The following is a 71,631-nucleotide window of genomic DNA, read 5'->3' as shown; positions in this document are numbered from 1 at the left end:
AGAGTGGTCAGGAACCCGGGCCATGCTGAGGTGTCAGCAACACGAGCGTGTGTCCTTCAGGAGACGAGTCTCTGTCCTGTGGTCCCTGTGTCCATCTCCTCTCTTTCCATCTGTGTTTCATTTCAAACCTCAGGCTGCTGATCTGGCTCTCCCCAGCCCAGCTGGTTCATCCCTGATCCCATTAGATATGGTCTGGGGTTCAGGAACTTTCCTCTGGATGGAGAGAAGCATGAAGGTGCCTCCTTAACCACACTTGTTCTCTTCCTAGACACTTTCAAACTCCACTTGGAGAAAATGAACACAGGGTCTCCCCCGACTAACCTGACCCTTCTCCAGGGGTTCTGTATTTCAGAAGATGCCACCATACAACCGGTTGGCCAAGCCAGAAGCCAGAGGACCCAGGCCCCCTGGTTCTCCCCATCCCATGTGTCCAACTGGCCACCAAGTTTAATTGATTTCAGTTCCCAAATATTTCTAGAATCTGTCCACATTTGTCCATCTCCACTACTGTTACCCTAGTTTAAGGAATTGTTCTATTTCACCTGGACCATTTCAACAGCCTCTTGGCAGGCACTTTTGCCCTCTGCCAACATTCGCTACATGACAATAACAATCTCTGCTCACCCCTCGGAGCTCAGCTCCTGGAACCACAGTTCTGATTTCTGTAATTATAATTTTGCCTTTTACAGGATACCACATAAGTGAACTCTATAGTATGTGACCTTTTGAGTCTGGCTACTTTCACTTAGTCATCATATAATAATGTAATGTTTGCCTTCCCTGCCACCGTGTGGGCTCTGCGGAGTGAGGGACCATGTCTGACTCGGTAGCCGCGGTGTCACCCTAGTTTAGCATGGCATCTCTCACTTTTTTTCCACTATTCTTCCTTTAAGGAGAAAATTTAATTTTAATTTAAATTATCCCGGATGAGAGAAATTCATTAAGTAATTAGAATGCATCAAGCTCCGCCCTTCTATGCCAAATCTTATTCCATTAGAACTAAGGGGTAAGATTTGGTATAGAAGGGCGGAGCTTTGGAAGTGTTTCAGCTCAGGCTGCTATAACAAATTACCATAGACTGGATGGCTTAAACAACATTTATTTCTTACAGTTATGGAGCTGGGAAGTCCAAGATCAAGGTATCTGGTGAGGGTCCAATTCCTCTTGCAGACAGCTGTCTTCTCACTGTGCCCTCATGTGGCAGAGAGGAGAGAGAGATCCAGTATCTCCTCCTGTTTGTTTTGTTTGTTTGTTGTTTGTTTTTTGAAATGGAGTCTCACTCTGTCAACCAGGCTGGAGTGCTGCGGCACCATCTCAGCTCACTGCAACCTCTGCCTCCTGGATTCAAGCCATTCTCCTGCCTCAGCCTCACAAATAGCTGGGATTACAGGTGTGCACCACCACTCCCAGCTAATTTTTGTATTTTTAGTACAGACGAGATTTTACCATGTTGGCCAGGCTCATCTCCAACTCCTGACCTCAGGTGATCCACCCGCCTCAGCCTCCCAAAGTGCTGGGATTACAGGCGTAAGCCACCACGCCCAGCCTCTTCCTGTTTTTATAAGGCATTAATCCTGTAATGAGGGCCCCACCCGCATGACCTAATATAATCTTAATTACCTCCCCACGCCCTCTTTCCAGGGTTACCTTAGCAGAGAGCAGGTAGCATGAGAAGCAAAGATACCACAGGGCAGATGCCCAGAGAACAATAGCCCTGAAGGATGCCTGATGTGAAGAAGGTGGACCAGTGAGAAATTAACCATTACTCAAACATTCACATTTAGATTGTGGCCAACTTTTTGTTATTGTTGTTAGTAGTTTTGCCTTATTTTGTTTTTGCTAGGATAAACGCTGCTGCCATGAATATCTTTGTGCAGAAAGCCTTTTCTGTGTATAGGATTATTTTCTCAGAATAGATTCCTAGAAGTGGATTAACTAGGTTAAGGGGTAACACCATTTGTGACTACTGATGTATTCGGCTACATTGGCTTCCAAAAGGTTATCCATGTGCCCTCCTGTCACCAAAGTATGTGAGTGTGCTGTCATCAGTACAGGCAGTCTTGAGTCTTCTTTTTTTTTTTCTTTTTTTTGAGACAGAGTCTCGCCCTGTCACCCAGGCTGGAGCACAGCGGCACAATCTTGGCTCACTGCAACCTCTGCCTCCCGGGTTCAAGCGATTCTCCTGCCTCAGCCTCCCAAGTAGCTGGGATTACAGGCCCCCGCCACCATGCCTGACTAATTTTTGTATTTTTAGTAGAGATGGGGTTTCACCATGTTAGCCAGGCTGGTCTCGAACTCCTGACCTCAGGTAATCCACCACCTCGGCCTCCAAAAAGGCTGGGATTACAGGTGTGCAGGCATGAGCCACCGCGCCCGGCCAGCCTTGTTCTTTTTAATCTGTGCTAATTTGATAGGGAAGGAGAAAAGGAAGAAGGGAGGGAGAGAAGGAGGGAAGGAGGGAAGGAAGGAGGGAAGGAGGGAAGGAGGGAAGGAAGGAGGGAAGGAGGGAAGGAGGGAAGGAAGGAAGGAAGGAAGGAAGGAAGGAAGGAAGGAAGGAGAGAGGAAAGAAGAAAGGAGAGGAAGGGTGGGGCAGGCTGGAGGAAGAGAAAAACAGGCAGGTGAATGCAATCCACAGGAATTGGTGACTGGAGGTGGAGCATGACAGAAGCAGAGAATTCAAGGGTGGGTCTCAGCTTGTGCACTTAGGCACCTGGGTGGATGCTGGGATGGACAATTAGAAGGGAGGCTGGTTTGACATGAAGGTGCTGAGTTTGGTTTTGGTCTCTGGGTTTGAGGAAACTGTGAGGCATCTGCAGAGTCACATGTCGATCAGTGGACCAATTGTGTCTGCAGATTGGAGGCTCAGGAGAGAGTGCTGTGCTCTAGGAAGGAAGGGCTGCAGTAATAGTTCCTGACCCTGAGGTAGAAGGAGCATCGAGGAAAGTTTCTGGGATGCCAGGGTCCTGTATCCCATCCTCTCCACTCGCCTCGGATTTCAGCTACAGCTGCTGTGGACAGTTCCACACAAGCACAGACTCCTCCATGCTAACAATGTTGCCTCCAGCAAACTCCATGTGTCTCTCCCTTGCTCCAGCACCATGGCTGTGTGCTCAGCCTGTATTCCAGTGAGACCTGGAAATGCAGGGAGTGGGTGCCCCGGCACATCCCCCCACCCATCCTCTCAGCAGACCATTCCTGGAGGCTTCTGAACCCTTCACAGTGGCCCTGGAGGAGTGGGGACCCTGCTACCGAAGCTGCAACCTCAGCCAGGCATCCTTACCCCAACTTTTTCTCCTTCCTTCCCTCATTCTCCTTTCCCTGTCACCCTGCATCCTAGGATCGCATCCCAAGTAAACTGTCTGCACCCAAGCCTTTGTCTCAGGCTGTGCCAGTGGGATGCTGGAGGAGCAGCTGACTGTGCCTTCCCCCTGCCCCATCACAGAAGAAACAGATGCAGTTGACTTGCCCCCACCCCACTGCCAGCTTTCCCTCCCTTTCAGTGTCTGCAAGGCAGATGTGTCCCTGGGCAGGGCATTTGTTTCTTGCTAGGGCCAGCTCTTTTTCAGAGAGATGAGCAGCAGGAAAAACACTTGGTCTGGGCTAAGCACAGTGCCTCACGCCTGTACTCCCAGCACTTTAAGATGCCGAGGCGAGTGGATCACTTGAGGTCAGGAGTTCAAGACCAGCCTGGCCAACATGGTGAAACTCTGTCTCTACTAAAAGTACAAAAAAAATTAGCCGGGCATTGTGGCACATGCCTGTAATCCCAGCTACTCGGGAGGCTGAGGTAGGAGAATCGCTTGAATCCGGGAAGCAGAGGTTGCGATAAGCCGAGATCAAGCCATTGCACTCCAACCTAGGTGACAGAGCAAGACTCCATCTCAAAAAAAAGAAAAAAAAGAAACAAAGAAAAAGAAAGAAAGAAAGAAAAATATAAAAGAAAAGAAGACAGGATTAGGGAGGGGTTCCTTTCACATGCAGACCCAGGTTTATCTGTACACATTCATGGAATCCTGACCCTGAGCCCAGGTTTTTTGTTTTTGTTTTGTTTTGTTTTGTTTTGAGACAGAGTCTCCCTCTGTCACCCAGGCTGGAGTGCAGTGGCGCGATCTTGGCTCACTGCAACCTCCACCTCCCGGGTTCAAGAGATTCTCCTGGCCGGGCGCAGTGGCTCACGCCTGTAATCCCAGCACTTTGGGAGGCTGAGGCGGGCAGATCACAAGGTCAGGAGATCGAGACCATCCTGGCTAACACAGTGAAACCCTGTCTCTACTAAAAATACAAAAAAATTAGCCAGGCATGGTGGCGGGCGCCTGTGGTCCCAGCTACTCGGGAGGCTGAGGCAGGAGAATGGCGTAAACCCGGGAGGCAGAGCTTGCAGTGAGCCAAGATTGCACCACTGCTCTCCAGCCTGGGCGACAGAGCAAGACTCTGCCTCAAAAAAAAAAAAGAGATTCTCCTGCCTCAGCCTCCCAAGTAGCTGGGACTACAGGTGCTCGCCACCATGCCCAGCTAATTTTTGTATTTTTAGTAGAGACAGGGGTTTCACCATATTGGCCAAGCTGGTCTCGAACTCCTGACCTTGTGATCCGCCCGCCTCAGCCTCCCAAAGTGCTGGGATTACAGGGGTGAGCCAACACACCTGGCCAGAGCCCAGGTCTTTGGTCTCCTTCCTGGAGGATGTTCGGTCCCAGTCCTGGGAGCTGGGGGAGGGCAAAGAATGGACTGCAGGCTTCCAAATTCCAGGGAGAAGCTCTCCCGGCTGGGAATCAATGCCTGGATCTTCTTCCCGCATCTCTGTTGACCCCAGAACTGGGGAGCAGGGCCCCTCTCAAGCCCAGGGGGACACTCCAACATCCCCTGAAGATCTGTCTCCACCCCCACCTCGCAGGCTGAGGCTGCTCACCTGTCCTGGACCAGCTGCAGCAGCACCACCTGCAGGCCATCCCAGAGAAATGTATTTTCAGAACCCCACAGTGTGCCTGGATGACCTGGTTGGGCTGGGAGGCAGGTGACAGGGGCCCGGCTGACACTGCAAGCCGGTGGCCTGGGGAAGCTCACCTCACCTCTCTGAGCCCCTGTAAAATGGGGATGTAACACCTCAAGGTGGGGACGTAACACCTCAAGGCGGGGGTGTGAGGATACAGTGAGACAGCCACACTACACACCTGGAATGCTCCTGGTCCAGCAGGAGCCCAGTAACCAATTCTGATACAGTTTGATGATGTATTTGTTGGCCTAGTTTGCAAAATCCCCAAACATCCAACCATTTCTGAGCCTTATAAAAACCTCATCGAAGTCCTCGCCCCTCCCCCACTTCTTTTCTTTGTCGCTTTGGACCTCAGTTGCCCGGAACTAGGTCAATCACGACCATCAGCTCAGCTCACAATCACTAGAGACCACACGTGGGTCCTCTGGTGTGTTTCTTTTGTTTCTGATTCTTTCACCCACTTTCTCCCACCCACTCCTGTCTCTCTCCCCTTTCCCACAGGCAAACATTCTTCTGTCGTCAGTGTGTGTGTTTCCATGAAATCATAGATTGCAGCATTCATAAGTAGTATTTGCAGGACTTTTTGTCTGGCATTACATTTTTACCATCTTCCAGAGCTAAAGCACATCATTCTCATTTATTCCATGGAGCTGCGGCATGGGGTTTCATTACTTGCCTGTGTTACCAGTAACCTACCCATTCCTCTACGAGTGGACACTTCGGTGGTTTCCATACCTTGGCCAGTACAAATAAATGCTTTCAGGAGGAATATCATCAGGCAAGTGTCTTTGTCTACTTGTGTGCAAGTTGCTCTGGGGCTTGTGCCTGGAAGTGGAATTGCCTGGGCATGGGTTGCGTACTCTCAACAGTGGCCACACCAGTTCACTGTCCTGCCAGGACCAGAGTTTCTGCGTCCCTGTGTCTTCACCAGCATGAGCCTATCTGATGAGAATTAAATGAGCTTCTCAACACCTCTCTCTCTTTTTATTTATTTTTATTTTTTTTGAGACAGAGTCTTGCTCTGTCACCCAGACTGGAGTGCAGTGGCACAATCTCGGCTCACTGCAACCTCTACCTCCCGGGTTCAAGCAATTCTCCTGCCTCAATCTCCCGAGTAGCGGGGATTACAGGCGTGTACCACCATGCCTGGCTAATTTTCATACTTTTTTAGTAGAGATGGGGGGTTTCACCTTGTTGGCCAGGCTGGTCTCGATCTCCTGACCTTGTGATCCACCTGCCTTCCAAAGTGCTGGGATTACAGGTGTGGTCCACCATGTCCAGCCTCGGTTGTCTTTTTTTTTTTTTTTTTTTTTGAGATGAAGTCTCGCTCTGTTGCCCAGGCTGGAGTGCAATGGCGCAATCTCGACTCACTGCAAGCTCCACCTCCCAGGTTCAAGAGATTCTCCTGCTCAGACTCTCAAGTAGCTGGGACTACAGGCGTGTGCCACCATGCTCGGCTAATTTTTTGTATTTTAGTAGAGACGGAGTTTCACCATGTTAGCTAGGATGGTCTCAATCTCCTGACCTCGTGATCTGCCTGCCTCAGCCTCCCAAAGTGCTTGGGATTACAGGCATGAGCCACCGCCCCCGGCCTTGGTTATCTTTTAACACAAGTGGCTCCAATTGCTGATGCACCTCCTCATGCCCCATCATAACATCCATGTACTGTGCTCTGTCAGGGAGGTGACACAGGCACTAACTTGGCTATAGCCAGCTGGACAAGGGATGGTGCATAGGTCTAAAGACAAACCAAGGTACATGGCTAGTCCCAAGATGGCCCCTCAAACTCCACTCACACTGAAGGTGCCAATCAACTCATCAAAAAGCAAATGCATCAGCCTGGACAACATCGCAAAACGTGTCTCTACAAAGAATTAGCTGGGTGTAGTGTCATGCACCTGTATCCCAGCTGTTTGGCTTAGAGGGCTGACACAGGAGGATTGCTTGAGCCCAAAAGGTCGAGGCTACAGTGAGCCAAGATCATGCCACTGCACTCCAGCCTGGGTGACAAAGTGAGACCCTGTCTCCAAACAACAACAACAACAACAACAAACACACACACAAAAAACAAAAATCAAATGCAGTTTGCTTGCTCACCACCTCTCTTCAGGAAGTCGAAACGTGCAACAAAAAATAGGAATGTGGTTGATTTGGTTTGGGCTCCTGTCCTGAGCCCCCGTTTGCAATCTTCTTGGTTGTCTATGAGACAGGAGGAGGGGCTGCAGTATAGGACAAACTAGGGCCTAAGACTGGGTGGCCCTGTCCCCTTCAAGCTCCAAATCCCTGGTGCTTTTGCATATAGGCTTTCAGAGTCATAAGCTCTGGAGTCAGAATATCCTGGGTTCAAATCTCATCTTAGCCACCTGGCAGAGCTGTTGTAAATGACAAGCACTCAGTATATGCAAAGAGTTTAGCAGGGCTCCAGGCACATACTAAGCCTTGAAAGTGGCAATCTATTACCACTAACAACCCATAACATAGGAGGTACATTCTCCACCTTATGAATAACAAAAGTGATCCCCAGAGAGGCTGAGTAGCTTGCAGGAAAACAGAATTCAAACCCAGGTTTGGGCCGGGCACGGTGGCTCATGCCTATAATCCTAGCACTTCGGGAGGCCAAGGTGGGCAGATAACTTGAGGTCAGGAGTTCAAGACCAGCCTGGCCAACATGGTGAAACCCCATCTCTACTAAAAATACAAAGATTAGCCAGACGTGGTGGTGCTCACCTGTAATCCCAGCTATTCGGGAGGCTGAGGCAGGAGAAGTGCTTGAACCCGGGAGGCAGGGCTGCAGTGAGCCAAGATGGTGCCACTGCACTCCAGCCTAGGTGACAGAGCAAGACTCCATCTCAAAACAAAACAAAACAAAAACAAAAACAAAAAACAAAAGGCCGGGCGTGGTGGCTCACGCCTGTAATCCCAGCACTTTGGGAGGCCGAGGCGGGTGAATCACGAGGTCAGGAGTTCAAGACCAGCCTGACCATTTTTAGTCTCTACTAAAAATACAAAAATTAACCAGGCATGGTGGTGGATGCCTGTAATCCCACCTAGTCAGGAGGCTGAGGCAGGAGAATAATTTGAACCTAGGAGGCGGAGGTTGCAGTGAGCCGAGATTGCACCATTGCACTCCTGCCTAGGTGACAGGGTGAGACTCCGTCTCAAAAAAAAAGCAAACAAACGAACAAAAAAACAGGTCTATGGGTCTGGCCCCTCTATTTGTTCTCGCTGCCTGACTTCATTGACTTCCATCCCCTGCCAGGAGCTGGACTGAGTCGAGTACTAGATGCCTTCATAGAGCTCCAGGTCCTGATCTTAGGGTGGGAGACCAGGCCTCCTTAGCAGGGGTCCCTCAGGGAGTGGGAGGACCAGGGCGAGCCTGGGTCCAGGCAGGGCTACAAGAGGCTCCCAGGTGATGGGGAAGGGGGCTGCCTGGCCCTTCTCCAAGCACATTTAGAGCCAACCCAAGGGAAACCCCGATTCTGTCAGTGCCGGCACGCCTGGGGCACAAGCATCGGAGACATTAAATATTAAATACTTCGGCTGCCTTCCAAGCTTGGTAATTAAAACTCTTATTTCATAATTTACACAGGATGGACGGGGAGGTCACAGACCGCTCTTAGAGGTTTCATAGTTCCTTGTTCACAGATGAAGTGGCTCTTCCGAGGAAAACCTCCTCTCACTTGGGACCCTCGTGCCCTATTTATAAAGTGATTTCCTGGGAGGGAGGCCAGGGAGTGGAGATCGGGGAGGTCTCCGGGGTGTAAGGCCCCAACCAGGAATCCCAGCAGGGTCTCGGGCTTTCTTTCTGCTTCTCCAAAATGGGCCTGGGTTCCCAGGAGACGGCGGAGGGCGCCTCGCCCCTGCTGGAAGGGCAGCCTGGGAGCTGGAGTTGGCAAACGGGAGGCGACGGGAGGAGGCCCGGGGGAGGGGGCGTCTTCCCTTAGCTTTCAGCGCCATCTGCTGGCCTGCGCTAAACTGCCGCTCCCCCAGAGGCCAGCTAGAGACCAATTCTGAGTTCTGAGCAGGGAGAGAGATGGGTTCCAGGACAATCAGGCCTGGAGCTTCCAGAAACATTCCAAAAACACAGTTTAGGTTTTTTAATTGTTCACTCAGTCATTCTCCCGGGATCTAGGGAGAAATCGGACTCAGACTCGGATCTTTGGGGACCTACCCCAGCATGATAACCCAGGTGTGCCTGGGGCTCATGGGGACCTGGGGATCAGGGAGGCCTCTCACCTGCATTCACTGTGTGCCAAGCACTGGCCTACATCACTGACATTTGTTATCTCGCTGCAGGTGCTGTGATCTTGCTGCCGTGCTCATTTGACAGATGAAAACACTCAGGCTGTGAGAGAACCCCAAAGCCAGAGGATTCCCTTGATCACTCCTCACCATGACCAACATGGTGAAATCCTGTTTCTATTAAAAATACAAAAATTAGCCAGCCGTGGTGGCAGGCACCTGTAATCCCACCTACTTGGGAGGCTGAGGCAGGAGAATTGCTTGAACCCGGGAGACGGAGGTTGCAGTGAGCCAAGATCGCACCACCACACTCCAGCCTGGGCGACAGACCAAGACTCCATCTCAAAAAACAAAACAAAAAGAAAGAAAGAACGAGAGAAAGAGAGAGGAGAAAGCAAGCAAGCCAGTATGAGGGAAAAGGAGTGAGAATGGGGAGGGCCTGAGACAAGACTGCAGCAGAAGTTCCGGGGCTACTGGATTTGAACCTGCAGCTTTAGAGCATGGGGCACCATGGAGAGAGGAGAGGTAGGCAGGAACACGAGCAGATTTGTGGGGTTTTGGGGGTTTTTGTTTTGTTTTTTGAGACAGAGCCTCGCTGTGTCTCACAGGCTGGAGTGCAGTGGTGCAATCTTGGCTCACTTCAAGCTCTGCCTTCTGGGTTCACGCCATTCTCCTGCCTCAGCCTCCCGAGTAGCTGGGACTACAGGTGCCCGCCACCATGCCCAGCTAATTTTTTGTATTTCTAGTAGAGATGGGGTTTCACCGTGTTAACCAAGATGGTCTAGATCTCCTGACCTCGTGATCCGCCCGCCTCAGCCTCCCAAAGTGCTGGGATTTGTGTTTTTAAAACAACCCTCGGGCTATACAGTGAAGCCTTGCATTGTAGGGAGAAGGGTGGGGGAAGGCTGGAGTTAGGGAGCCCAATTTGGAAGCCGCTGTAGTCAGGTGAGAGAGGATGGGGTTGGGGGAGAGGGCCTGAACTAGGGCACAGGAGACAGGAATGGAGATAGTGGATGGATGTGGAGATTGAAGCTGGAAATAGAGCCCAAAAAGTATCCGTGGCTCACATTTCTGCAAAACTGGACACCTGGAGGTGACATTCACTAAAATGAGGCCCACACTTCTTCCACCACATCTCACTGGCCAAGAGCAGTCAAGGGTGGGAGCATTCTCCACCTTCAGTGGGAAAGACCATGAAGTTACATGGCAAAGGGTGCACATGCAGGGGGACTGAAGAATCAGGGCCAGTGATGCACAGTTTTTTGTTTGTTTTTTGTTTTGAGACAGAGTCTTGCTCTTGTTGCCCAGGCTGGAGTACAGTGGCACGATCTCGGCTCACTGCAATCTCCGCCTCCCAGGTTCAAGCAATTCTCCTGCCCTCAGCCTCCTGAGTAGCTAGGACTACAGGTGTGCACCACCACAACCTGGCTAATTTTTGTTTATTTTTAGTACAGACAGGGTTTCACCATGTTGGCCAGGCTGGTCTCGAACTCCTGACCTCAAGTGATCTGCCCTCTTTGGCCTCCCAAAGTGCTGGGATTACAGGTGTGAGCCACTGTGCCCAGCCAGGTGTCCAGAGAGAAAATGATCGATGTTTGAGAAGCCACCTTCCCCTTCCACACCCTTGCCCTAGTAAAGGAGGAGTCTTGCTTGCTGGTTCAGCTTCTGGCTGCCCTTCTCTTGTGGGGATTCTGGGTGAATGGTGAATCTCACATAAACAAGCTGGAGGGTCTGGGTTAATCTATATAAAAAAGACTTGAGAGTGAGGGCAGGTTAGGGAGAAAAAACCTGCTTGGGCAAGGAGAAAGAATACTGCCTGGCTCCCAGCAGCAACATGGGCCTTATTCCAGCCCTTCCTAAGGCCTTGCCAAATTCCCAGCATTAGTTCCTCTTAATAAGCCATCAGAGGAGACTAGGCTGGGAGTGATGAGACTTGGCATACATTTTTTTTTTAGAACACTCTGGCTAAGAATAGCTGAGAGGTTCTCAAAGGCAACAGGTAGGAGGGGTCAGGCCATCCTTATCACAACACTCTAGTCATTAAAACAGTGTGGTTTCAGCACAAGGACAGACACAAAGACCAATAGAGGGGAAGGTAGAACCCAGAAGCAGACCCTCAAACACACAGGCACATGATCCATGACAGAGGGGGCCCACAGAGCAGTAGGGGACAGAGAGAGTCTTCAATAAGTAATTTTGGGACAAAATTGAGTACCATGTAGAAAACATGAAATGGACCTCCACCTCCACCATATGCAGCAACACCCATTCCCTGCAGGCCTCCCAGAGGGTCTGAAACCAGGAACTGGAGAGCTATCGGAACCGTGGCAACTCCTCCGTCCCCAGCCCACTTTTCCTCCTCCCCTCCTGATGTTTACAGAACGCATTTTAGACACTGGGCCCTGTGCTAACGGCTTCTTTGCATTCTCACTGAGTCTCCACAACATTCTTCTGAGGCCAGTATGATGACCCCATTTTACAGCTGACGAAAATGAGGCTCAGCGATTGAGTCATTTTCCCAAGGGTATATAAATTATAGGATGTGGGGTTGGGATTTGAACCCAAATAGGCCAGTTCCAGAGCCTACTGTGTTACAGCACCTGATATGGTTCGGCTGTGTCCCCACCCAAATCTCAACTTGAATTGTACCTCCCAGAATTCCCACGTGTTGTGGGACGGACCCAGGGGGAGGTAATTGAATCACGCGGGCCGGTCTTTCCCGTGCTAGTCTCGTGATTGTGAATAAGTCTCATGAGATCTGATGGGTTTATCAGGGCTTTCCACTTTTAATTCTTCCTCATTTTCTCTTGCCGCTGCCATGTGAGAAGTGCCTTTCACCTCCCACAGTGATCCTGAGGCTTCCCCAGCCATGTGGAACTGTAAGTCCAATTAAACCTCTTTTTCTTCCCAGTCTCAGGTATGTCTTTATCAGCAGCGTGAAAATGGAAGAATACAGCATCCCTTCTGGAAACAGAAGTTCAATGTGATAGGGGTCCGTGGTATTGGGGTGGGGGGCTTGTGGTGCAGAGGCTGGAAGGTGCAGGAGTGGGGTGGGAGGAGTGCCCGGAAAGGGGGGTAGAAGCAGACCACTGAGGGCGTAGAACGCCAACCAGGAAGCTTCCCCTCTTTCTTCAGATAGGAGAGAGTGGGAGGATTGGGAAGTGAGAGAGTCACGCTGGCTCCTCCACTGCAATTCCCCTCATCACCACTTGGACTATCCCAGGACCCCAAGCCAGCAGTTCTGCAAGAAGGCTGTTCAGACACAAGCCGCTTCCTGCCAGCCTTCTTCCTTGTCTCTTAGGCCTTAGAAGTGGCCCAGTTACATCTTCCCCTCTGTCATGCCAGAATCTGGCCTCACTGGATGCCACATCAGGGTGAAGTGGAGAACCAGGAGGTAGGCTAGCCAAAGCAGTTAGAACGTTTCAGTTGTTAAAAAAAAAAAAAAAAAAAAAAATGGCAGGGCACAGTGGCTCATGCCTGTAATCCCAGCACTTTGGGAGGCCGAGGAGGGCAGATCACGAGGTCAGGAGATCGAGACCATCCTGGCTAACACGGTGAAACCCCGTCTCTACTAAAAATACAAAAAATTAGCCGGGCGTGGTGGTGGGCGCCTGTAGTTCCAGCTACTCAGGAGGCTGAGGCAGGAGAATGGCGTGACCCGGGAGGCAGAGCTTGCAGTGAGCTGAGATCGTGCCACTGCACTCCAGCCTGGGCAACAGAGCGAGATTCCATCTCAATAAAGAAAGAAAGAAAGAAAGAAAGAAAGAAAGAAAGAAAGAAAGAAAGAAAGAAAGAAAGAAAGAAAGCAAGCAAGCAAGCAAGCAAGCTACTTGGATAGGCTAATGCCCTAAAGTGAGAATTTGATGTTTCAACCACTGAAAATTCGAAATGCCACCAGGGCCTAGGAGGACCTGAAATCAGGAATTAGAGATCCAGTGGGAAATGAGAGGCCCCTCTTCTTCATCCTAAGCCCCCCTCTTTCTTTTTGTTTTATTTATTTATTTTATTTTTTTTTATTTTTATTTTTTTGAGACAGGGTCTCACTTTGTTGCCCAGGCTGGAGTGCAGTGGCACAATCTCAGCTCATGGCAACCTCCGCTTCCCAGGTTCAAGTGATTCTCCTGCCTCAGCCTCGCAAGTAGCTGGGATTACAGGCGCCTGCCACCATGCCCAGCTAATTTTTGTATTTTTAGTAGAGATGGGGTTTCGTCATGTGGGTCAGGCTGGTCTCGAACTCCTGACCTCACGTGATCTGCCCGCCTTGGCCTCCCAAAGTGCTGGGATTATAGGAGTGAGCCACCGCACCTGGCCCTTCTTTCTTTCTTAATCAGGGTTCCTGTGGTCACTCCTCTCTGATGTTCCTGCAGTCCTCTGCCTCTCCAGCCACCTATGTGCAGATGAACCCCACATCTCTGGTTCTAGCCTGGTCTGCTCTGGAATCTCACACCAAAACACCTCCTGAACATGGCCATTAGGATAATTCCACTAGCTCCTCAAACTCAGCATGTCCCAAACTCAACTCAGCCCCCTCCCCTGAACCTGGTCTTCTTATCCTATGTTCCTCTGCAGTGGGTGTATGATAGTGCCACTATGATAGTTGACCCAGTTACCAATGCCAAAAACCAGAAAGTTGCCCTGGACAACTGCCCCCTCACTCCCACATTCACTATTCAGCAAGACCGGTTAGTTCTCTTAAATGGCCTTCAAATCTGCCCTTTCCTCTAAGTCTCCACAGCCACTGCCTTAAACATCTTTCACGTGGACAACTGCTGTAGCTTCCTTACAGATCTCTCCCACTTCAGTCTTAAAATACAAAGTAGGTGTGCCACTCCTCTGTTTAAAACCCTTCCGTTACTAGGATAAAGATAGATAATGGTTCAATGGGATGGAATTGAGAGCCCAGAAATAAGCCCATACATTTACAGTAAATGGATTTTCAACAGGGGTACCACGACGATTCAGTGGAAGAAAGTTTAGACTTTTCAACAAATGGTGCTGGGACAACTGTATATCCACATGCAAAAGAATGAGGTTGGACCCCTACCTCACACTGCAAACAAAAATTAACTCAAAATTGATCGAAGATCTAAATGTAAGGGCTAAAACTATACAACTTTTAGGAAAAAATGTAGATGTAAATCTTTGTGACTCTGGATTAGGTAATAGTTTCTCATATATAACATCAAAGCATAACCAGCCAAAGGAAAAATGGATAAATTGGACTTCATCAAAATTTTTGAAATTTGTGCTTCAAAGGACAGTATTGAGAAAGTGAAAATGTCTGCACATCATATATATGATAAGGGTCTAGTATCCAGAATATATAAAGAAATATTATGATTCAACAATAAAACACAAATGAAACTAAATTTTAAATGCTCAAAAGATCTGAATAGATATTTCTACAAAGAAAATATACACATAGCCAAAAAGCTCATAAAACGATGCAAAATGTAATTCGTTTACTAGAGAACTGCAAATCAAAACCACCAATTGGTGGGGCATGATGGCTGATGCCTATAAACCCAGGACTTTGGGAGGCTGAGATGGGAGGATTGCTTAAGGCAAGGAGTTTGAGACCAGCCTGGGAAATATAGCAAGACCCCAACTCTACAAAAAAACAATTGTTTAATTAAACAAAATAAAACAAAACCACAATGAGATACGTTACACCCACTAGGGTGGCTATAACAAAAAAGTCAGGCAGTAACAAGTGTTGGAGAGGATGTGGAGAAATTAGAAATTTTGTATTAATGTGTTGCTGGTGAGAATGAAAACTGGAACAGCCACTATGGAAAACAGTTTGGCAGTGCCTCAAAAAGTTAAACATACTGTTATCATATGACCCAGGAATTTCACATCTAGGTATATGCCCAAGAGATCTGAAAACATGATGTCCAAACAAAAATTAGTACATGAATTTTCATAGCAGCATTATTTATAATAGCCAAAATGTGGAAAGGATCCAAATGCCTGGGATATTCTTCGGTTCTAAAAAGGAAGTACTGTTACATGTGACAACAGGGATAAATCTTAGAAACATGCTAAGTGAAAGAAACCAGACACAAAAGGCCACATACTGAATGCTTCTATTTATATGAAATGTCCAGAACAGGCAAATCTGAAGAGAAAATAGATTTGTGGTTTCCAGCAACTCGAGGGAGAGAAGAATGGGAAGTGATTGGGTGCAGGATTTCTTTTGGAATGATGACAATGTTCTGGATTAGAGAGTGGTGATGGTTGTACAACTTTATGAATATGCTAAAAATCACTGAAGCTTGTAGTATGTGAAATCATGTATCAATCTTAAAAAAATAAAACCTTCAGTGGCTCCCCTGACCCTGAGGACCTTTCATGGTCTAGCCCCTGCCTACCCCTCCAGCCTCATCCTGTGCTAGTCCTTCTATTGATCACTTTGCTCAGAGGAGCAGATCATTAGGATTTTTCTTGAGATTGTGGTTGATGGGTAAGCGGTTTTTCTGTCTGTTGCCCTGCATCTAAATATGTGTGCTGCAGTAGCACCCGACTAAGCAAAACCAAGGCTGCTGCTTGGTCTCCACCTTCCTGACTCATACAAATTTCTCTTGAAACCAAACCTGACCCAGAACCACACAGGGAAAGGCATTCTGGGACATGAAGTTCCAGCTTAGCTAAATGGACATAGTACCAAGCCACCCGGGCTCTTCTCACATGCTGTTTCCCTGCCCAGAGCCCGGTCCCCACTTCTCTTTTCACCCACACATTCCTACTCCTTCTTCAAATCTCAGCTACCCTCAGGAAAGCTCTCTGGCCCTTGCTCTATTCCTGGACTGGCCCCTCCTCCGATCTTCCCTGGCCTGCTTTATGAGATCCAGGATGTGCAGTTGAGGAGGTTGTGCATGACTCCAAGAGCACAGTTCATACTCCTAGTCATCAGAGTCATCACACACATCTTTACGTGAATTTCTCCACCGAGGTAGTAAAGTGACTCACGCTTGGGGCATCTTTTTCTTTCTTTCTTTCTTTCTTTCTTTCTTTCTTCTTTCTTTCTTTCTTTCTTCCTTTCTTTCTTTTTTGAGACGGAGTCTCGCTCTGTTGCCCAGGCTGGAGTACAGTGGCACAATCTCGGCTCACTGCAAGCTCCGCCTCCCAGGTTCACGCCATTCTCCTGCCTCAGCCTCCCGAGTAGCTGGGAGTACAGGCACCCGCCACCATGCCCGGCTAATTTTTTGTATTTTTAGTAGAGACGGGGTTTCACCGTGTTAGGTGATGGTATCGATCTCCTGACCTTGTGATCTGCCCACCTCAGTCTCCCAAAGTGCTGGGATTACAGGCGTGAGCCACTGCGCCTGGCCCACTTGCGGCATCTTTTTCTAACACAGGTGCTCATAGGCGGTCCTAGGGCTGACCGTACTCCTTTTGTTTCAGGGGATGGAGGTACCTGGGCACCAGGCTGTTTCCCTTCCTAGACTGTGGGCCCCATCTGTCAAGAACCATGTCAGAACAGCTCAATGTGGGGTTCCCAGCATTTAGCCTAGGGGCTGGTACACAGCAGACACTTGACGTCCATAAAACAAAGGAATGAGTGAATGTCTGGAGGACGAGAGAGGAGCGGCAGGAGAGAGGGCAGGAGACGGGTGGGCTGGGGGCTTCAGGAACTGGGCTGGAGGCAGAAAGACGAGACAGTACAGCGAGGTAGCTCAGAGTGTGGATTCAGGAGCCGGACCCTCATCCCCATCACTTACCAGCTGTGTGAACTTCAGTAAGTTACTTCACCTCTCTATGCCTCAATTTGTTGATCTGTAAAAATAGAGCTAAGAATAGCACCTCCCTCGAGGGATTATAAGAGTTCACTGGGCTAATATTTGCAAAAGACGTGGATAGCAGTACACAAGTGTTCATTAAACAAAGAAATACATACATGCATGCGTACATACATACACAAACACACAAATGAATAAATACAATAAAGGAAAGATGAATAAATTTGTTTCTCTTTCAAAGCCAGGACAAAATGCAGCAGAAGGTGGTACTGGGGTTCCCTATTCAAGTTGTGGGAAGGCAGTGTAGAGCTTTGACTCTGAAAGTACGTAGGTTTAAGAGCATCAAGACAAATGTCCCAGCTGGCAAGAACCTCTAGACTAGAGGGTATTGTATTAGCATACTGTTAGTTAAGGAGCTATAGCTCTTAGGATACCAGCTTCTGCACAATAAAATGATTTTTAAAACATTTTAAAAACCTGATTAAAACATAATGCTCTGTTTAGTTACTGCCACAAAATGTTTTGTTTGCAAATTACAGCCTAGTGGATTTAATTTACTTTCTGCTGACACCCGTACTAGACATGATGGACCAGGCAAGCACAGCAAGACTGCAGGCTGCGGAACAGCATTGCAGGAATTGGAGCTTGCACCTCCACCGCAGAGGGTCTGTGGAGGAGGTGGCATCTCCAGGCCTCTCCACTCCCACCAGTAGGTCCTGAGGGTCTCACTAATGGCCTGTCACTATGGTCCTTCCCATAGGCTGTCTGCACCATGGAGGGTTTGGGGCTTGGCAGGACATTGTACACTGAAGACAGAGACTGAAAAGGTGATCCAGGGCCAAGTTCAGCCACCTCATTGTTTGCCTGGCTCACACCAAGATTTCAAAAAATTTGAGCCAACCTTTTTTTTTTTTTTTTTTAGTGCAGTGGTACAATCTGGGCTCACTGCAATCTCTGCCTCCCCGGTTCAGGCGATTCCCCTGCCTCAGCCTTCCAAGTAGCTGGGATTACAGGCATGTGCCACCACGCCCGGCTAATTTTTATATTTTTAGTAGAAATGGGGTTTCATCATGTTGGCCAGGCTGGACTCAAACTCCTGACCTCAGGTGATCCGCCCGCCTCGGCCTCTCAAAGTGCTAGAATTATAGGCATGAACCACCATGCCCGGCCTGAGCCAAAATTTACAATCAGGAGGTACAGGCTGGGTGTGGTGGCGCACGCCTGTAATCCCAGCTACTCGGGAGGCTGAGGCAGGCAAATTGCTTGAGCCTAGGAGGTGGAGGTTGCGGTGAGCCGAGATTGTGCCACCGTACTCCTGTCTGGGCGACAGAGAGAGACCCTGTCTCAAAAAGAAAAGAAAAAAAAATCAGGAGGTACTACTTTAAAAATCTTGATGTTTTGCTACTCTTGAAAAAATGGGAAGAACAGGCAACACTAGGCTGTCATTGTCATGGCAACAAAAGGCTGGAGTATGAATGGTCACGTGCTTTCGGTTTGTCACACTCTCTACCCTTCCCTACCACCTCCCTCACATTCAGGAATCTGAGACGCACTGAAGTCCTATTTGCTGGTGCATGTGAGCTGTTGTTTTTTCTTTGGGTGGAGAAGTATTTCCAGACTCCATAGATATCATTCCAGTACCAGCAGGAAACAGATGACACACTCAAGTTGAGTAATTGAGGAGAGTTTAGCAATGAGATTATTTACAAAGGTATAAACAGGGATTAAGAAAAGCAACAGGGAAGGAATGATTTAGTACCCTGGGGCTAGGAACACTGGGGACTGTTACCACCCTAAATCTGAAGGGGTGCAGAGAGGGGACCTGGAGAGAGAGAGCTACTGACGGAGCTGAGGCTGGGTCAAGGGCTGTGGCCAGCCCATGGGGACTCCACGGGAAGGGAGCCCGGAAAATGATTTTTTAAATGCACTCCTCCTTCCCTCCAGTCTCCCCTGGGGATCCCAGGGGCCACACCAGCTGGAAGCTAGCAGACAGAAGAGTCCATATGAATCAGCCCCCCAGACACAGACTTGGAGTGGGGAGGCAGAGAGGGTCTGGGGGAAGAGCCAAATGGAAGACAGCCAGCCTGTCACATGTCCTTCAGAAGTGGCAGGATGGCCAGGCGTGGTGGCTCACACCTGTAATCCCAGCACTTTGGGAGGCCAAGGTGGGTGGATCACTTGAGGCCAGGAGTTTGAGACCAGCCTGGCCAACATGGTGAAACCCCATCTCTACTAAAAGTTAGCCAGGCATGGTGAAGCAGCCTACTTGGGAGGCTTGAAGCAGGAGAATCACTTGAACCTGGGAGGAGGAGGTTGCAGTGAGCTGAGATTGCACCACTACACTCCAGCCTGGACAACAGAGCAAGACATAGTCTCAAAAAAAAAAAAAAATGGCAGGACAAAAAATACATACACATATAGGAGCCAATGTCCAAGGACAAATGAGAATAATATAGCTTTGTGTGGATGTTAAGAATATGCATCCTGGCCAGGCGCAGTGACTCACACCTATAATCCCAGCACTTTGGGAGGCCAAGGCAGGTGGATCATGAGGTCAGGAGATTGAGACCATCCTGGCTAACACAGTGAAACCCCGTCTCTACTAAAAATACAAAAAATTAGCCGGGCATGGTGGCACGCACCTGTAGTCCCAGCTACTCGGGAGGCTGAGGCAGAAGAATCACCTGAACCCGGGAGGTGGAGGTTGCAGTGAGCTGAGATCACGCCACTGTACTCCAGCCTGGGCAACAGAGCAAGACTCCGTCTCGAAAAAAAAAAAAAGAACATGCATCCTTATACAGTTAATGTGCAAATGTCTACTGTTCTTCTCATTTGCATCACTGACTTTGCCTCTTGGGAAAGCTTGCCTCCCCTTGACCCCCTCATGCCCCCTCTCACCCCACCACACCATGTTTTTGTGCTGTTTCCTCTTTGGGAAATGGATGGGACTTTCCATCTTCAAATGGAAATAGCATTAGAGGATCCTACGCCTCCACCCCTCTATGTGGGGAGGCAGAGGACAGGTGACAGCTCAGACACTGGCCTCCCCTGGACCTGCCCTCATCAACAGCTTGTCCCTTGTTTCTGTTCCCGATGTCAAGCAGTATCTCAGCAAGAGCAAGTCAGAGCATCCCTGCTCCAGGAGGAGGGCTCTCCTACAGCCGGGAGAGAAATTCTGTTCTGGAGGCTCACGCCTGTAATCTCAGCACTTTGGGAGGCCAAGGTGGATGGATCACTTGAGTGCCGGAGTTTGAGACCAGTCTGGGCCACACAGGGAAACCCCGTGTTTGTATTTTTGTTTCTACAAAAAATTAGCTGGGCAGGTGGTGGCACACCTAGCTACTCAAGGGGCTGAGGTGGGAGGATCACCTGAGCTGGGGAGGTCAAGGCTACAGTGAGCCATGATTGTGTCATTGCACTCCAGCCTGGGTGACAGAGTAAGACTCTGTCTCAAAAAATGAAAAAAGAAAAGAGAAAAGAAGTTCAGTTCTGGGAGCGGGAAGAGTCGGTAGCCCCATTTTGGCCCCAGGTTCCAGTTGCATTCTCCAATTTAGATCTACCAGGAATAAAGCTGAAGCCATCGTCTCTATTTGATCTCAATCCCTTATGCCCTGTATTGAGACTCCCTAGCATGACACCACATCCTGTGTTTGAGGAATTCCCCATTCTCCAAAACTTGGAGAGAGGCAGAAACTACACCCCACTGTAGAAACCCAAAGGGCCAGTTTGTTGCTTCCTCAGCCTCCCTTGCAGCCAGGGAGCAGACGCTGGGCCAGGCTCAGCCAACCAGAGGACTCTGACTTGGCAGCTAGTGGCACATGAGGGCAGTGGTGGCAGCAAGATCTGCTTCCAAAGTAGCAGGGGCAGCGCAGTGCAGACTGGAGGGGACGGGGGATCCAGTTGGCAGCAGCAACCGCACTGTCAACAGTGGTGGCCATGGTGGTGGCAGCAGTGTTCTGGCCACCCCAGTTCTGTGGCCTGATTGTGGGTGCGGCTTGGCTGCATAGTCACAGAGCTCGATTTTCCAGCCCTCTTGGAGATCAGATCCTTTTAGTGAATTCCTTTTCTGCTGTAATCAGCCAGACTCCATTTCTGTTCCGTGCAGCTTAGAACGTCTACCCAGACATGTGCACACATGCCCCAAAAGCCAGAACCCTGGAAGAAAGAGTGGGCGAGTCCTCCAATCACTCCCGTGAGCAACCACCTCACAGCCTGTGTATCAGTTAAGACTGTCTTGATTGTAAAGAAACGAAAACAAAAACAACATCGCAAACTGATGAGCAATGAAGGGAATGTGTTGGTTCACCTGGATCTGGTCAGGTGAAGCTGGATCCAGATTCTCACCAAGACACTGACTTTTTCTACCTGTGTTTTATGTCTTTCTTCCTGTCAACTTCATTTCCAGCACCCCCCCCCCCCCCGCCCACACACACACACACACACACAGGCTCCTGCAACTCCAGGCTCTCTCCTTACAGAAACAAAATAGCTGCAATGGTTCCTGACTTCGCATCCTCCCACACCATCCAACAAAAGGGTGTCTCTTCCAGTAGCTCCCCACAACTCCTGGGGTGTCCAGCTGGTCCCACAGCCTGAAGCAGAGCTGCCCAGTTGAACCTAGCTTAAACCAGCCAGCCCTTAACTGATCTGCAGACACACAAATGAGAATAGGTAATTACTGTTGTAAGCCACTGAGCCTTGCGGTGGATTGTTTCGTAATAACAGCAGGCAGATGCAGTCATTGGCGCTGAAACTGGGAGCCTGCCATAATAAAAACCTCAAATATGAGGCATTGGGTTTGGGACCAGGCAATAAGCAACAGGAAATATTTACAGAGGGCTGGAAAGTGGTGAGAAAACTTATAGGAAACAGGAAAAGGTAGCCTGTGTTAAGTAGTGGGAAAGGTTTAGTAAAACTCCTGTATATGAAGATTTGAATGAGAAAAATGTATCTAATGAAGTTTTAGGGTTGGGAGAAGACATTTAGAGGCAAAATGTCAAAAGTAGGAGTTTCTTGGGGGGCCGTGGTGGCTCAGGCCTGTAATCCCAGCACTTTGGGAGGACGAGGCGGGTGGATCACCTGAGGTCAGGAGTTCGAGACCAGCCTGGCCAACATGGCGAAACCCCGTCTCTACTAAAAATATAAAAATTGGCCGGGAGTGGTGGCATGGCCTGTGGTCCCAGCTACTCAGGAGGCTGACGCAGGAGAATTGCTTGAACCCAGGAGACGGAGGTTGCAGTGAGCCAAGATCATGCCACTGCACTCCAGCCTGGGCGACAGAGAGAGACTCTGTCTCAAAAAAAAAAAAAAAAAAAGTAGGAGTTTCTTGGTGTTAGATGAATTTGAAAAGACACTACTATAAGAAGGAGATGTGCTCAGAAAAGAAATGGCCAATTTCACAAGCAATAATTAGGGAGAATATGGAGTCCAGAAATTGCTAGGTTGGAAAAATAAAAATAATGTCCAACCTCTCCAGACAGTAAAAGATTCTTATATCAAGGCCAGGCGTGGTGGCTCACACCTGTAATCCCAGCACTTTGGGAGGCTGAGGCAGGTGGATCATGAGGTCAGGAGATCGAGACCATCCTGGCTAACACGGTGAAACCCCGTCTCTACTAAAAAAAAAAAAAAAACCAACCAAACAAACAAACAAAAACAAGATTCTTGTCAAAATACAATTTAGGGACAAAAATTAAATCAAGGGCGTGGATCCTTGCAGCTGACAAAAAAGGCTTCTAGAAAGATTAAGAGGTATTAAGGGTATGGTCCCACAAAATTTTAATACCCCTAAAGTGCCAGTAAGTACACTGAGTCTATAGAAAGAGGCACATGTTGAGAAAAATTATAAGTATACCTTTGTCATATGAAGTTGACTGGAATCAAATACATAGAAAAATCTACAATGTCTTTGAGGGCTATGTACTGGCAAAAGTGCCACCAGTCTGGATGAAAAGAGGCAGAGATCTCCCCAGCTTTCTTCCCTTTTTTTTTTTTTTTTTTTTGAGAGGGAGTCTCACTCTGTCACCCAGGCTGGAGTGCAGTGGTGCAATCTCGGCTCACCACAACCTCCACCTCCCAGAGTTAAGCAATTCTTTTGCCTCAGCCTCCTGAGTAGCTGGGACTACAGGCGCACACCATCATGCCTGGCTAATTTTTGTATTTTTGGTAGAGACGGGGTGTCACCATATTAGCCACGCTGGTCTCGAACTCCTGACCTAGTGATCTGCCCACCTTGGCCTCCCAAAGTGCTGAGATTACAGGCGTGAGCCACCGCGCCCAGCCAAGATCTCCCCAACCCTCTCTGAGAATGTAGCAACCTGAGAAAGCTGATCAGCCACAAAAAAAAGTGCATATTTTTCAATGCTATATTCAGGACATGCTTCAGAATTAAGCAAGGGAGTTGTTGCAAAAGGAAGGATTTCCAAGAGGATAGAACCAACAGCTGTAGAGAATTGATTGAGGAGCTACTCTCAAGGAGAAATCAAGGGCCTTAATCCTAGCATAGTGAGACCTGGTAATATTTGTCCACTGGGATTTTGGAATTGCTATTGACCAGTGACTGACTGCTATGTGCCTCCCATTCTTAACTATTTTCAAATGAGAGTGTTTATTGCAGTTATCTTATTCCTATTCTATCACTGTGTGAGGCTGAGAAGGCCGACAACTTGTCTTTCTAGTTTGTAGATGTTTTAGAACGCAGAGGAGCCACATCCAGATCCAATGTAGATCACAAGTCTCTGAACTTCGATCCTTGTGAGGATTTTAAGTCCGGATAAGATTTCAGAAGGTCTTGGGATTGAGGTGAATGTGCTTTGCATGCGGGAGGAATTTAAACAATTGTAAGATGGCAACTCTGGTCAATTGGTTTATTGTTCCCAGTCCTTCACCCCTCCCTCCCTGTGTACATGCCTGTTTTCATATGACTTTTTAGTTTCTCCCTCTAAAGGTGAAGTGCGCTTCCTGCCCTTGACTTTGGGCTATCATGTGACTTGCATTGGCCAATAGAATATTAGCAAATAAGACATCCACGAAGTTTTAAAATGTGCTTGCAGGGTAGGGCTTTCCCTTTAGCCCCTTTGACATCATCGTGAGATGAGCTTTTCCTGGGTAGCTGCTGTCCCTCTAGCCTGGACCTGCCTAAATGAATACATGTGGAGCAGACTTGGCCCCCAACCTGCAAAGAGAAAAGCCAAGCTCTGCCAGAGATGCAGTTTAAAGCAGAGGAAGGACAAATTATTATTGTTTTAATCCACTAAGTTTGCAGTTATTATTTAACAATAGCTAACTCTACACTTGCCTCTTGCCTCTGCAGTATGCTCTCAAACTGACTGGTTTATCAGTTGGAAACATATCTGGCTGCAAACAAAAGAAAATCCTCAAAACAGTGGCTTAAATAGGAGGTTTGTTTATTTTCTCTTCTCTAGATAGATAATACATACAGAGAGATTTACAGAGATATCTTTGAGAGATACTCTATGATCTATGATATATACATCTCAAAGATATCTCTGTAAATCTTTCTCTATGTTATATATATCTTATCAATCTTGCCTGAGATCTGTCAGGTTTTTTTTGTTGTTGTTTGTTTGTTTGTTTTTTGAGATGGAGTCTCGCTCTGTTGCCTAGGCTGGAGTGTGCAGTGGCGCCATCTCGGCTCACTGCAAGCTCCGCCACCTGGGTTCATGCCATTCTCCTGCCTCAGCCTCCCGAGTAGCTGAGACTACAGGCGCCCACCACCACGCCCGGCTAATTTTTTTGTATTTTTAGTAGAGATGGGGTTTCCCCATGTTAGCCAGGGTGGTCTCGATGTCCTGACCTCGTGATCTGCCTGTCTCGGCCTCCCAAAGTGCTGGGATTACAGGCGTGAGGCACCGCACCCAGCCCCTGATCCGTCAGTTTTATTAGTCAATTCAAAAACCTAACTTTGGGCTTTATTGGTCTTCCTTATTGTATCTCTGTTTTCTAATTAATATACAAACTTACCTTTTCCTTTCCTGTGTCTTTCTTTCACTTTCCTTGAGTTTACTTTGTTTCATTTTTCTAACCTTTTAAGTGATTAGCTCATTAACTTAGACCTTTCTTCTTTCATCATAATTGTTGGATATAAATTTCCCTCTTAAAACTTTTTTTGCTGACAACACAGATTTGGAAGGTAGTGTTTTTATAATCATTCAATTATAAATATTTTAAATTTTTCATTAGGATCTCTTTTTCAACCTGTTACTTACTTTTCTTTCTTTCTTTTTTTCCCCCTGAGACAGAGGCTTGCTCTGTGGCCCAGGCTGGAGTGCTGTGGCGTGATCTCAGCTCAGTGCAACCTCTGCCTCCCGGGTTCAAGCAATTCTTCTGCCTCAGCTTCCCTAGTAGCTGGGATTACAGGCATGCACCACCACGCCTGGCTAATTTTTGTATTTTTAGTAAAGACGGGGTTTCACCATGTTGGCCAGGCTGGTCTCAAACTCCTGACCTCGTGATCCACCCACCTCGGCCTCCAGAAGTGCTGGGATTACAGGCATGCGCCACCACGCCCAGCCACCTGTTACTTATTTTCCCTTTCTTTCTTTCTCTCTTTCTTTCTTTCTTTCTTTCTTTCTTTCTTTCAATTCTTTACCTGTTACTTATTTTCATGTGTGTTGTTAAGTGTCCAAATAAAGACGATTTTGACTGTATTATTTTGTTGTCAATTCCTTACTGAATTCCACTGAGGTAAGAGACATAACCCAGGTGATTTTATTTCTTTGAAATTTTTTTGGGTTTGCTTTATGGCCTAGCACACAATTTTTATAACTGTTCTAAACATGTCATATAATAAAATGATGTACATTATCCAGTTCTTCTGTGCAGAGTTCTACCTATATCCTCTCTCAGTCTGTTTGTGCCACTGTAACAAAATACCTGAAACTGGGTAATTTATAAAACAGCATCCATTTATTGCTCACAGTTATGGAAGCTGGAAGGTCCATAACTGTGAGCAATTTATTGATCAAGGTACCAGCATGTTTTGTGTCTGGTGAGGGCCCAGCCTCTACTTCCAAGATGGCACCCTGAAAGCTGAGTCCTCCAGAAGGGAGGACAGTGGTGTCCTCACATGGTGGGAGGGATGGAAGGGGCAGAAAGGGCAAAACAGGGTGAACAGCTCCCATGCAGTTCTTTTAATAAGGTCATTAATCCCATTCATGAGGGTGGGTCCCTCATGACTAATCACCTTCCCAAGGGCCCCACCTTCTAATATTATCACCTTGGAGATTAGGTTTCAACATGCAAATATTGGAGGGACACATACACTGAAACCATAGCAACTAATGAGTTGCATAATCTCCATATGAGAGTGAATTTGTCTATTTCTTCTTATAGTTCTATCAATATTTATACAATAGTTTGAAGCTATATATATATAAATATATGTGTATAAATATATATGTATATAAATATATATATATTATATATATGTGTATGTGTATGTGTATATATATTTGAGACAGAGTTTCACTCTTGTTGCCCATGCTGGAGTGCAATGGCACGATCTCGGCTCACTGCAATCTCCATCTCCCGGGTTCAAGTGATTCTCCTACCTTAGCCTCCCAAGTAGCTGGGATTACAGGCGTGCACCACCATGGTTGGCTAATTTTTGTATTTTTAGTAGAGACAGGGTTTCACCATGTTGACCAGGCTGGTCTTGAACTCCTGACCTCATGTGATCCACCCACCTTGGCCTCCCAAAGTGTTGGGATTACAGGAGTGAGCCACTGCACCCAGCCTGAAGCTATATATATATATATATATATTTTTTTTTTTTTTTTTTTTTTGAAACAGAGTCTCGCTCTGTCGCCCAGGCTGGAGTGCAGTGGCGCAATCTTGGCTCACTGCAAGCTCTGCCTCCCGGGTTCACGCCATTCTCCTGCCTCAGACTCTCCGAGTAGCTGGGACTACAGGCGCCCGCCATCACGCCCGGCTAATTTTTTTGTATTTTTTTTTTTAGTAGAGACGGGGTTTCACCGTGGTCTTGATCTCCTGACCTCGTGATCCACCCACCTCGGCCTCCTAAAGTGCTGAGATTACAAGCGTGAGCCACCGTGCCCGGCCTGAAGCTATATTTTTATATGGATACAATTTAGAAGTATTATGTCCTCCTGGTGAGCTGAACCTTTTCTCATTATAAATCACCTATTTGTAGTACCCATCTTTTGCTAAGTTAGGCCACAGTAACAGCATGATAGCATGAATCATGCACTCATTCTTAAAGTGCCCACCTGGAAATGATGCATGTTTTATAATACATTAGTGAGGCTAGACGCAGTGGCTCATGCCTGTAATTCCAGCAGTTTGGGAGGCCGAGGCAGGTGGATCACCTGAAGTCAGGAGTTCGAGACCATCCTGACCAACATGGAGAAACCCCGTCTCTACTAAAAGCACAAAATTAGCTAGGCATGGTGGCTCACGCCTGTAATTCCAGCTACTTGGGAGGCTGAGGCAGGAGAATCACTTGACCCTGGAAGGCAGAGGTTGCAGTGAGCCGAGATTGCGCCACTGCACTCCAGCCTGGCAACAAGAGTGAAACTCCGTCTCAAAAAAAAATAATAATACATTAGTGAAAGCTACCTGAACACATCTACCTTCAAAAATTTCTGCAGCTTACAATAATGGTTAATTTCTCACTTACGTTGTATGACTTATGTGTGTCATTTGTGGCACTATCCATTCTTTATTCTATATTCTCTTCATCCAGGGACCCAGGCAGGAAGAATAATCAATCCCATCTGGGACACGCTCTTCTTGTGGCAGAGGGAGAGAGCAATGGTTCTGAAAGCTGTGCTCAGGAGTGCATGCTCAACCTCCACTCACCTTTCAGTGACCAAGCCTGACATCCATGGGATGGGAAGTAAAGCCTCTCACAGGAACAGCCACCAAATTATTGAAAACAACAATATAAGCTACCACATATTTCTAGAAATGCTTTTTGTTTTAGAGTCTATTTATCCAGTGTTTTTTGGTTTTTGAGACTGAATCTCATTCTGTTGCCCAGGCTGGATGGAGTGCAGTGACGTGAACATAGCTCACTGCAGCCTCAAACTCCTGGGCTCAAGCGATTCTCCTGCCTCAGCCTTCTGAGTACCTAGGACTACAGCTGTCACCACACTGGCATTTTTTTTTTTTTTTTTGAGATAGGGTCTTACTCTATTGCCCAAGCTGGAATGCAGTGGTGCAATCATGGCACACTGTGGCCTTGACCTCCTGGGCTCAAGTAATCCTCCCACCTCAGCCTCTCGAGTAGCTGGGGCCACAGATGTGTGCCACCACACCTGGCTAATTTTTTTTATTTTTTGAAGAGAGAGCATCTCACTATGTTGCCCAGTCTGAATTTTTTTATTTTTTATAGAGACAAGGTCTCACTATATTGCCCAGGCTGGTTTCAAACTCCTGGCCTCAAGTGATCCTCTCACTTTGGCCTCCCAAAGAGCTGGGATTAGGGGTATGAGCTGCCACACCTATCCTTATTTATCCAATGTTAATATAATTTAACCAGCACAGAATCTCTTTTGCCATTCTTTTAGTTCAATTTTTCTTTTTTTCCTTTTCTTTCTTTTTTCTCTTTCTTTGAGACAGGTCTCACTCTGTTGCCCAGGCTTGAGTGCAGTGGCAAGGTCATGGCCCACTGCAGCCTCAACCTCCTGGGCTCAGGTGATCCTCCCACCTCAGCCTCCCAAGTAGCTTGGATTACAGGTGTGCACCACCACACCATTTTTTGTAGAGATGGGGTTTCACCATGTTGCCTTGGCTAGTCTTAAACATCTGGGCTCAAGTGATACACCTGCTTCCCAAAGTGCTAGGATTACAGGCGGGAGCCATCATGCCTGGCCTGAAATTTTCTTCAGGTTTGTGTTTTAAACCGTGTATAGCTTGATTTTTTTTTAAATCTCATGTTTCCACTTCATCCTCCCAAGTAGCTGGGATTACAGACTCCCACCACCACAGTTGGCTAATTTCTTTGTTTTTGTTTTGTTTTGAGATGGAGTCTTGCTCTGTCACCAGGCTGGAGTTCAGTGGCACAATCTCGGCTTGTTGCAGCCTCTGCCCCCGCCCCAGGTTCCAGAGATTCTCCTGCTTCAGCCTCCTGGGTAGCTGGGATTACAGGAGCATACCACCACGCCCGGCTAATTTTTGTATTTTTAATAGAGATGCGGTTTCGTCATGTTGGCCAGGCTGGTCTCGAACTCCTGACCTCAGGTGATCTACCCACCTCAGCCTCCCAAAGTGCTGGGATTATAGGCGTGAGCTGCCACACCCGGCTGCCTGGCAAGTTTTCAAGAGTTTCTTGATATTCACTTGTGCTTTTAGCCCCTTTGTTTTTCTAAGCATGCTTGTTTTATATTCTGGTTTTAAAATACCTAATATCTAAAGCTAGTGTGGATCCACCTCTACTGCTTGTCTTCTCTGCTTATTTCCTCAGGGTGTTTGTGGTTTCTGGTTGTGAGTTCATATTTATTTAGAACCCTATCTGTGGGAATTCTTTGAAACCTGGGTTGCCAGTGAGTTCTTCCAGAGAAGATCTGTGTTTGTTTTGGCCAAATACTGTAGGCACCACCTACCCAGGTTCATTTCAAATTAAAGTGATTGTCGGCTTTTGAACTATGCAAATTGTGTGGCCATTTGATAGTCAGACTTTTTGGCCATGAATCCTCCAGGGGAATGTTTTCCCCTTCTGCTCAGAGCCAAGGCACAGAGAGACATCTTTAATTGCTGCCCACCTCTGTATGGCAGATTTTTTTCCACCATAGTTTATCCTTCACCTGAGGACATATTTCTTCTTGAGTACCAACCTGATGTTGCAATTTGACTCTTATCCTGCCTGGACCCAGGCGAATGCTCCTATAGCTGGTAGCAGTATCAGTGTTTACCTATCTCCAGAGATAATTTTGAAAATGTTTGTCAGTACAGGACATACACCAATGGATCGGAACAGATGCAGACTGTACCTCTGCATAATTTCTGAACATCAATTGTTTGACTTCCTAGGCTTGTGTTCTTGTTTTCCTCCTAGCTTCAGATAATTTTCCTGACTTTTTTTTGCAAGTGTATCCATGCATTTAAGAGGGTATTCTAAATATTTCTTCTAGCAATTTTACATATTTTGTTGTAGTAATTTTTGGAAATATATAGTCCTCAATATTGCCAGAAATAAAGTCCAAGTAAGAAGTTTATTTGGCTCATGCAACAAAACACTTAAGGGTGTCCAAAGCTGGAACTGTGACCTAATGTAATATGGGACCTAGGTTCTCTCAATCTTCCTGCTTTGCCAGCCTTAGCATTTACTTACCACTTCATAGGCACATGATGGCAGTTGAACTTCCAAACTTCAGGTCTGCTTAGAGGCAGGAATAAAAGTAGCAAAACACTTAAAGAGCATACTCAACTAGGCTGGGCGCAGTTGCTTACGCCTGTAATCCCAGCACTTTGGGAAGCTGAGGCGGGTGGATCATGAGGTCAGGAGTTCGAGACCAGCCTGGCCAAGATGGTGAAACCCCTCTCTACTAAAAATACAAAAATTAGCCAGGCATGGTGGCGCACACCTCTAGTCTCAGCTACTCGGGAGGCTGAGGCAGGAAAATCATTTGAACCTGGGAGGTGGAGGTTGCAGTGAGCCAAGATTGCACCACTGCACTCCAGCCTGGGCAACACAGCAAGAATTCGTCACAAAAAAAAAAAAAAAAAAAGGGCGGGGGACCTGGAGTATACATGTTTGAAGCAGAATCTTTGACAAGCTGTTCTGCATCCATTCCCATTTCTGTGCTTCCATATTTGTTTTCTTTCATTTTGTTTTCTAGAAAATTTTTTTTTTTTTTGGGTAGAATTCTCTAGGAAAGCTACACTCCTGTGTCCTAGGGCCCTACAACAAGCAAGACAGGCATAACAGCTGGGAAACCAATCAGCTTAAACTGAGACAGACAATATCAAACGGGCATGTCGGGCCCCACGAGAACATCCACCCTAAATCCAGAAGGCATTATGACCACATCTCTTCAGCTGCCTGGATTTCAGGTATCAATTAGATCTTCTACAAAGAGGGTACTTGGTCTGTAAACGGGTCCAAAGGTAAGAGTCCCACTGCTAAAGATCTCTCTCTCTTCTACACTCACATGGTGGGGCAATGGGGAAGAAAGCAGCGAGAAGAGGTATGGAGGGTTTTGGGAGGGAGTGGGAGAATTGGAGGCTAGAGAGATTGTTTCTGTCCCACCATCTGTGTGACCCCAGTGCCCAGCACAATGCAGCCCAAGGAAAGGCACTGGTCCTTTCATTGAACGTTTACTGAGCATCTACTACACGCCAAAAAGCGGGATGGGTGCTGTGAAGGCAGAAACGGATTTGGAGATAATCTCCGCCAGGCAAACTGAGGTCAAGGTTTTCGTTCGTTTGTTTGTTTAGAGAAGAGACGGAGAAGGTCAAGGTGTTTTTGTTTGTTTTGTTGTTGTTGTTTAAGAGTCTTGCTCTATGCCCAGGCTGGAGTGCAGTGGCGTGATCTCGGCTCACTGCAACCTCTGCCTCCCGGGTTCAGGCAATTCTCCTGTCTCAGCTTCCTAAGTAGCTGGGATTACAGGCGCGCGCAACCACTCTCAGCTAATTTTTGTATGTTTTGTAGAGACAGGGTTTCACCATGTTGGCCAGGATGGTCTCGAACTCCTAGCCTCAAGCGATCATCCCCTCTCGGCCTTCCAAAGTGCTGGGATTACAGGCGTGGGCTACCGCGCCTGGCCTATGTCAAGGTTTCAAGAAGGTTTAGAACTCGGTATCTACTCCCCTATTTTCAACAGCGTAGTCAGTCCCTAAAGTTGACCCGCTCCAGACTGTACTGCGCAGGCGCCCGCTACCTCTGCGCTCTCTCCCGACGCCCAGCTCAGACAGTGAGTCCCGCATGCGCACTCGGCTTTCTCTCTGACGCACCCCCGGAAGCACTGTCAGCTTCGGGGGGCGGGACCGAGAAGCATTTCCGGGGGCTGAAGGTACAGGGTGAATCTGTTGCGGCAGCGGAGGCTGGAACAGGCCTGCGCCGGCGGCGGAGAGGATCTCTCGGGCGGGGTATGTGAGCGCTGAGCCCTTGGCAGGTACTGCGTGGCCAGGACCACGGGCGGCAAGGGTAGGGGAGGAGAAGTCGGTAGGGGAGTTAAGGGCTCCTCTGCAGGCCCCAACGCTCGCGCCGCTGGCTCCGCCAGGCCCATTCCGTGGACCGGCATGCCAAAGCCCCGCGCGGGAGGTTGGGGTCCCGGCGCTCCAGCTCCAAATCCCGCAGTCTCCTGCCCACACGGCGCGCAGACCGCGACACCAAGGCCTTTGGGGCAGCCTCTTGCCCAAGGTCACCCTCGCGGCCGCGGAGCTCCGCCGGCCACAGCGCTTAGAGATCCCGCCCCCGTCCGTCCGCTGGCCTTTGGGGGCGTAGGGTGGGCGCGGCTTGACGGCCTCGGGTTCGAGCCACCAATGCGTGAGGCCTGACGAGCTGAGCTGGGAGAAAGACTGCTCCTGGACTTCGCTGATCTTCTGTTTAAGTAAAACATTCAGCAACCCCCGTTGCTGTCTCTGTCACCTGTTGTAACCTGCCCTTTTTGTCTTTCAGCTAGGTCCCTGTCAACCTGATATTTCTCTCCACTTTGTCTTTGTCGGGGTATCTGGATCCTGTTTTATATCTGTCTCCACCTTGCTTCTGTGTCTGTTCACCCTGTCTCTGCCACTCAGCCGTTACTCTAATTCAGGGCCTGTCAGTCTGGCTTTTTGGCCATCTGTCTGTTTCTCTCTTTCTGCCAACTTTGTTTTTTCCTCTTGTTTCTCTTTCCTAACTGAGTTTGTCTGGGTGGGGCAGGGCTGCCCAGACCTCTGAGCCATGGAAGGTGACTCATGACCCCGTGAAGCTCCCTGCACTGGTGACACTCTCAGTGACTCGACCGCAGTTTGGCCTCAACTCTGACAGATGTCGCTCAACATAAGTGTCAGAGTGCAGGAGAGCTTGTCAGGGAGACAGGAGGCCCATTTTAGGACCAGAGCAGCTTGATGAGTCTTCTCCTTTTCTCGCCTGTGGTTTTTCAGGCCTGCACAGCTTCCCAAATCCCTTCGCTCCGTCCACTCACCACGGGATGGTCTCCAGGGATCTCTGGAGCCTGCTCTAAGGAAGGATCAGACTGAGGTCTTTGGGGCTACTGGAACGTAGCAGGGTTTCTGGGATAACTACATGCTTAGTTCAGAGATTGTGTCAGCATTTTCAATTAAATTATAAGAAACCTAATAATTGGGAATTTATTATTTGCTTTACAGAAGTACCACGGGAGAAATAAACCACACACAAAAGGACAAATGTCGTTTGAGAGCACTTAAATGAAGTACCTAGAATGAACCAATTAAGAGATGGAAAGTAGAATAGTTTACCAGGGGCTGGGGAGAGGAGTTATTGCTTAATGTTACAGAACAGAGTTTTGGGGGCTGATGAATAAGGTCTGGAAATGGGTTGTGATGATTGCACAACATTGTGAATGTACTTCACTGAATTGGACTCTTAAAAATACTTAAAATTGTTAAGTCTTAAAGTTTTATGTATATTTTATGCAATACAAAAAACAAAAACAGTATTCATTGGAGACTCCTGAAACCAATAAGCTCCTTTTACATGTAATTTTTCAAAATTCATTCTGTAGGTGTTAGGAACACAGTTGAACCTGTGTTTATTCCTACTCTCTTTACAGCAGTGGGTACAGCTGAGGTTCTTAGAAAAGTTTAGTTAAGTGAATTTGGTTAAAATCTTCCTCAAGCTTTCTACTTACTTTCTGCCCTGGCTCTCCTCCCTCCGCCTTTCTTGGAATCAGTGCAAGAATCTGCTCATAAGTAGGATACTTGATAATTATGCTTTTCACAGGAAGAAAACTCATAAGGCTGAAAAATAGCCCTTTTATTATAATGCAAAATTATGTGTTATTTCTTGAGTTTTGTTATGGGGGATGCCTTTGTGGTTTTTTTGTTTTTTAAAATCTCTTATTTAAGCTATCTATTTGCCCTTAAGGTAGTTTATCAAGCTTTCTAATAAGATATCGCAACTGAATTACTACTTTATTTAATTGAATCCTAGATGCTGTTATTTCATGTACCACCAAGGAAGAGAGAAACCCTGCTAATTAAACTATGGCTTAATGCGCTCTTATCGTTTAGACTTTTTATTATTGAAAACACTTTTAGACTTAGACACTGAAACATGGTATCAATGCCTATTCTAATACATATATACAGAGGAAAAATAAGAATACATTGGTTAAAGTGTTCATTAAAGTTAACATTCCAAGTTCTACTCTTCTGTGTACTTTTCAATTCAGAGTGTGTCCATATTTTTTCTAGAGTGTCATCCTTTGTGTCATCAAGAACACTGATGAGGACCTCAGCAGTTCTCTATCGTCTCAGGCAGTGACAGCTATTAAAACTGCCACCTGGTGATCACATTCTGATTTCAGGAATTTTAAAATGTGAAAAAATGCATGTCTGAAAATTAATTGAAGAGTATCATTTTCATGAACTTTTTTTTTTGTTTGTTTTTGTTTTTTTGAGATGGAGTCTCGCCCTGTCACCCAGGCTAGAGTGCAGTGGGCAGTCTCGGCTCACTGCAACCTCCGCCTCCTGGGTTCAAGTGATTCTCCTGCTTCAGCCTCCCGAGTAGCTGGGATTACAGGCGCCCGCCACCGCACACAGCTAATTTTTGTATTTTTAGTAGAGACAGAGTTTCACCATGTTGGCCAGACTGGTTTCAAACTCCTGACTTCAAATGATCCACCTGTCTTGGCCTCCCAAAGTGCCGGGATTACAGGTGTGAGCCACTGCGCTGGGCCTGAACTTTTCCTTTTCACTCTATTTATATTTGCAGTTAGAATAGGGGCTTTTGTCTTATTTGTAACATATTGAGGAAAAAATATTTTTTAAAATTTGTTGATATGTTGTTAATTTCTTGAAATGAGTGCTGTTTCTGCGGTCTTTCTTGATTTCAACTTCTTATCCTGAATTCTAATGCACATGAGAGTACAGTTAAAAACATTTCCTTGGCTTTATTGAAATTCGATGGAAGGATGATCGATAAATGGGGGGTTACTTTCTCGAATGTTACCTTCTCCTTCGAATCTCAGAGAGTTTGCTGTAATAGAATGTTTGTCCTGGAAGTTTTTAAGTAAAACATTCAGCCATGGCTTAAAATTGAAGGGAGTCATGAATCAAACTTCATAAAGCAGGTGGCTTGTTTTTTTTAAAAGCATCTTAAAATAGTTTATGCTAAGTTATTTGGCCAAAGTGTTCTAATTAGGAAAAAAATGGAAGAATACTGATTGACAATGGTCAGGAGACCAATAGCGCTCTTCCAAAGGATATATTAATTCTGCAAAATTACATAGTCATTGGCCATGTTTTCTAGTTTTAATGAATATGCCACAGTAATGGATGAGAGGTATATGGGAATTATGCACTGTCTTTTCAATTTTTTAGAAAATTTAAAATTATTACAAAATAAGTTTGTTTTTTTAAAAAATACAAGAGCAGGAGCTACGAAGTTGCAGAATGGAATTTAATATAACCAAAAATGCCAGTTTTGATTACTTTTCTTTCTGCCACTAATGTACATCTCTAGTGTTTATTAGCAAATACACATGTACATAGCATCTCCTTTACATTTTCACTGTTACTCTTCCTTCCAGAAGTCAATGTGATTTTAATTTGAAGCAAAACTGAAATGGGTTCTTCTTCCTCATTCTATTTATATTGCTTTTTGATGGCCATGGCATAAGGAACTTTATCCCAGGAATACAGCTTTGCATTAGGTAAGCTATAAACTTGCTCATGATACCATTTTTAAAATTACTTACTGTAATCATTTCTCTTTTAGCAAAAATAATAATGTATTTTATTAAGATTTTTAATTCCTCTAGACCAGAAGATTCTTTCTTCTCTTCTGAAGAGATGTTACACCTTCTAAGGCCCACCAATGCCATACTTTGCACTGATAGGACATTTAATGTCAGAGAAATTTTTCTGCCAAGTGATTTTTTTGTTTAACTTAGAAAAATGTTAGATTTGGAGTTATACTGCTGTTTGAATCCTGACATGCCATTTCTGAGATGTGTAACCACTGGCAGGTCTTTTAATTTGAGCTTCAGTTTACTCATATTTCAAAGGGATGCAGTGAGACAGGAGTGTTGTGCAATGCAGGTTTCCATAGTGCGCTTCGTGAACTCTAAAGCATTTCACTAATGTAAAGAGTAGGCATAGGGTATTGGTATTTTTGTACATTTGTGCCAGGCTTTAAATTTACTGAAGCAACATTTACTATGTTTAAATGTGCTTTCTATAGTAAGCATGCAAATTACCATATGCTCTGATTATAGAACTCTCTGAAGGACTTCACAATAAGTAGCTGGTGGGTCTGCTTCCCTATTATATTGCTGTCATCTGTGTTTTTAGGATGTTTAATCGGTGTTTAAATCACGTATAAAATTTTACTTAGAGTTCCTCAGCTGAATAATAGTGGCTGTTATTAAATTCATCAAAGTTGGAAGGAATCTTGAAGGTCATCTAGTTCAGGATTTCTTCAGTATGTTGCCCCTCATCTGCTTTAAAAAAGCCAAATAGCTTTTAAGAAGCATAGTGGAACAGGCTGGGATCAGTGTGTTTGTTTTAGAACTGTTGCTATTGGATTAAAAAAATAAAATACATGTGCAAAGTGACATAAAACTGCTGGTATCTTTTTTTTTTTTTTTTTTTGAGACAGAGTCTCACTTTGTTGCCCAGGCTGGAGTGCAGTGGCGGGATCTCAGCTCACTGCAACCTCCGCCTCCCAGGTTCAAGCAGTTCTCTGCTTCAGCCTCCAGAGTAGCTGGGATTACAGGTGCCGGCCACCACACCCGGCTAATTTTTTGGTATTTTTAGTAGAGACAGGGTTTCACCATCTTGGCCAGGCTGGTCTTGAACTCCTGACCTTGTGATCCACGGGCCTCAGCCTCCCAAAGTGCTGGGATTACAGACGTGAGCCACTGCGCCTGGCCCACTAACTGCTGGTATCTTATTAAGGTTTTTGTTTGTTTGCTTGTTTTTGAGATGGAGTCTCTCTCTTGTTGCCCAGGCTGGAGTGCAGTGGCAGGATCTCCGTGCACTGCAACCTCTGACTCCCAGGTTCAAGAGATTTTCCTTCCTCAGCTTTACGAGTAGCTGGGATTACAGGCGTCTGCCAGCATGCCCAGCTAATTTTGTATTTTTAGTAGAGACAGGGTTTCACCTTGTTGGCCAGGCCAGTCTTAAACTCCTGACCACAGGTGATCACCGCCTTGTGTTCCCAAAGTGCTGGGATTACAGGCATGAGCCACTGTGCCCAGCCATCTTTTTTTTTTTTTTTTTTTTTTTGAGACGGAGTCTCGCTCTGTCGCCCAGGCTGGAGTGCGTGGTGCGATCTCGGCTCACTGCAACCTCTGCCTCCTGGGTTCAAGCGATTCTCCTGCCTCAGCCTCCCAGGTAGCTGGGACTACAGGCGTGGGCCACCACGCCCAGCTAATTTTTTTTTTGTATTTTTAGTAGAGACGGGGATTCACCATGTTGGCCAGCATGGTCTCCATCTTTTGACCTGATGATCTGCCCGCCTCGGCCTCCCAAAGTGCTGGGATTACAGGCGTGAGCCACCATGCCTGGCTTGGGCCATCTTAAATCTAAGGATGGTCAGCGTGCTAAAGTTTGTGAATGCATTGTATATAATAAAATTATTTAGATTATTTGTGAAAATGATATTCACGTTTACTTTCCATACTCTCAAACTATAATGATATTCACAGCCAGGCACGGTGGCTCACGCCTGTAATCCCAGCACTTTGGGAGGCTGAGGTGGGCGGATCACATGAGGGTCAGGAGTTCGAGACCAACCTGGCCAACATGGTGAAACCCTATCTCTACTAAAAACACAAAAATTAGCTGGGTGTGGTGTCACACACCTGTGGTCCCAGCTACTCAGGAGGCTGAGGCAGGAGACTCGCTTGAACCTGGGAGGCGGAGGGTGCAGTGAGCTGAAGTGGCACCACTGCCTTCCGGCCTGGGCGACAGAGACTCCATCTCAAAAAAAAAAAAAAGAAAAAAAAAATTATATTCACCTTTTCTTTCCATCTGTTAAGCTCTAGTGGGCCTGAACAAGTACTTTAGATTTAAATCTCAATTTTACTGCTTACCAGTTATATGACCTTAAATTGCTTAGCTTTTTTGTCTATCTCCAATTCTGTACAATGGAAGTAAAAAATACCTATTGAGTGGGTTGCTGTGAAGATTAAGTGAGACAGCACATATAAAGTACTTTGCATAGACTTTGTGCAATGTATCAAGCAGTTTATATATTTGTATATGTATGTCATGAATAGTAGTTGCTGTTATTTCCTATTAATGATGACATTTTCCTAGTCACTCAGTCATGAAATTCAAAGCTGGCATTGGTACATCAGTTTGCCTTGCATTACTTTTTATTTTATTTATTTCTATTTTTTTGGGATGGAGTCTCACTCTGTTGCCCAGGCTGGAGTGCAGTGGGGTAATCTTGGCTCACTGCAACCTCCGCTTCCTGGGTTCAAGTGATTCTTCTGCCTCAGCCTCCCGAGTAGCTGGGACTACAGGCACCCACCACCACACCCAACTAATTTTTGTGTTTTTAGTAGAGACAGGGTGTCACCGTATTAGTCAGGCTGGTCTTGAACTCCCGACCTTGTGATCCACCCGCCTCGGCCTCCCGAAGTGCTGGGATTACAGGTGTGAGCCACTGCACCTGGCCACATTACTCTTTTTTAAACAGCTTTACAGAGACATAATTCACAAGTAATAAAGAGGTTTGTTTTTTTTTTTTAGTATATTCGCAGATTTGTATACCCATCACCACAATCTAATTTTAGAACTTTTGTCTCCCCTCAAAGAAACCCAATTAGCAGTTGCTCCCCATTTCTTCTACCCGTAGCCATGAATCTACTTTCTGTCTCTATGGATTTGTCTATTCTGGACATTTCATGTAAATAGAGTCATACAAGATATGGCCTTTTGTGTCCGACCTCTTTCATTTAGCATAATGTTTTCAAGTGGCAGCCGTGTTGTCACATCTATCAGTATTTCTTTTTTATCGCCAAACATCCTATTCTAAGGATATATCCTGTGTGTTTATCCAGTCATAAGTTGATGGAGCTTATGATGCTTTTCACTTTTTGGCTTTTAAGAATAATGCAGTTATGAACATTCATGTACAAGTTTTAGTGTGGACATCGTATGTTTTCATTTTTCTTGGGTATATACCTAGGAGAATTGTTGGATTACGTGGTAACTCTATGTTTGACTTCCTGAGGTGCTGTCACACTGTTTTCTACAGTAGCTGTACCATTTTACATGCCCACCAGCAGTGTATGGGGGTTCTAATCCCTACACATCCTCACCGACACTTGTTATTGTCTGTCTTACTTTTCACAGCCATCTTAGTGAATGAGAAGGGGTGTTTTGTAGTTTTGATTTGCATTTTTCTAATTACTAATGATGTTGAGTGGTTTTCATATGCTTATTGGTTATTTGTATATCTTCTTTGGAGAAATGTCTCTTCAAATCCTTAATCTGTTTTTCAGTTGGGTTATTTATCTTTTTATTATTGAGTCGTAAGAGTTCTTGAGGTATTCTGGATGCAGGTCACTCGTTAGTTACATGATCTGCAAATAGTTTCTCCCATTCTGTGGGTTGTCTGTTCACTTTCTTGATGGTATCATTTGTACCTTGTACTACTGCTGTATCTTCCTGCTGACCAGTTCTGTCAGTCTCATCAATGCCACCCCTTTTCCATACCCACTGTTACTTTTTTTTTTTTTAATTTTTTTTTTTGAGATGCAGTTTTGCTGTTGTTGCCCAGGCTGGAGTGCATTGGCATGATCTCGGCTCACTGCAACCTCCGCCTCCCAGGTTCAAGCAGTTCTGCTGTCTCAGCCTCCCGAGTAGCTGGGATTAGAGGTGTGTGCCACCACGCCCGGCTAACTTTGTATTTTTAGTAGAGACAGGGTTTCACCATGTTGGCCAGGCTGGTCTGGAACTCCTGACTTCGAGTGATCCACGTGCCTCAGCCTCCCAAAGTGCTGGGATAAAAGACGTGAGCCACTGTGCCCGGCTCCACTGTTACTTTTATTACTACCTAGACTATACTTGTTGAAATCTTATAATTAGCTTCTACTTCAGACTTTCTCCTGCTTTAGTCCTTCAGCAGATCAACCTTCCTTAACCGTGCCTCACAACACGTCACTTAAAGTTTTCAGTGCTGCCCCAATGCAGACGTCTCATTCGGCTTTTTCTAGATTTATCTCCCATCACTTATTGTCACTGGTAGAAGGAAGCACAAGTAATGATGTGTGTGTCACCAGGGTTAGTCTTAAGTGGAAGAGACCCAAGGGAGATCTGAAATGGCTTTCTGATGGTAATTTCACCATAATCTAAGATCTTGCCGCTAGTGTGATTGGACCAATAACTCAGTTTCTTCAACATATCATACTTATGATGTACCAAACCCATAAGAGATTAAAGTGTGTAAACCAGAATGTCATGTGACTTATAATTTTTCTTTCTATGTTAATAAATGAGATTGGCTTGTAGGGTTCTTTTGTTGGCCAATTTTGATACCAGAGTTTTGTATAAAATTTATGAATTTTCTCTTACCCTATTGCCTTGTCCTCTTCTCCCCCCTACTTTTAACATTTCTAGTTTTATCATATTGTGTAATCCATTGTATAGTCACATGTAATCAAATGTGCCCTGTGCATTTCTGCTTTGGGGAATTTATTGATGTTCTCTGTAGCCACATATATTATCATTTTTGTAAATGTCCTACAGACATTAGAGAAGGAGTATTATTTGTAGAGTATATAGGTATTGCATTAAATTAGCTTTATTGATAGCTGTCTAAACCTATAGATTCTTATCCTTTGTCTACTTGATTTATTAAGAATTAAAGAGGGATACTTGTATTTCCTGCTACAATTACATTTCTGTTACTGTTACCTTATTTTCTAATATTGTACTCTGACACATAAAAGTTCACAGAGTAAACTTCATTGTGAATTATAGGTTTCATCAGTTAACAATAAACTTTCATCCTAGCTGATGATTTTTACATTGAAATTTACTTCGATATTAGTATTGTGTTGCTTGACTTTTGTTTTCATGTGACTTTTTTTTTTTTTTTTTAACTTTTGACCTTTATGGTGATACATTCTTTCAACTTTTCTATGTCTGAAAAAGTATTTTGGGCTGGGCACAGTGGCTCATGCCTGTAATCCCAACACTTTGGGAGGCTGAGGTGGGCAGATCATGAGGTCAGGAGATCGAGACCATCCTGGCTAACACGGTGAAACCCTGTCTCTACTAAAAATTCAAAAAATTAGCCAGGCATGGTGGTGGGCACCCGTAGTCCCAGCTACTTGGGAGGCTGAGGCAGGAGAATGGCGTGAACCCAGGAGGCAGAGCTTGCAGTGAGCTGAGATCTCACCACTGCGCTCCAGCCTGGGCAACAGAGTGAGACTCTGTCTAAAAAAAAAAATAAAGAAAGAAAGAAAAAAAATATTTTGCCTTCATTTTGAAGATATTTTTATGGGTATAGAATTCTAAGTTGACAGGCCTTTCCGCCCCTCCCCCACCTTAATTTCAGTATTTTTAAATGGTCTCCTGTCTCCTGGGTTGTATTGCTTCTGAGGTTCTCTGTACACAAGGGGCCTTTTTTTGTGTGGCTGCTTTTAAGATTTTCTCCACTGATTTTAAATGATTTGATTATGATGTGCCTTGCTGTAGTTTTTTTCATGTTTCTTGTGCTTGGAGTTTGTTGAGCTGCTTAAGTCTGTGAGTTCGTAGTTTTCATCAAATTTGAAAAAGTTTTGGCTGTTTTTTTCACATATGTATAAAATGTGTGTGTGTGTGTATTGTTTTTATATATATACAGTTTTCAATATATAAAACAGTATATATATATAGTTTTCATGTGTCTCATAGCTTATCACATAAAATTTTTTGCCCTCCCCATGACAATCATGTCTACATTAGGTATCTGGAAGTTGTCTCACAGCTCACTGATACTCTCTTCCCTTTTTATTTGCCTTTTTTTTTCCTCTGTATGTTTTATTTTGTGTAAGTTTTTGTTGCCATGTTTTCAAGCTCACTAATGTTCTGCAGTGTCAATTCTGTTGTTATTCTCATCCCAATGTATGTTTGTTTTTTAAATCTCTAGTTGTTTTATTTGGGTCTCTCTCTCTTTTTTTTTTTTTCAGTACTTTCCCTGTCTCTACCTAACATGCTTAATCTTTCCTCTACTTTCTTGAATATACAGAATATAGAATTGTCTACCAGTTGTACAAATCTCCTGTCATTTCTGGATCTGTTTCTGTTGATCGATTCCTACCCCCACCTCAGTATCCTGGGTTATATTTTCCTAGTTCTTGGCATGCCTGGTGATTTTTAAATTTGATGTCAGATATGAGTTTTACCTTGTTCGGTGCTGGATATTTTTGTATTATGTAAATGTTCTCAAGTTTCATTCTGGAACATAATTAAGTTGGAAACAGTTTGATCCTTCTGAGGCTTGTTTTTAAGCTTTGTTTGGCAGGACCAGTACTGCATTTTGTCTGGAATTAATTTGTCCCCACTACTGAGGTAAGGCTTTCCTGAATACTCAAGGTTTTCCACTCAGGGCAGTTTTCTTCAATTAAATTTATTTTTTATCATTTCACATTCTCTGGTTCTTTCTCTCAAGGACATTAACGGGCTGTACATTGATCTCTCTTCTCTGTTCTCCTGCTTTATCATCTTCTCTCTCGCTGTTTTCATTTTCCTGTGTTTTAGTAGAAGGTCCCCAAAGTGCCTTCCACATTATCGATTCCATTTTTTTTACTGTTATAATTCTGCTTTTTATCGCCTGTGTAAATTTCTGCTCTATATTAGTTTCCTGATACCCTATCGTTAATTCAGTCTGCCCTTTTTTTCATATCATTCTACTGTTTTGTCTCATCTTCCTTATACTTTATTCAGAGACTGTGGTTTCATGAAGTTTGTGAAAAACATTTAAAAAATTGTTTAAAATGTACTCTTTGTCTATTTCTTGCCATTTTTTCTTTTTGATATTCTGGAATATATCCACAGACCCGTGCTGGTTTTATTTTGTTTAATTTTTGAGAGGGAAACATTCTGTTCAGGTCTGAAATTTGCTTTTGGGTCCCTTGCTGTATACCTGAATATTGTTAGAATCAGCTCTTAGTTCTTAAGCTAGATGTAGGGCTGAACCACATTGACATCTGGGATCAGTTGAATGGGGCTGGAGGGGTAGGCCTTAGGCACTCTCAGGGGAGCTTGAGCTCTGTGTACTTTCTTTGCAGTTGGTGAAATTGGGATACTAGGACCCTCTGTTGTCTTTGGCCCAACTGGCAAATGATGGCTATGCCTTTACCTCCTTCCTGGGGCTACCAAGCCCCACCCCCTTATGTTAATATTTTTTCCTTCTGCCAAGGCAATGTGTAACCTGTGGTATCCTAATACCATCCACCTCTGAGTTTTGCCAGTCTGCAGGACCTGTCTGTCCTTGGCTTTTAGCTCTGGGACTCCAAGTGAAAGTGTTACTGATCCTGTCAGAATTGCCTGGAATAGGAAGTGGAGTTTCAGGCCAGTGTTTCCCTTCAACTTGGCCGCATTTCTACTATTTTTTTTTTTTTTTTTTTTTTTTTTTTTTTTTGAGACAGAGTCTTTCTCTGTCACCCAGGCTGGAGTGCAGTGGTGGCAGTTACAGCTCACTGCCGCCTTGACCTCCCCTGCTCAAGAGATTTCCCCTCTTCAGCCTCCTGAGTAGCTAGGATGTCAGGTGCATGCCACCATGCCTGGCTAATTTTTGTATATTTGTAGAGATGGGGTCTTGCTATGTTGCCCAGGCTGGTCTTGAATTCCTGGGCTCAAGTGATCTGCCCACCTCAGCCTCCCAAAGTGCTGGGATTACAGGCATGAGCCACCATGCCCGGCTGTACTGTGACCGTTCTTGATTGTCTTTGAAGTCCCCCATAGTACATTGAATATAATGTTCCAAGAAGTTTTTTTTTTTTTTTTTTTTTTTTTTTTTTTGGAGACGGAGTCTCGCTCTGTTGCCCAGGCTGGAGTGCAGTGGCGCGATCACAGCTCCCTGCAAGCTCCGCCTCCCAGGTTCATGCCATTCTCCTGCCTCAGCCTCCCGAGTAGCTGGGACTGCAGGTGCCTGCCACCACGCCCGGCTAATTATTTTGTATTTTTAGTAGAGACGGGGTTTCACCGTGTTAGTCAGGATGGTCTCGATCTCCTGACCTTGTGATCCACCTGCCTCGGCCTCCCAAAGTGCTGGGGTTACAGGCGTGAGCCACTGCGCCCGGCCCCATGAGGTTTTTTAGTGAGCTAATTAATTACTTCTGTGACATCATCTAAATAACCGAAACAACAGCTATACTCTCAGTATAGGTCACAATTGCTTATGAGTTTGTAATAGAAAAACCTGTAGAAGTTTAACATGTTGCAGGTCAGAGAATATGGAGAAATGCCATATTCACCCAAAGTTAAGGGCAAGGATTTCTGATAGGGCTTGGTATGAATCTGTGTATTGCTTTGGGTAGTATTTTTGTTTTAACAATATTATGTCTTCCAATCCATAAACAACATGGGATATCTATTTATTTGTGCCTTTATATTTCAGCAGTGTTTTGTAGTTTTTTTCTTTTTCTTTTTTTTTTTTTTTTTTCCTTTTTGGACAGAATCTCCCTCTGTCACCCAGGCTGGACTACAGTGGTGGGATCAGAGCTCACTTTAGCCTAAAACTCTTGGGCTCAAATGATCCTCTTGCCTCAGTCTCCCAAGTAGCTGGGACTACAGCTGTGCACCACTATGCCTGGCTAATTAAAATATATATATATATATTTAGAAACAAGGTCTTGCTGTGTCATCCAGGCTGGACTCAAACTTCTGGCCTCAAGTGATCCTCCCAAGTAGCTGGGATTGCAGATGAGAGCCACCACACGTGGCCGTTGTGTAGAGACAGGGTTTTACCATACTGCCCAGACTGGTCTCAAACTCCTGAGCCCAAGCAATGCGCCCACCTCGGCCTCCCAAAGTGCTAGAGTTACAGGCATGAGCCACCATGCCCAGCTTCTTGAGTGTTTTTGTCACAAAAGGGTGCTGAATTTTGTCAGATGCTTTTTCTGTATCAGTTGAGATGATATGTGTTTTATGTGTTTTTTTCCCCTTCACTCTGTTAATGTGCTGTGTTGCATTGATTGATTTCATATGTTGAACTATCCTTGCATTCCAGGAAGAAATCCCACTTGCTGGTGGTGTATAATTCTTTTAATATGCTGCTTAATTTGGTTTGGTAGTATTTTGTTGATACTTACTCCAGTGTTCATAAGGGATATTGGTCTATAGTTTTTGTATAGTGTTTTTGTCTGGCTTTCATATCAGAGGGCACACCTGACCTGATAGAATGAGTTAGGAAGTAGTCCCTCCCCTTCAGTGTTTTAGAAAAGTTTGAGAAGGATTGGTGTCGATTCTTCTTTAAATGTTTGTTATAATTTACCAGCGAAGCCATCAGGTTAGGATCTTTTCTTTATTGAGTCAATGTCCTTGATAGTTATAGGTCTTTAAGGGTATTGTTTAATTTCCACATATTTATCATATATTTATTAGCTTTTCAGTTTTCTCTCTTGATTGCTACATTCATTTCATTGTGGTTAGAAAAATACTTTGTATTTTTAAAAAGACTCAGTCCTGTTAAGTGTATTAAGACTTGTTTATGGTCTAACATATGATCTATCCTGGAGAATGTCCTATGTGCACTTGGTGAGAATGTCCTGTGTGCACTTGGTGGCTGACGCATCCTATACAGGCATACCTCATTTTGTGCTTCACGGATATTGCATTTTTTTTTTTTTACGAATAGATAGTCTGTGACAGCCCTGCATTAAGGAAGTCTATCAGCATCATTTTTCCTGTTGCACATGTTTATTTTGTGTTTCTGTGTCATATTTTGGCAGTTCTTGCAATATTTCAAACCTTTTCATTATTATTATATCTGTTATGGTGATCTTTGATCAGTAATTTTTTGATGTTACTATTGTAATTGTTTTGAGGCACTACAGACCACACCCATAAGGGACAGCAAACTTAGTCAATAAATGTGTGTTCTGACTACTCCACTGACCGATGATTCCCCCATCTTTCCCCCTGTTCAGGCCTCCCTATTACCTGATACACAACCACTTGAAATTAGGCCAATTAATAAACCTACAATGGCCTGGTGTTTAAGTGAAGGGAAGAGTCATATGCTTCTTACTTGAAATCAAAAGCTAGAAATGACTAAGCTTAGTGAGGAAGGCATATCAAAAGCAAACATAAGCCAAAAGTTAGACTTCTTGCTCTAAACAGCCAAATTGTGAATGCAAAAGAAAAGTTCTTGAAGGAAATTGAAAGTGCTACTCTAATGAACACATGAATGATAAGAAAGTGGCAGCCTTAGTGCTGATATGGAGAAAGTTTTAGTGGTCTGGATGGAAGATCATACCAACCACAACATTCCTTTAAGCCAAAGCCGTCAGAAGAAGACCCTAACTCTCTTCATTTCTCTGAAGGCTGTGAGAGAGGTGAGGAAACTGCAGAAGAAAAGTTTGAAGCTAGCAGAGGTTGGTTTATGAGGTTGAAGGAAAGAAGTGTCTCCATAATGTAAAAGTGCAAGGTGAAGCAGCAAGTGCTAATGTAGAAACTGTAGCAAGCTATCTAGAAAATCTAGCTAAGATAATTGGTAAAGATGGCTGCACTAAGCCACAGATTTTCAATGTAGATGAAAAAGCCTTCTGTTGGAAGGAGATGCCATCTATGACTTCCATAGCTAGAGAGGAGAAGACAATGCCTGGCTTCAAAAGACAGGCTATAACTCTCTCGTTAGGGGCTAATGCAGCTGGTAACTTTAAGTTGAGGCCACTGCTCAGGTACCATTCCCACAATCCTAGGGTCCTTAAGAATTCTGCTAAGTATACTCTGCCTGTGCTCTATAGATGGCACAGTGAAAGCTTGGAGACAGCCTGTTTACAGAATGCTTTACTGAATATTTTAAGCCCACTGTTGAGACCTACTGCTCAGAAAAAGATTCTTTACAAAGCATTACTGCTCACTGAGAAGGCACTTAGTCACCCAAGAGCTCTGATGGAGATATACAAGGACATTAGTATTGTTTTCATGCCTGTTAATACAACATCCATTCTGCAACCCGTGGACCAAGGAGTAATTTCAATTTTCAAGTCTTATTATTTAAGAAATACATTTTGAGCCAGGTGCAGCAGCTCACACCTGTAATCCTAGCACTTTGGGAGGCCAAGGCAGGCAGATTGCCTAAGCCTAGGGGTCCAAGACCAACCTGAGCAGCATGCAAAACCCTATCTATACCAAAAATGCAAAAAATTAGTGAAGCATGGTGTCAGGCACTTGTAGTCCCACCTACCCAGGAGGCAGAGGTGGGAGGATCACGTGAGCCAGAGAGTCGAGGCTGCAGTGAGCCACAATCGCACCACTGCACTCCAGCCTGGGTGACAAAGCGAGACCCCCATCTCAAAAAAAAAAGGATATTTTGTAAGACTGTAGCTGCTATTGAGAGTGATTCCTCTGACACTCTGGTGGATCTCTGGGCAAAGTAAATTGAAAATGTTTTGGAGGCAGTGCGGTAGCTCACACCTGTAACTCCCAGCACTTTGGGAGGCCAAGGTGGGTGAATCACTTGAGGTCAGGAGTTTGAAACCAGCCTAGCCAACATGGTGAAACCCTGTCTCTACTAAAAAAAAATACAAAGATTAGTGTGGTGGCGTGGTGTCACATGCCTGTAATCCCAGCAACTTAGCAGGCTGAGGCAGGAGAATTGCTTGAAGGCAGGAGGCAGAGGTTGCAGTGAGCTGGGATCGCGCCACTGCACTCCAGCCTGGGCAACAGAGCAAGATTCTGTCTTTAAAAAAAAAAAGAAAGAAAAAAAGAAACACAAACAAAATGTTTTGGAAAGGATTCACTATTCTAGATGCCATTAAGAACATTCTTGGGCCGGGCACGGTGGCTCACGCCTGTAATCCCAGCACTTTGGGAAGCCGAGGCGGGTGGATCATGAGGTCAGGAGATGGAGACCATCCTGGCTAACACAGTGAAACCCCGTCTCTACTAAAAATAAAATTAGCCGGGCGTGGTGGCATGCACCTGTAGTCCCAGCTACTCGGGAGGCTGAGGCAGGAGAATGGCGTGAACCCAGGAGGCGGAGCTTGCAGTGAGCCGAGATAGTGCCACTGCACTCCAGTCTGGGCGACAGAGCAAGACTCCATCCCCAAAAAAAAAAAAAAAAAAAAAAAATTCGTGATTGGTGAGAGGAAATCAAAATATTAGCCTTAACAGAAGTTGATTCCAACCCTCATGGATGACTTTGAGGGGCTCAAGACTTAAGTGGAGGAATTAATTGGAGATGTAGTGGAAATAGCAAGAGAAATAGAATTAGAAGTGGAGCCTGAAGATGGGACTGAATTATTGCAAAGGCATGATAAAACTTGAGTGGATGAGAAGTTGCTGCTTAGGGATGAGCAAAGAAAATGATTTCTTGAAATGGACTCTACTCCTGGTGAAGATGGTGTGAACAGTATTGACAACAAAGGATTTAGAGTAAGCTTTTCTAACCTGTGGCCCAGGACGGCTTTGAATGTGACCCAACACAAATTCATAACCTTTCCTAAAACATGAGTTTTTTTTTTTTTTTTTTTTTTTTTTTTTGCGAGACGGAGTTTCTCTCTTGTCGCCCAGGCTGGAGTGCAATGGCACTATCTTGGCTCACTGCAACCTCCATCTCCCGGGTTCAAGCAATTCTCCTGCCTCAGCCTCCCAAGCAATTACAGTCGCCCACCACCACACCCGGCTAATTTTTGTATTTTTAGTAGAGACAGGGTTTCACCATGTTGACCAGGCTGGTCTCGAACTCCTGACCTCAGCTGCTCGCCCACCTGGGCCTCCCAAAATGCTGGGATTACAGGCGTGAGCCACCATGCCCGGCTGATATATATATATATATATATATATATATATATATATATATTATGTATTTTTAAAGCTTATCTGCTATGGTTAGTGTTAGTGTGTTTTATGTGCAGTCCAATTCTTCCACTGTGGCTCAGAGAAGCCAAAAAAATTGGACGCCCCTGATTTAGAATATAAACTTTATTGATAAAGCATCAGCAGGATTTAAAAAGATTGACTCAAATTTTGTGAAAGAAGTTCTGTGGGCAAAATGTTATCAAACAGCATTGCATGCTACAGAGAAATCTTTTGTGAAAGAATCAATTGATGTGGCAAACTTCACTGTTGTCTTATTTTAAGAAATTGGCAGGCCAGGCACGGTGGCTCATGCTTATAGTTCCAGCAGTTTGGCAGGCTGAGGCAGGCGGATTGCTTGAGCCCAGGAGCTCAAGACCATCCTGGGCAACGTGGTGAGACCCTGTCTACAAAAAATACAAAAATTAGCTGAACATGGTGATGCATGCCTGTAGTCCAGCTCCTTGGGAGGCTGAGGCAGGAGAATTGCTTGAGCCCAGGAGGTCAAGGCTGCAGTGAGCCGTGATCACATCACTGCATTTCATCCTGGGCAACAGAGCGAGACCCTATCTTGGGAAACAAAAAAGAAAGAAAGAAATTGCTACAGCCACCCTACCCTTCAGCAGTCACCACCCTGATCGGTCAGCAGCCATCCACTCAAGGTAGGACCCTCTACCAGCAAAGAGATTACAACTGGCTGAAGGCTCAGATGATTGTTAGCGTTTTCTAGCAATAAAGTATTTTTAAATTAAGGTGAGTACATTTTTTTTTTAGACATAATGCTATTGCACACTTAATAGACTACAGTATGGTGTAAGCATTACTTTTATATGCACTGGGATACTAAAATTTATGTGGCTCACTTTATTATGCTGTTTGCTTTATTGTGGTGTTCTTGAACTGAACCGACAATATCTCTGAGGTATGCCTGTATATGTCTTTATAGCAGGCTTAACTGGTTTATAATGTTGTTCAAGTCTTCTGTTTCCTTATAGATCTTCTGTCTGCTTTTTTCTATCAATTCTTGAAAGTGGGGTATTGGAGTCTCCACCTATTATTATAGAACTGTCTATTTCTTCCTTCAATTTTATCTACTTTTACTTCGTATATTTTAGAGTTATCTTGTTAGGTGTGTATATGTTTATAATTGTTATATTTTCTTGATAGATTGAACCTGTTTACTCAACATATAATTCTTTGTCTCTTGTAACCTTTTTTGACTTAAAATCGATCATTTCTAATAATATAGCCATCTCAGGCCATTTTCTGTTGCGTTTACCTGGAATATCTTTTTTGATCCTTTTACTTTCAGCCTCTTTGTGTCATTATATCTAAAGTGAGTCTCATGCTCATCTCGGCAGCACATACACTAAAGTGAGTCTCTTGTAGACTGCGTGTAGATGAGTCGTTTTTTAATCCAGTTACTGACAAGGAAAGATTCACTTTACAATTTAGCTATTTGTTTTCTGTATGTCTTACATGTTTTTTATTCCTCAATTCTTCCATTATTGCCCCCATCCTACTTTTTATTATTTAGGGGTTTGGGTTTGTTTGGCAGTAAACCATTTTGATTCTCTTCTTTTTGTGTATGTTTTTAGTTATTTTCTTAGTAGTTACTTTGGGGTTTGCAATTATCATTTTAAACTTTTAACAACTTAACTTGAATAGTACCAACTTAGGTTTAGTACAGTCACAGCAAAGTATATCTCCTGTCCCTTCACCTTCATGTTGTCATTGTCACTGATTATATCTTTATATATTGTATAGTATGTATATTAACATAAATTTATAATTATTGTTTTATGCATTCATTAGTCTTTTAAATCATATAGAAACAAAAGAATTATAAACCAAAAGTACAACAATGATGGCTTTTTTTTTTTTTTTTTTTTTTTTTGAGACAGAGTCTCACTCTGTTGCCCAGACTGGAGCGCAGTGGCGTGATCTCTGCTCACTGCAACCTCCACCTCCTGGGTTCGAGCGATTCTACTGCCTCAGCCACCCGAGTAACTGGGATTACAGGTGCGTACCACCATGCCTGGCTAATTTTTGTTTTTTTAGTAGAAATGGGGTTTCACCAGGTTGACCAGGCCGATCACAACTTCTGACTCAAATGATCCACCTGCCTTGGCCTTCCAGAGTGCTGGGATTATAGGCATGAGCCACTGAGCCCAACCAATGGTGACTTACATATTTACCTAAGTAGTTAACCTTTACCAGCGATCTTTGCTTTTTTATGTGGCTTTTAATTGTCTAGTGTTCTTTTATCTCAGCCTGAAGGACCCCTTTAGCGTTTCTTGTAGAGCAAGTCTACAGGTAGTGAACATCCTTAGCTTTTGTTTCTCTGGGAATCTAAGTTTCTCCTTCATTCTTGAAAGGATACTTTTGCCAGATCTTAATTGACAGATTTCTTTTTTTAAGTGCTTTAAATAGATTGTCCTACTGCCTATGGCCTCCATATGGTTTCCGCTTATGGTTTCTGATGAAAAATTAGCTGTTAATTTTAGTGAGGATCTCTTTTACGTGACTAGGAGCTTCTCTCTTGCAGCTTTCAAGATTCTCTTTGGCTTTGGCTGTTTCTACAATTTGAGTATAATGTGTCTTTATCCTGCCTAGAGTTTGTTGAGCTTCTTGGATGTGTAGATTCAAATCTTTTATCAGTTTTTAGAAGTGTTTGACCATTATATATTTCTTCAAATTGTTTTTCAGCCCTTTTCTGTGCCTCTACTTCTGGAACTCCCATGATATGTATGATGGTGTCTCACAGGCACCTCAGGTTGTGTTCATTTTTCTTTTGTTGTTGTCGTTTTTGAGACAAGGTCTCACTCGGTCACCTAAGCTGGAGTATAGTGACGTGAACATGGCTCACTGCAGCCTCAACCTCCTGTACTCAAGCGATCCTCCCACCTCAGCCTCTTGTGTAGCTGGGACTATAGATGCATGCCACTATGCCTGGCTATTGTATTTTTGGTAGAGACAGGTTCTCACTATGTTGCCCAGGCTGGTCTTGAACTCCTGGGCTCAAGCTATCCTCCCACCTCAGCCTCCCAAAGTGCTGGGATTCCAGGCATGAGCGACTGTGCCCAGCCCATTTTTCTTCATTCTTCTTTCTTTCTACTCCTCAACTGGATTTTATTTACCTTATCTTTGAGTTTGTTGATTTTTTTTTTTTTCCTTCTGCCTGCTCAAGCATGCCATTAAACCCCCTCTTATGAACAGGTAATTTCAGCTTGTATTAGTTTGCCAGGGCTACCGTAACAAAATACTACAGGCTGGGTGGCTTAAGCAATGGAAATGTATTTTCTCACAGTTCTGGAAGTGGACAGTCTGCGATCAAGATATTAGCAGGTTTGGGTTCTTCTGTGGCCTTCGTCCTCAGCTTGCAGATGGCCTCCTTCTCACTGGGCCCATACAGAGTCTTTTCTTTGTGCTTGTGCATCCCTAGTGTCTCTGTGTGTGTCCAAATCTCACCTTATAGGGACACCCATCATACTGTGTTAGGGTGCATCTAAATGGCTTCATTTAGGTTAATCACCTCCTAAAGGCTCTATTTGTAAATATAGCCAGACTCTGAGGTACAGGGCATTACAGCTTCAGTGTGTGAACTGAGGGGCAGCAGGGGAAATGCAGTTCTGCCCGTAATGCATCGTTGCACTTTTCAGCTCCAGCTTTTTCCATTTGGTTCCTTTTTATAATTTCTTTCCCTTTTTTTTGAGATTGAGCATCACTCTGTTGCCCAGGCTGAAGTGCAGTGGCGCCATCTCGGCTCACTGCAACCTCCCGCCTCCCGGGCTCAAGCAATTCTCATGCCTCAGCCTCCTGGGTAGCTGGGACTACAGGCTCGTGCCACCATGCCCAGCCAATTTTTTTTTTTTTTTTTTTTGAGACGAAGTTTCACTCTTGTTGCCCAGGCTGGAGTGCAGTGGAGCGATGTTGGCTCACTGCAACCTCCACCTCCCGGGTTCGAGCAATTCTCTTGCCTCAGCCTCCCAAGTAGCTGGTATTACAGGCGCCCACCACCACGCCCAGCTTATTTTTCTATTTTCAGTAGAGATGGGGTTTTACCGTGTTGAATACTGGTCTGGAACTCCTGACCTCAGGTGATCCACTCATCTCAGCCTCCCAAAGTTCTGGGATCACAGGCATGAGCCACCATGCCCGGCCCATGCCCAGCCAATTTTTATAATTTTTATAGAGATGGGGTTTCACTATGTTGGCTAGGCTGGTCTCGAACTCCTGACCTCAAGTGATCCACCCACCTTGACCTTCCAAAGTGCTGGGATTATAGGCATGAGCCACCACTCGTGGCTGCCCCCTGCCTTTTTTTTTTTTTTTTTCTTGAGACGGAGTCTCGCTTTGTTTCCCAGGCTGGAGTGTGGTGACACGTTCTCAGCTCACTGCAAGCTCCACCTCCCGGGTTCATGCCATTCTCCCACCTCAGCCTCCTGGTAGCTGGGACTACAGGCGCCTGCCACCACGCCTGGCTAATTTTTTGTATTTTTTAGTAGAGACGGGGTTTCACCGTGTTAGCCAGGAGGGTCTCGATCTCCTGACCTCGTGATCCTCCTGCCTCAGCCTCCCAAAGTGCTGGGATTACAGGCGTGAGCCACTGCGCCTGGCCTCCTGGCCCCTTTTTATAGTTTCTGTCTCCTTATTGACATTGTTCTCCTGATTTCCTTTACTTTATTCATCATTTTCTTTTGTTCTTTGAGCATATTTAAAACAGTGGATTTAACCTCTGCGACTTATGATTCTAGTATTGGTGTTTCCTCAGGGACAGTTTCTAATTCTTCTTCCTGTGAATGTACTGTGTGTTCCTTTTTCTTTGTATGCTTTTACTTTCTTGTTGAGAACTGGACATTTGGAGTATGATATTGTGGTAACTCTGGAAATCAGATTCTACGCCTCCTCAGGGATTGCTTTTGTGACTTGGTGAGGTTAGTTATCTGTTTGTACAAAGTCTGTATTCCTTGTTGCATGTAGTTGCTCAAGTTTTTTTTTCTCTTATCCATGAAGCCAGCCTGTGACCAGGTAGATTTCCTTAAATGTCTGGATCTGTGTGTGTGCGTGTATAGATGTAGGTGTAGGTGTTTTAAATCTTGTGATAGGTGCCACCAGGAAAACCACTGCAGCCTGAGGGGGCTAAAACAAAGCTGAGCGGGTTTGCCAGACTGGCCAAAATGCACAACCGCACATTTTTGGAGGACAAGGTCCTTTCTCCACCCCCCTCCCCTTGCATGAGCCAGCTGCTGTGGGAACACAGGCCACCTTTCTGTAGGCTGTGTGTGGCAGGGCTGCGGAATGGGGATTTATGCACACTGATCTCTTCTGAACTTCAGCAGCCTCCCTTCATCCAGCACTCTCTTGGTTGCTGTGAGTGTCTGATCTGCTTCCAGAGTCCTGAAATCGTGATTTTGATCATTTTTTCAGCTTCGTGATTGTATTGGTGGAGGAACCAACCCATGGAGCTTCTGACTCCACCATTTTCCATAACCTCTCTTGTGGCATTTATTTTTTTAGAATTGATTTTAAATGTATTATTCTCAGTCATGTAGAATTCCACAGCAGAGGCCAGGCGAGGTGGCTCATGCCTGTAATTCCAGTGCTTTGGGAGACCGAGGTGGGCGGATCACCTGAGGTCAGGAGTTGGAGATCAGCCTGACTAACATGGTGAAACCCCGTCTATACTAAAAAAAATACAAAATTAGCTGGGCATGGTGGCACATGCCTGTAATCCCAGCTACTTGGGAGGCTGAGGCAGGAGAATCAATCTCTTGAACCCAGGAGGCAGAGGTTGTGGTGAGCTGACGTCGCACCATTGCACTCCAGCCTGGGCAACAAGAGCGAAACTCTGTCTCAAAAAAAAAAAAAAAAAAAAGAATTCCACAACAGATACTTGTACTTTATGAAGAAAGCATAGGTTATTTGACAAATAGTGTTAGAAAAATAGGCTAGCCATTTTGGAGGAAAAAAGGCTGGGTCCCAACCTAACTCTTCATGCCAAAATAAACACCCATGTATTAAATATTTTATTATTTATTTATTTTTTGAGACGGAGTCTGGCTCTGTCACCCAGGCTGGAGTGCAGTGGCATGATCTCGGCTCACTGCAAGCTCCGCCTTCGGGTTCACACCATTCTCCTGTCTCAGCCTCCCGAGTAGCTGGGACTATAGGCACCCGCCACCGCGCCCGGCTAATTTTTTGTAGTTTTAGTAGAGACGGGGTTTCACTGTGTTAGCCAGGATGGTCTCGATCTCCTGACCTCACAATCCGCCCGCCTCGGCCTCCCAAAGTGCTGGGATTACAGGCGTGAGCCACCGTGCCCAGCCTTCATTTTTATTTTCAAAAATAATTTTGGGCCAGATGCAATGGCTTACACCTATAGTCCCAGCACTTTGGGAGGCCGAGGCGGGAGGATTGCTTGAGCCCAGGAGTTTCAGACCAGCCTGGGCAACACAGTGAGACCCCATTTCTAAAATCATCATGATAATAATAATAATAATTTTGGAGGTGTGAATGCCCTCCTATATCTGACACAAACCCTGGAGCAAAGAGTAAAAGCAAAGATTACTTATTTTATGTAAATTTCATCTTGGCAAAAGAATCTATAAAATCAGCTAACTGAAAAACAAATCGCAACATAGGATAAAGTTAACTTCCTGAATTTACAAAAAGCCCCACAGATCAATAAGATTAATTGCCCAATTTATTTGAATCAAGGATATGACTGATTTTATAAGAAAAAACCACAAATGACCAGTAAACTAAGTACAGAGTGCCAGCCTCATTCATAATTAAGGAAATGCAGATCAGAACAGGAATGAATCATGTCACTTAAGAGATAGGCAGACTTTATTTTTCTTGTTAAATGATATCCAATCTTGGTAAGAGTGTGTTAAGTAGACACCTTCATTGATTGTTAGTGAGGATGTGACTTGGTGCAGGCTTTCTGGCAAGTAGTTTGGTAATATGTATCAGAAAAATTTTTTAAAACATTAGCCAGGCATGGTGGCATGCCTGTAGTCCCAGCTGCTTGAGAGGCTGAGGCAGAAGGATTGCTTGATGACCCAAGAGTTCAAGGCTATGTCAAATGCACAGCCCTTTAACCCAGCAATTCCACCGGTAGAAATTAAGCTATAAATATTTCCAAAGGTATGCAAGATAGTTATGCAAAAGTATCTATTATAGCATTGCTTGTGATTTTAAAACCCCTGCCAACTGAAATTCTGTGAAAGGAGAACTGCTTAAATTACGATATATCCATATAATAGAAAGCTATGTGGCCATTAAACAGAATGAGTTAGCTCTTTTTGTGCTAATGTGGGAAGATCTCCAAGATATATTAAGTGACAAAAGCTAAGTGTAGAATAAAATGTAGGTAATGAACCCAGTTGAGTAGGGATTTTTAAAGGATGTATATGATTTATTCTGATATATGCACAGAGAAGTTTCTAGAAATATAAACAGGAGTTTAATGGTGATTTCCTTTGGGGGAGACTAGGAATAAATGATGGAGAGATTTTTTTTTTACACCTTTCTACAAATTTTTTTTACATGTGCATGTGTTATCCCACACCCCCTTTTTCAAATAGCTAAAAACAAAATTCTACAGTGGTGAGATCTAGCAGAGAATCTGTTCACCCAGATGTAGTTTCCAGAATTTGCATACTTTTAGTCTATTCATTTATATAGTCAACTTTTCTTTTTGAAATTACGAATACCTAAATCATTTATTTCATGATCTATTTTTGTTTTAAATTACTATGAAAAGTTTTAAGATGTATAAAATGACAAATTAATACTTCACTCTAAAAAGACTGTCTTTTGAAATTATTAGTGCCTAATCTGGCATTTTTGGCATCTTAGAGGAGGCAGAGTGATGTGATAAGAAAAATCACATAGACTTTAGAGTCATCCAGACCTGGATTCACATCTCAACTTAATAAAAACTAGCTTTTAACCTTGGGAAAGTTAGCTGAACTTCAGACGATCAAGCCCTACATTTGCAGAGTAATTATAAAGATTAAGTGAAAAAAATGTATCAGTCCCTAGCATATCATAATTACTCAAGAAACCTTCATTTCTTCTCTTGTCATCTCTCTCTATCCCTCGAAGATGACTCAGTCTTTGTCTGGGTTGTCTCGCTCTTTTATATCATACTTAGAAAACTTGGGGCTGGGCGTGGTGGCTCACGCCTGTCATTCCAGCACTTTGGGAGGCCAGGCGGGCAGATCGCTTGAGTTCAGGAATTCGAGACCAGCCTGGACAACGTGGCAAAACCCTGTCTCTGCAAAAAATACAAAAATCAGCCAGATGTGATGGTGCATGCCTGAAGTCCCAGCTACTCAGGAGGCTGAGATGGGAGGATCACCTGAGCCCAAGAGTTTGAGACTGCAGTGAGCTGTGATCATACCACTGTACTCCAGCCTGGGTGACAAGAGTGAGACCCTGTCTCAAAAAAAAACAAAAGAACACTTGGTAATTTAGCAATGTTTGGATATAGTATCAGAGCAAGGTGACATATAGCAGTGATAAATCGTTTGGGTGGTTTTTTTGCTTTAATTATAGAATTTTGAGGAATTACAGAGTATGGGCAGGATCTCTAGCACAGCTCATCTTGTGTGCTATCGTTAGGAATTGTTTCTAATGCTTGACTTACCCCACAGAATATATTTACAGTAGCAACACAGGCAATGCCTTATTCTTCGTTATAACTTTGTCTTCTGATCGACTCTGTTCAGTAGCAGGGACTTACTATCCTCTTTGGTCTATACCTCTTTACACAGTTTGGAGATCACCAGATAAGAAGCATACCTCACCTTGCAGTTTCATTCAGTTTCATATCCTCACAAGCTCTTAAAGGGCTAAAATTCTGGCAGCAGCTGGAGAAACTTGCATTGCTCAGGGCCTGAGTGACTGTGCCTCTTTAGTGCTGAAAGACCAAAGGTGCAATTGTCCTGTCCTCACTGTTCAAGCCCCCAGGTCCCTCACTCCCTGACTGTATTCTAGTCTAATGGTCTCCTTTCAGTTCCTTGCAATTGCCAAATGCATTCCTGCCTCAGAGCCTTTGCATATGCTTTTCCTTGTTCCCACCATTCTGTTCTCCCACCCTCACCACAACCTGTCAAATATCAGTTAAATCTGAGGCTTAAAAGTTCTATCATTTTGAGCTGGGCACAGTGGTGTATACCCATAGACCCAGCTACACAAGAGGCTGAGGTGAGAGGATCACCTGAGCCCAGGAGTTCGAGACTACAGTAGCTATGATGGTGCCACTACACTCCAGCCTGGGTAAAAGAGTGAGACCTCATCTCTTTAAAAAAAATTCTGCCAGGAGCAGTGTGGTTCATGCCTATAATCCCAACACTTTAGGAGGCTGAGGCAGGTGGATCACTTGAAGCCAGGAATTCAAGACGAACCTAGGCAAAAAGATCCCTGTCGCTACAAAAAAAAAAAAAAAAAAATTAATTTTTTAGAAAAACTAGCTGGGCAGCTGGGCGTGGTGGGTCACACCTGTGATCCCAGCACTTTGGGAGGCTGAGGTGGGTGGATCATGAGGTCAGGAGTTCAAGACCAGCCTGGCCAACATAGTGAAACCCCATCTCTACTAAAAATAAAAAAAAAATTAACCAGGTGTGGTGGCGGGCGCCTGTAATCTCAGCTACTTGGGAGGCTGAGGCAGGAGAATCGCTCGAAACCGGAAGGTGGAGGTGGCAGTGAACCGAGATCACACCATTGCACTCCAGCCTGCGCAACAAGAGCGAAACTCTATCTCAAAAAAAAAAAAAAAAAAAACTAGCTGGGCATAGTGGCATGTACATATAGTCCCAGCTACTCAGGAGGTTGAGGCAGGATGATTGCTTGGTTACTCAAGAGTTCGAGGCTGCAGTGAACTATGATTGTGCCACTGCACTCCAGCCTGGGCAACAGAGCAAGACCCCATCTCATTTAAAAATATATATATTATTTGAATGGGTATCTTGTTTGTTTTAACTGTAAATATTTACAGTACTTGGTTTTACTTAGGAGATTTGTATAGCTTAGAAATCTTGTCACTGTGGATTCAGTTCCCTTACCCACAGACACAGAGTCAGGAGTTCCACAAGGAGCGGTGGTGAGTCCTGCCTTTGGCAAACTCGCACCTGCAAGCTTTGCTTTAGGGATTGAATCCCTCACCCAGTGGGGCCATAGACTAGAGGACTTTGTGGAACTTTGGAACTTGTCTTAATGATGGAGGAGAGGATAAAATAAGTTTGTCTTTGGGCTGGAATTAGTACTAATTTTTCTTTCTCTTGTAGCACTGAACAAGATTTGTGATGAAATGGAGCCTGGAACAAACTCTTTTCGGGTAGAATTTCCTGATTTTTCCAGCACCATTCTACAGAAACTGAACCAGCAGCGCCAGCAAGGACAATTATGTGACGTCTCCATTGTTGTCCAAGGCCACATTTTCCGGGCACACAAAGCCGTTCTTGCTGCCAGTTCACCCTACTTTTGTGACCAGGTACTCCTGAAAAACAGCAGGAGAATTGTTTTGCCTGATGTGATGAACCCAAGAGTGTTTGAGAACATTCTCCTATCTAGTTATACAGGACGTCTAGTAATGCCCGCTCCAGAAATTGTTAGTTACTTGACAGCGGCAAGCTTCCTCCAGATGTGGCATGTGGTAGACAAATGCACTGAAGTTTTAGAGGGAAACCCTACAGTCCTTTGTCAGAAGCTAAATCATGGCAGTGACCACCAGTCACCAAGCAGCAGTAGTTATAATGGCCTGGTAGAGAGCTTTGAGCTGGGCTCTGGGGGTCATACTGATTTTCCCAAAGCCCAAGAACTGAGGGATGGTGAAAATGAAGAGGAGAGCACCAAAGACGAGCTGTCATCCCAGCTCACCGAGCATGAATACCTGCCCAGCAACTCGTCCACAGAGCATGACCGCCTGAGCACGGAAATGGCAAGCCAGGATGGGGAGGAGGGCGCCAGCGACAGTGCTGAGTTCCACTACACCCGGCCCATGTACAGCAAGCCCAGCATCATGGCTCACAAACGCTGGATCCACGTGAAGCCCGAGCGCTTAGAACAGGCTTGCGAGGGCATGGATGTGCACGCGACCTATGACGAGCACCAGGTCACAGAGTCCATCAACACCGTGCAGACAGAGCACACGGTCCAGCCTTCAGGAGTGGAGGAGGACTTCCATATTGGGGAAAAGAAAGTGGAAGCTGAGTTTGATGAACAGGCTGATGAAAGCAATTATGATGAGCAGGTGGATTTCTATGGCTCTTCCATGGAAGAGTTTTCCGGAGAGAGGTCAGATGGGAATCTAATTGGGCACAGACAGGAGGCTGCCCTCGCAGCAGGCTACAGTGAGAATATTGAAATGGTAACAGGGATTAAAGAAGAAGCTTCCCACTTAGGATTCTCAGCCACCGACAAGCTGTATCCTTGTCAGTGTGGGAAAAGTTTCACTCACAAGAGTCAGAGAGATCGGCACATGAGCATGCACCTCGGTCTTCGGCCTTACGGCTGTGGTGTCTGCGGTAAGAAATTCAAAATGAAGCACCATCTCGTGGGCCACATGAAGATTCACACGGGCATAAAGCCGTATGAGTGTAATATCTGTGCAAAGAGGTTTATGTGGAGGGACAGTTTCCACCGGCATGTGACTTCTTGTACCAAGTCCTATGAAGCTGCAAAGGCTGAGCAGAATACAACTGAGGCTAACTAAAAATAGGATCTGGCCCTTGAGTGGCATGCACAAAAATAAACTATGGTAATTAATGCAAATCTGGGCACAGATGATGCGTGCTACTTGCTATTATGAGAGAAGCTTAAAAAAAAAAAAAAGGAAGATATTTCTGAAAGACCAGCTCTAAGTAGGCCAATTAAAAAAATCTAATTCCTCAAATTTGTGTGTTCCAGTCCTGGCCTGGAATGGGTAATGGTGTGAGTTAGCCCACCGCCCAGCTGGCAAGGGAAACCTTCTGACCGGTTGTGATTGAAACAGGTGGACAGAGACACCTGCACTTGGAACTGGACTCCACCTACCAGTTCCGTTTCGGGTGGCAGCAGCTTTGGATCACTCATTATTACAAGATCATGCTGAAATTTTATTTTGCTCTTGCTATAGATACTTAGGTAATGTGGATTTGTTTTGGTAGCTATCTCACTGAAGGAAGTGCTACTTATATAAAAGCTACAAATAATGTGATTCCTAGGATGAGAAATTGGTTAACAGAGCTCTGTTGCCTGGTTTTATTCTTTCTAAAGGATATTTTAACTAAAACTATGGAAATGCTAAGAGAGTGACTTTCTAAATATGAAACAGATAACTTACGGTACAAGGCTGATATAGTGCCCTTGTCAGTTTCTGTAAGGTGCCACTACTGTCACAAGGTGTTTCAGACTCTTGATAAGGCAGTGTTTTGTATTTTAGTTCTAACATTGAGTTTGGACAGTTGTATCTAATTGTAATTCTCTAGGGTGCCAGAGATAGGTATTTCTCATTGGTTTGCTTTCCCAAATCCTGTTTGGTTAATTGTAGCCTCCATGCAGTGGGGTCTGCTCTGTGGCTGGTAGACACCAAGCTGCTGTGACTGACCACGGTACCACGGGCCGCCGCAGCCCCTGCTCTGTTTTAGATTATGGTGCTTTACAAAGAGGATGGTCCATGACCACATTTATTGAGAAGGAGCCACAAGTTGTGGCTGAGAGTTCCCTGTGAACTTGAGTAGTTCATAGAGTGCTAAGGTGACACTCTACCAACCAGAGTGAGAGGGCAGATAGGCAGGATTCTATGAGTGGTTATACTTAAGGGGGAAAACACTGCCCAAGAAGAATCTTGAAAATACACTCTTTCAAGGTGGGGGAGATACTCTTTAGAGGGTACACTGAGCTAATACTGCCAGTTCTTTATGAGCGCTGGAATGTGTTTGTAAAAGGAGTCCTAAGTTTAGCAAGGTAGTCTACAGAATCATGCTCCCACATTATAGATAAAGCTGCTTAAACTTACAAGTCCACAAAACTATGCCGACCAGAAACAAAAATAAAAAAACAAGAAAAGCAACTATTCTGAGACCTTTTCTGCCCATCAGTTAGATGATTTAGGTTAAAAAGAAAGGTATATTACACATGCTTTTAAGCTGTGTAATACACCTGAGGTTGTCACCAGGGTAGGACAGGGTGCTACTACTATGCCATCTTTTCCACAGTCGTACTGGGTTATTTACTTCTAAATAGAAACTTTTTTTCCTTAAAATAAAAATAATTTTTCTTGGATTTGGGGTGAAATTTTATTTGAAAAGTTTGGCTTTGCTGTAATGTAATAGACATTGCTGGCAACGGCCTCTGATTCTCAAGCTCCTAACACCAGGGTGTTTACTTGTTGAACATTGTCTGGAAAGAGGAAAGAAAATACTTATTTACCAGTTAACTCTTGTAAGCAAGATTACAAACAGGGATTTATTCACAACACTGTATCATTCTCGATATATAAAAAGCACTTTGTATTTAAAACTTTATTATAAATATATATATATATATTGTTTTTTTAAAACCTAGAAACTAGATATTACCTCTTGGTTGTTTACCACATTAATAGCTTCTCTTAGTATTGAAACGTTACTGGTTAGCAGTCTTTTCTCTGTGTACCTGACACACGTATACAGAGGGGACTGTACAATCAAGCCTATTGTCTCCTTTCATTCATGGTAGAGGCCAGTGGGTTTTAGGTATGATCCTAGCCATTATATTTGAGGAGAAATTGTTCTATTACTCCTACTAATTTCAGTACTAAGGTGGTGATGCCATTTTGTTCTGCCAAAAACTGATCACCCTCTCCCATGGTATTAGAGCATTTTCTGCCTGTTTGGAAGGTTTGATGTCCTGTTTCTCATTGACTATTTACGTGATCATTAGGACATTGCGGGAGAAGAGTCTGAGAGGTAAAAATACAGATATTCCGGGAGAGTCGTGGTCCTTCAGTTCTGCTGAAATCAGCATAGTGCCCTTGTCATGAGGAAGAGTTTCTGTTCAGCCAAGAGTGGTGGCACGCTTGGGTGGTAGTTTTGGAAGCAGTCAGTTGTGCTAGGACTTATTTAATATGTTGTGAAGAGAAGAGTGTCTTCTTGAAAGCCTTATGTGTCCATCAGCTACTAAATGTAGAACTTAAATAAGTTGCTCACATCTGTTCTTTTAAGTTTTTTGTGGTATTTGAGGTTTTGGCAAAAATTGGGATTTTTTTTATCAGGCAGCCAGAGCCTGTGAGGTGGTAGGGTGTCTGAAATGCTGGCCATGTTCAGAGAGGCAGGAGAAGGAGATTGCTTTCATTTGAATATTAAAAGTGAATTTTTGTAAACTCTAGTTTTTACCTTTTTTTCATCCCCACCTTGGGTTGGAGGAATAGTCTCTTCTCTTCACTTCAATATAGCTTTAGAAAATCTTTATCTTTCCTAATGAGTTTGGAGAGTTGTGGGTAACATTGTTCAAACAGTCTTTCAGGGATCACGTCAATGGCCTACAACCAAGCTATTTGTCCTCCACTTTGAGTCTTAACTGTGGTTTTTTTTTCAATCCCCGTGGGAAAGGGCTTCAAGGCACCACCAGTAGTATTTAATATGCATACTTGGGGCCAGGCACGGTGACTCACGCCTGTAATCCCAGCACTTTGGGAGGCCGAGATGAGTGGATCATCTGAGGTCAGGAGTTCGTGACCAGCCTGACCAACATAGTGAAACCCCATCTCTACTAAAAATACAAAAATTAGCCGGGCGTGGTGGTGCACACCTGTAATCCCAGCTACTCAGGAGGCTGAGGCAGGAGAATCACTTGAACCTGGGAGGCGGAGGTTGCAGTGAGCTGTGAGTGCACCACCACACTCCAGCCTGTGCGACAGAGCGAGACTCTGTCTCAAAAAAAAAAAAATCATACTTATACCACGCTTTTACCTTTAGATACACACATTACAGTAATCCACGTGGTGAAGTGCATGTCACCATTAACTAAGGAACAACTGCAGTAACTTACCCTGCAGGGCTGTAGGTTGCCTGCAGGCGCTCCAGGGCCCCAGCCTGTTGATTCCGATTTCTAAGTCTCATCTTCCTCTGGTCCCTTTTGGCCACTACTTTAAAAGCTTGCCCAAAAGGATCCCCTCCATTCTAGTGGGCATTTGCTGAACTAACCCGACCCTAAGGCTGGCTTCTAACCACCGGGGAAAGCTGCTTAGCCTCCAGGGCTCCCTCCTTGAGAGGCCCACACACCCCCAAGCTGCTGTGGAAGTGAATTTGAGACGGAGCAGAAGCTGCAAAGCCGTGCTTTCCCTGGGGAAGGGGATGTGCTGCGGCCTCCTGGGTGGGCGTGGAGAGGGCGCCATCACAACGAGTCCAGGTTTTTGCTTTTGGAAGGTCTCTGATAATTTAGAGATGCTGGAAACCAGCACCGTGTTATCCCCAATCCCTCCCGTGCCACCAGTTTTGTGATTTAGGTTGCTTTAGTGGGTGACTAACTTTTGTTCAGTGAAACCAGGGTTTGTTTGGGGTTTTTTTCTTTGCTACTTACATATTTAAAGGTACAAGTTTCTTATTTCAAATCTCTACTGATAGTGCCCTATGGGAAGATGCTGGAACACATTTTGCAAATGTGACTTTTTTTTTTTTTTTTTTTAATTTTTGCTTGAAGCCAGTGTCATGTTAGTTGCTGCTGCCTTCTTTCCTTTTATGAGGTTCCCAATGTTTCGTCGAGAAAAGTACTTTATTTATGCAAGTCAGGTGACTCTTAGGCCACAAAACCATTTGATGATAAACAGATTATCATTAGGTGCATATCTTATTGATATTTTGTGAAATGTTATGCCTATGTTGCAAAAGTTGAATAGTTTTGTCTTTATATATTGCTGTCTTCAGTGTACAGCATGGTTTTACTTAATTGAATGTTAATATTTAATATTTTCTTCTTATAGAAGAGATCATGCCCTTTTGTATGACATGTTTTAATAAATGTTATCTGTCAACTTTGTAAAAGTTTTGTTTTTCACTATTAGTAGATGACCACATCTTGTTTGACTCTGGGTTTTGCCACCTGAGAATACAGTTATATGGTGGCGTTTTGGTAAGTAAATGCCAAATAATCTGATCCAATGGGCAGTGAGTGACTGCCAGGCAGGCATTTATAGTAATATTTTAGACCCCCACTGGCCCCATCGGGTACTTGGGGGTGTGCTAGAGGCTCTCTGTGTGCCCCTCTGGGTCCCCTTCCTGCTGTGCACTTCTCTCCAGGAAGCTGGCCACTGTGGACCTGTCCTGGCGTCCGGTCAGGATCCAGAGACACTCTGGATGGAGCCTGGCAGAAGAGAGAACAGTGAAGTCAGGGAATTCATTCCCTTGGCTCCCTCCTGCCAGCTGTGGGTTGGCGGTGGCTGGGCTCCTCTGCCAAGGCCCACAAGTCCTGTCAGGCAACTTCTGGGGTTTAGTAGCCACACCCTCCCCTTTTCCCCTCAAGCCAGTCTCAGTCCTGACTCCCTGCTTTTGCCAGGCCTCGGGTACCTCACTGTCCTCATTGGAGTCTCTTAACCCTGCCCACACCCTTTGTAAATAGTCCCTTTATGAAGCTCTTCTTGGTCACTCCATCTGAGTGTACCATCTGTCTCCTGCCAGGACCCTGGCTGATAGCTTAGGTGTCCTCATTTTACCAGTGAGCCAACTGTGATTCAGAAAAGGTAAGTAAGGTACCAAAGGTCGTCCAGCACCCAGAGCGGAGCTGGGCTTCTCTGCATGATCCGCGGCTGGCACGCTTGGCGGTGGGTTTCTCCACTGCTCTCTCATGCCTCCACACACTTTAGTGTTCATTGGGTCTTTGCTTCACGTCACTTTGCCCTCTCCTACCCCCACAACCCTGCCCTCGAGAAGCAGCAGCGGTGCTCTTTCAAAGGCTGCAAGCGCCGGGTATTTCCTAACAACAGCTCATTACCAGAGACACTGCTTGTTTTAGACCAAACTCAACCACCTTCCCACACAAACCTTCTGTTACCACTGTTTGTTGTGAGGTTCTTCCCCCTCCCCATTGCTGATTTTGAAGCCAACTACAGATTGCCTCAGCTAGTTTAACCATTCTCTGTATGGGGAAGAAGTCATCCAGAAAAAACACTTCTAGACTTTATTTGAGGCAAGGCTTGTCCATCCTGACCAAGGACAAGCAGCTCAGCCCCTGCAGCATGGTGACCTCTCTGACCCCCACTTTCAGCCCTGCAGAGGACCCCACTGAGGCCCTGGTTAACCAGCTGTGCACACCTGGGAAGCAGGTGTCCCCACTGCACATGCGTCTCCCCGGGGTGGAGGCCGGTGGGGTTGAAGGAGAGCAGCGCTACGCTTCTTGTGAGGAGAAAGAAGATGGAGTGGTCCCTTTGTGCTTGGGAACAGAAGGGGGTGGGATGTGAGGGGTGTCACCCACATGGAGCATTTAACACCTGTGCGGTTATTTCAATTCCGTCACAGTCAGCTCAGGGACTGCTACTTCCCACCAAACCACCGAAGCGTTCCTTGAGACACTCTCCATCCCTGGGCATCTTGGAGGGTGCAGGGCTCTAGAATTTTCCCAGTCAGTGGACCAGTTAGCAGGTCATTGGAAATGAGGTAAGCTTGAACTTGCTGTAACAGTCTGTTATTCCGTAAATGATGTAAAATATGTTCTTTCTCAGTGCAGATAAGTGAAGGATAAGAACGCGGTACCCTAAGTTCCAACTCTTAGGTTCTTTTTAAGAAAATGTTCTATGTTTAAAGTTCAGTGAGTGAAGATGGGTGCGAAGAACATTTTTCTCCTTTAACAGGGAAACAGAAAGTGAAGTAGTGGTGGGGAGAGGCGTCTTGGGGACTTTTTCTGAACTGATTTGACTTGTTTGAATCAAAACCAAACAATTTGCTGGGTGCACTGGCTCACGCTTGTAATCCCAGCACTTTGGGAGGCTGAGGTGGGCAGATCACCTGAGGTCAGGAGTTCGAGACCAGCCTGGCCAACATGGTGAAACCCTGTCTCTACTAAAAATACAAAATTAGCCGAGTGTGGTGGCACATGCCTGTAATCCCAGCTACTCGGGAGGCTGAGGCAGGAGAATCGCTTCACCCAGGAGGTAGGGGTTGCAGTGAGCTGAGATTGCGCCACTGCACTCCAGCCTGGGCGACAGATACTCCGTCTCAAAAAAAAAATTTGATTTTAAAGTCTTGTACCACTTTTAATTTCTTCCAAATAAGCCAAAGTTTAGCATTGCAAGTAGCTTGATGCAGTTACAGGAAGAGTTACCATTGTCCTTTGAGGGACTTTGTGGGCTGTATAAAAAAAGATAATTCATAAGCAATATTGTAGGTAAATACATATTATTTTTTTAAAGTGGCTTTTTACTTAGACTACAGTGATTATGAGATGTATTTTTTTCCCTCATTCCAAAATAAACCAATACAAAAGCCATTAAATGTATTTATAACTTAATAAGATACTATGTTACTCCCCAGAGTATTCTGGTCTGCTTAGTGCAACAGCTAACCTTTGTTAATGGAAGCTAAAGGCTTGCCTCTAGAACTGCCACCGTCTTGTTAATTTGGGGTTAGCAATGCTGTGATAAAATCTCACTTATTAGGATTCTCGGGGAAGACCCTCAGCTGCACAGCACTCCACTCAGGATAGAGGGATGCCAACGCTGTAAATGCTGCTAGAATTCCTGCAGGATCTGGCTTAGCTGGAAATTCTAGGCTTTAACATGACAGCGAAGTGACCTTCAGCCAAACTAGAAAGGACTCATTTTTGCTTCACATAGAGCATGTCATATTGTGTGAATCTCTTTTGTCTATTCATAATATGAAGAATATAAGCGAATTTTTCTTGGAGAGAATTTTTTTTTTACTGCAGTTGTATATATTTATTGGACGCTGAACACCCACTCAACTCACTAAACACCATGCCGACTTTAATAGATATAAGAAAAATTGGGATTATGGAGTAAAAATAACAGCTCTAAGTGAAGATCCACTACATGCTTAACATGTGTTAAGAACGTCACTTGGATTAACTCATTTATAACAGAACCATGAAGGAGAATTTCCTTCCAGGCCTCATGTAGTGGAAAAGGATGACAGCTTCCTATTTTGCTGGTGAGATGTTTTTCTTCTTCAGGGAAACCCGTCTGTAAGGCCTTCCTCCTGGACCAGCAGGGATGTCTATGTCTGGAGTGAGATGCAGACAGTTGTCCCTCTCAGGGCACCAAGGCCAGCTTCTGATGCTGGGGAGCAAGGACCTAAGTAGGCCAGGCTGTCCTACTGATGCCTTTAGGTGGCAGGTGACTCGCCGGGTCTCCCTCAGGCTCTTGCACTGGGCTCTCTGAGGAGAAATAGAGACTCCACCCCCAGACTGTGCTCTAGGCCTGGCACCAGCAGCTAACCCTACTTAAACCCTCGGGTTTAGGAAATACATTTAGAAATTAACCCCAGGAATACAAAGTCCAGTGATTTTCAAACTAGTAGAAAAGCTATCATCAAGGCCTACTCCAAGGAATGGGCGGGTAAAAGGAACATTGACCCCTCCCCGTCTGCTCCCAACCAGAGCGGTTTTAAGTTCACATGCCACGCTGGCCAAAGGGCTCACTCCTTGCTAGCATTTACATTTCCCTGGGGCCCACTGTGTTCTGCAGCATTCTAAACGCTTTCCATGGATTAAGCCTTCACCCTGACACCAACCCTGCCAGGTAGGTGCCGTTGCTGTCCCTATCTAACAGGAGAGCACTAACTTTCACAGATGTAAGAAACCCAGGCAGCCAGTGTCCTGGGCCCCACTGAGTTAGCTACGCATGCCCTGTTGCTATCTTGTGACTGCCGGCCCAAGGGCCCAGAACGTCAGAGGAAACCTCACTCTGCCTGCTGGCGCCCTAGAGAGGGGTTCTAAAGGCCAAGGGCTTATCTGGGCCCCTGACCATTGCCCTAGTGTTTATCTCCAAGAGACTGTGGGTCTCAACACCAGCAGAACCTGCTTATCTCCGCTTTCTTGGGCCCCAAGCTGGCCTGCCCTGTTCCCATTTGCTCTGGGACAGCCACTCCCTCACAGCAGCCTCCACTCCACACGTAGTCTTCTGCCCTTGACTGCTCCAAGGCCTCCTCCTAAGCAGATCTGATGCCATCATCTCCCACGTGAGGTCCGCCTGACAGGATCTCAGCTCCTCAGCTTGACCTCCAAGGCCCTTCCAGACCTGACACCAGCCCTCTTGTTGGTTCTGTTCCTCTGCTCCCCACTTGGGACCTGGCTACTCTGCTAAGGCTTCTCTTGGCTCTTTCATGATGATTCTGCCTTGAATATTCCCTCCTCCTCTTTTCTGTTCACTCCCCTCTGGCTTTTCCCCTCCTGGGTGAGCTCCTTTCTGTTGTTCTAGGCTCTGCAAAAATCATTGCCAAGACCCCTTCCCTGAGCATCCCACCCAGCTGCTTAGCACTCAGTGATCCCATTTCAATTTATTGTTTTTTTTTTTTTTTTGAGGTGGAGAGTCTGCCTCTGTCCCCCAGGCTGGAGTGCAGTGGCATGATCTTGACTCACTGCTACCTCCACCACCTGCATTCCAGCGATTCTGCTACCTCAGCCTCCCGAGGAGCTGGGACTACAGACGCCTCCCTCTACACCTGGTTAATTTGTGTATTTTTAGTGGAGACAGGGTCTCACCATGTTGGCCAGGCTGGTCTTAGAAGTCCTGACCTCAAGTGATCCACCCACCTCGGCCTCCCAAAGTGCTGGGATTACAGGGGTGAACCAGCACGCCTGGCCCCATTTCATTTTGAACTTGGCTGTGCTGTGGCACTTGTCAGTTGGTAATTTTGTATATACCATCCATCTTCACTCCCCTCCCCGCCACACACACCCACATGTCCCCTGCTAGACAGCAGGCTCCTCCGAAACGGGAACTATGACTTCATTGTCTGCCCGTTCCTGGCACAGTCCTGATCCACACTCAATCAATACTGCTGATTTTTTTTTTAAATGAATGCAGATTCACTGTTGAGTCTATCTACCAGTTACAGCCACGAACTTTTTGCTTCCAAGATCTTAGGAAGTACAGGCACACGACAATGTTACGAAGTGCCCTCTTCCAACTGAATGTCACCTAAGTGTTGCCAGAATTGCCTGTTAGCTGAGAATTCTGAGATAAGTATGGGTCTTCTTTTCTAACCCAAATGAAAGATTTTATATCTCAGCAGACACTTAGCTGAAATACTGGACACTGGTTTATGTAAGTCAGGCAGAAGAAGGCAGTGGGATTGATCAGAAAAGGTTTCTGGTAGAGTCAGTGTGTGTCAAGAGAATGACAGTTGTCAACTAGTTTTGGAGGTAGAACAAATGGAATTGACACATTCTCGATTACATATATCAGAACTATAGTTATAAATAAGTGACTAATTTTGTTGTTAATTTCTGCTAGGAAGCTTGTTCTAGAAGGGCATATTTTCAGTGAGGTTTTGGCACAATCTAAAGCAGACGATTACATGTTATTTGGTACTTCATCTGATACTGAAATTTGTGGCAATTGATTAAGGACCGAAAGTTGCTTTTGGACAACTTTCAAATTGTGATTTCACCAATCTGAGCTTCAAGTAACAGTAGCACGTTGTAGTCAGGAAACAGAATGTGGGCTAGATAGCTTAGGTGGTTATACGTAATAAAAAAAACTGTTTCATGTGAATCAGCTCTGAAGAGTATGGTGTGAGCCTGTTCAGACCACCCGAAGTTAGAAAGGGCAGGAGTGAAGTCTGTGACTCACACAGGGAGCTCTGCCAAGGAGGTGCCATGCTGTTCTGCTGGCAGGGGCTTCAGAATCATCTTAGGACAACTGTTTCCAATCTTTTCAAGTACTGTAGAAGGATGGATATTTATTTTATTTATTTATTTATTTATTTATTTATTTATTAATGAGACAGAGTCTTACTCTGTCGCCCAGGCTGGAGTGCAGTGGCATGATCTCGGCTCACTGCAACCTCTGCCTCCTGGGTTCAAGCAGTTCTCGTGCCTCAGCCTCCCGAGTAGCTGGGATTACAGGTGCGCACCACCATAACTGGCTTTTTTTTTTTTTTTTTTTGTATGTTTAGTAGAGACGGGGTTTCACCATGTTGCCCAGGCTGGTCTCGAACTTCTTGAGCTCAGGCAATCCACTCACCTCAGCCTCCCAAAGTGCTGGGATTACAGGCTTGAGCCACCGTGCCCGGCCTGTTTTGGACATTAGAAAATTTTGCAGAGCATCCCCTCCACCACATAATAGTTGGTAAAGAAAAATTCAAAATCACAAAACTATTATGAATTCAGTAATGCTTAATGCATTTACATTTATTCTTCAAAAAAATATACAATTGATGCCTGTAATCCCAGCACTTTGGGAGGCCGAGGCGGATGGATCACCTGAGGTCCGGAGTTCAAGACCAGCCTGACCGACATGGAGAAACTCCATCTCTACTAAAAATACAAAAAATTGGCCGGGCATGGTGGCACACACCTGTAATACCAGCTACT

At 45.0% G+C, this 71,631-nt stretch overlaps 1 protein-coding gene across 5 annotated transcripts; it reads left to right on the top strand.

Moving 5' to 3' along the window:
• The first annotated feature begins 31,924 nt into the window (after window positions 1-31,924).
• On the top strand, window positions 31,925-65,126 carry ZBTB43 (zinc finger and BTB domain containing 43). Of its 5 annotated transcripts, none has more exons than XM_055271059.2 (3): window positions 31,925-32,046; window positions 35,676-35,798; window positions 59,412-65,126. In XM_055271059.2, the coding sequence occupies exon 3, from the start codon at window positions 59,435-59,437 to the stop codon at window positions 60,836-60,838; it is 1,404 nt and encodes a 467-aa protein (XP_055127034.1). In that variant the 5' UTR covers window positions 31,925-32,046; window positions 35,676-35,798; window positions 59,412-59,434; the 3' UTR covers window positions 60,839-65,126. The 5 variants fall into 5 exon arrangements, with proteins under 5 accessions (XP_055127034.1, XP_055127030.1, XP_055127036.1 ...); XM_055271056.2 differs by having other exon boundaries at window positions 31,949-32,072; XM_055271060.2 differs by lacking the exon at window positions 31,925-32,046 and adding an exon at window positions 32,105-32,510.
• The last annotated feature ends 6,505 nt before the right edge of the window (window positions 65,127-71,631 follow it).

Source organism: Symphalangus syndactylus, chromosome 3, assembly GCF_028878055.3.
Source record: "Symphalangus syndactylus isolate Jambi chromosome 3, NHGRI_mSymSyn1-v2.1_pri, whole genome shotgun sequence".
Classification (NCBI taxonomy): Eukaryota; Metazoa; Chordata; class Mammalia; order Primates; family Hylobatidae; genus Symphalangus; species Symphalangus syndactylus.
This window is presented reverse-complemented; position numbering and strand designations above follow the sequence as displayed.

Coding starts and splice junctions, on each gene's coding strand:
- ZBTB43 (XM_055271059.2), top strand. CDS start 59,435: ATGGAGCCTGGAACAAACTCTTTTCGGGTAGAATTTCCTGATTTTTCC.